We start from the raw sequence: 60948 nt of genomic DNA, 5'->3' as shown, positions 1-60948 counted from the left end.
TTTATTAAATTGGATAATAATTAAAACCTTACTTAAGCTTCAGAAAAAAGTATATCCATTGAATCATAGTAAAGCTTCAGATTCTGCTGGTTTGCATATTGTTTTAACCTATATTTATATTATTAATTACATATATTTTGCCTGATTATGAAATATAGATAAAACAACAATAGTGTTACAGTTATGCAAAACAAAACAAAACATACCTACATTTCAACAATATGTTGACTACAAAAATTCATATTGGCAAAATAGGACATTTGTGAAAGCTAACTTGGAGAAAATTCTATTACTAATTCAATTGAAATATTACTTAACAGATTTCAAACCATAGTTATTTGGCAGCACATGTACAACCAAACACAGAGGAAGTCATAAAAATAATGATGTGAGTAACACTTGATATGGCGGGGTGAGCACCATTTATCATCACATTACTGTAACCCTCTCTGGGGAAAGATGAGGAATTGTTCCTCCAGTGCCTTCTTCTAGAAATTGGCTCTTTTCCCAGCCCTTTTTAATTCTTTTCAGTTTTCTGCTTATACATGGAAGAAATAAGACAATTTTACCCAGAATTACAATTGAGGGCAAAACGAGAGCAAGAACAAAGTTTGGTGGTGTGTAAAACCTGTAGTACTCTTCTTCAAAAGCTCGCTTCCATCCATAAATTAAAACATGGAAAGTACTTATGAGCAGAGCAACATATCCAAGTGTAGACTTGGGGTAGAAGAAGTAGAAAAAGAAAACAACAACAACAAAAAAAAACAATAAGATAACAAATATTCAGACTCATGAATTAACCTATCCAGATATACCATGATTATATCTTGATAAAACTATTTTGTCTTTTTAAATTACTGAACTACTCTTTGTCCTCTCCGAATTAAACAATCTTCAAAACTTTCATATTTTATACATTACATGCTCACTATTTACATGCACACCTTATTTTACATAAATAGGGCCAAAATCAATACATTATTTTAATAGTCTATTGTATCAAGAACATGTTCATGTAATTAAAAATAAAAACAGGACATTTGGGGGGAGCTGGATAGTGGGGGGTGGGGGGTGTTACTGAGGCTTGAACCTAGGAGTTCTTTATCACTCAACTACATACTCAGGCCTTTCAATTTTTTATTTTGAAATAGAGTTTTGCTAAATTGCTTAGGGCTTCACTAAGTGACTAAAGCTGGCCTAGAACTTTGAATTCTCCTGTCTCAGCCTCCCAAGTCTCTGGGATTACAGGTATGTGCCACAGTGCCAAATTGGATGTCAATATTATTTGATTGAATGATGTCCATAATTTATTTAATAATTCTTTTTTTGTTGCTCATTTACTCCATTTCCAACATTCTTCAACTATAAATAATATAACTTTAGGTCATTTTCTATATTTAGGCTTATTTCCTTAAGAATGATCTCTACTAGTGTCATTATTAGTCAAAACACCTTACTTTTCTTTAAGAATACTGATACACAATGCTAAACTCTTATTTATAAAGGTTATCCACATTCCCACCGGCTATGTATAAAAAGTGTGTACTTGTATGTATTACACACACACACACACACACACACACACACTTGAATATATGGAACATAAATGATAAAGAGTACACATACATATTATATACATACTAGTTAGTAGGAAAATATGAAAAACCTTATAATATTGATATATAAATAGAAATACCAATTCAAACGTTAGCTTTATTGACCATAGTGAATGTAATTATTAAGAGTACTGTAGTTAGGCAGTTTATAGGTTAAATTCTAAAAGATCAGCATTCTTCAATTCCCTAAATTAGTATGTATAAGATTGCTTACTTTGAGAAATGGTTTGTTACATAAAAGTAATATTAAATCAGTATAATGATGTAACGTCTGACTTCACCAGGAAAATATCAACTCTGGCAGGCAGGATGTTTGCAATTACTCATCTAAATTTATGATAATATGCACCTGTCTAGCATAAAAGGTGGGCCTTTAATCAGAGGGTCTTCTATTTCTTTTCATGTATGATTAACCAAAATTGGGAAAGTTTTCACATTCTCTTCAGAAAGGAAAGATGAATTTAGACAAAGGTTATGTTCTTAATTTGAATGTAGTTTTTTTACATGACTTTAAGAAAAGTTCAAATATATTGGCAGAGAAACAAAACTTACTTTGTTTTATGGCACTTATTTTATAGCACTGATCCATATAGTGTGCTATAAACCATTTGTATGCAACCAGTACAGATTTTGTGATCCTATAGGTAGAGTTTAAATTTGGCTTATATATTTTTAAAATGTGCAAATTCATTATATAGATGTTACTGGAAAAGAAGAATGGTCTTTTAAAGAACACAATGGTGTTTTAAAATGCCTCTACAGATACTCTTATACATTAGTATATGAAGATATGTTAAATACATATACTAACTAGATTCACAGGGTTGTTTGCTTGTCATAATCCATTAACCTGGTTACCTAATTTGACACATTTCTTTAAAATATTCAGACTTACTTTCTCCACACTTGTATTCAAATTAATAAGATTTTTCCCCCAGAAACATCAAGATGACTCAAAATATAATTTTTCATTCATTTGGCTAATAATAATTGACTTTTAGCACTAAATGTGATCTATATTCTTCCACTTTCATTTTTTTCTTTCCTAATAAAGTAACCTTTATCCTTCACATAGGGGACAGTGCTATCAAAGTCTTCCAGTACAAGGATGTACTGGTTTTTCACTTATTACATCAGAGTGGTACTAGCTGGATCCTAGCATTATGAATTAGATGCATGAATATAACCCCAAAAGCACTTTTAATAAGAAGTATATTTAAAATTCAAGTTTGCTTAACAATGAAATTCTATGCTGCCCAATCCCTAACAAACAAAACTCCACATACATACCTGAATAAAACTGAATTCCCTCCAGTTTAAAGCACTGCTCACAGAAGGGATGGAAGTGACAGCCAGGAGGGAAAGCAAGCCAAGGCTCATTATGCCAAAGGAGATGTACATTTCAATTCTCCAAACCTCTTCCTCATTCCAAGAGTTTTCAATATTTTCATGAACCTAACAAGAAAACAAATGTGAATTTCCTTTTTTTTTTTTTTGGTAGTACATTAACTGATTCAGCATTGAGTTTACTCTTGGCTTAAGAATCAGGTCATATATGGACACACTTAAGTTGTATTATTTCCATTTAACAAACCATTTGGAAAACCTATTATTGTTTGGTATTGTTTCTGGTGTAAGGGAAAAGAAAGGGTATGTTAAACAAAAACAGGACTGACACTTCTCCTCCTTGCACATGTGCAAGACGAGGGTGGCAAACAATTGCCACCACGTGTGCAGGGCATGTCTGTTACTGGGACTCTGGAATCCAAGACTGTGAAATGCCCCCTGGTTGCTTCCCTCAGGAACACAAAAGAAGTACTGGCAGTTAGACTTAATTCAGAGGGACTCTTACAAGTTCGTTTATAGTTGTTTGAGTATTTTATGTACATTCTGGCCTTAGTTTAACATAGAATCCGGGCAGAGAATTTCTAAACTACTTTTGTGTCTTCATTCCCAACATGCATATCTGTGTTTGTTCATCTTTTTCTTCTTACCTTTCCTGCCTAGGAAAAATAATATTAATAGGATTTCCTGAGGATTCAGCTCTATGAAGCTGAAATATTTATCCACTTGAATCACCTCATTAATACAATTTTCAAAATCTAAATGCCTCATGCATATACAGTATTTTTACAAACATCTTTCCCTTACATTGATAATTAATGTATAATCAAGTCAGACATAACTATGAATTTGTGGTAATTTGCATAGAAACTGCTTTTAGAATTATCTATTTATTCGAAAACAATATAATTAGAACATAAATCAGGAGTTTAAAGATAAGCTGCAGTTTTGAATTACATATCTATTCATGGAAAACACATTCTTACTCAATAGCTTTTTAACTTTGTCTAGTTTTAATTAACAAAACAGACTTGAAATTTAAAAAAAAAAAAAAAGAGAAAAAGAAAGGAAAAAAAGGCTAATTCTTAGCCCTGAGTTCCATGAAGCAATCATACCAGAAAAAGGCTCCTAGCATCTTGTTCCATATTCCTACGATACAATAAATGTACCCTGGTACATTGAGAGACTACAACCCAGATCTACCTCCCCTCCCAGTTCATTCCATAAATAAATAAATAAATAAACACACACACACACACACACACACACACACACACACACACACATATATATATATATATATATATATATATATATTTTTTTTTTTTTTTTTTTGGTACCTGGGATTGAACTCAGGGGCACTCAATCACAAATCTCGGAGGCTCTCAATCACTGAGCTACACACATTCCCAGCCCTATTTTGTATTTTTTAATTTAGAGACAGGGTCTGAGTTGCTTAGTGCCTTGCCTTCATTGAGGCTGGCTTTGAACTCTTGATCCTCCTGCATCACCCCCGCCCCATCTGCTGGGATTACAGGCGTGAGCCACCACACCTGGCTCACAAATAGACTTTTTGAGCATATACTGTGTCCAGGCAGAATTCTGGGAATCAGCCATACATTACAGAACAACAAGGGACAAAGATCCCCCCTCTCATGAACTCACATTCTGATGGGAGAAAGCAGACAACAGAAAATATAATAAACAATGAAAACAAAAGTGTGTTATGGGGTGGTAAGTGCTACTGGAAAAACAAACTTAGAACAGGATTAAGAGGGCCTGTGAGTATTGTGCCTGGGTTGGAGGCAAGTGGCGGAACTTAAAAAGTGTCCACTGTAGGCCTCATTGAGTTAAGAGCTGAGCAAAAATTTGAAGGTGAGGAAGCTGGATGAGCAGATATCAAAGCCTTAGTATTCAGTTAAGAGAAGTGGTACTTTCAGAGAGCAGATGGCTTGAAGGATATCCATCTGCTAACTCAAACAATTATTTTAGGTTCTATTGTTGAAACAAGCTGAAGTAGTAGATGCTACATACTCGGACTATGATGTCTTGGTTTCTTATAAAATATAAATACTTTTACACATTTGTTTTGGTGCAGTGATCTTGACTTTCTTTGAGAAATGCTACACCAAATAGCTTCAGTGAAATCCCTCATTTTACATTTGTGGAATGGGAATTAGTGAGATCAGTCAACCTCATCATCAAGTTTCTCCTATGAAGGTCTCCCTGTGATTTTCTGGGAGAGCTAAGCACTAGAAAAGCTTCACCAAAGGAACTAGCATATTTTTCTGCTCTTTGACAACAAGAACCAACAAGACATTGTTAACAATGTCTCCTTTTTTACTCTATCCGAAATCTCAAAGCCAAAACAGAAGCTGCATAGAAATTCTTAGCCAGCAGAGGTACTTTTTTCTCCTGATCTGAGTACCTATTTTGTTTTATATATTCACTGGTTCAAATTTCATTGTATAAGTTTACCACGAGTTGCATTATTTTGTGGACCATGGTTGATTATAAAACATTACAATAATTAATGTTATTTTAAAATTAATGTTAGAAACAGTCATTACAATCATAACATTAAAAGGGGGGGGGGACCGCCCAAATAACCCTCAACTTCCCGGCTTGTATTCTGTAAAGGAGATGGTAGTTGTTTTTACCTGAAATGATTTTGAATGAGTCACATAATTCTTATGCAAAATAACTGTTTAAAGAACAATTCTTTCCCCTCCCAAAATATACCAGCAGAATATTTCCATGACAAGGTATATAAAATATTACACTATTTTAAATCTTATGTTTCACAATTTATATTGATAAAGTTGACTAGCGTCAGATAAATAATAAGCACTTTCAGTACCTGCTGATAAGCCATGTTGAGAAACAAGTATCTTTCTGACCTTCTCATCGGCAAGCAGAGGCTGTAGGCAACATGGACAACAGTGAAGAAATAACTTAGTAATCCGAGTTGTTTCCTACACTGTAACCAGGTCTCCAGCCAAGGTGGAAATCTCCTATACTTGGTGCCATAATAAAGCTGATATGCAGCTGCCAGGAGACCTGCTAGGTATACCAGAGACAACAAAGTAATGGCAACTATAGGCAAGGTTTTATTCACAATCTCAATAGGAATCTTGTAAAAGTCACTCTGCTGGTTTCTTGCATATGGATGTATCACATCTCTGACAAAAGAATAAAGAAAGAAAAATGTGGACAAGCTTATGGCTACCACCACTGGCCCCCTCCAGAGAGTAAACAGTCGCAGGGGTAAATTTTCAATCTCCCTGGCTGATGATAATGATCCCAAGTCAACAGGAATGAAATTCAACTGGCGGGCAAGTTCAATAACCTGTTGTCGAGCTTGAATATTGTTGCTGCATATGTAAACCTGCAGGAAAAACAAAAAACTCATTATTGGTTTATAAAAGTTGCATTCATCACATGCTCTACTTAATCCATGATGCATCACTTGTAAGGGCTTTGAGCAATGCAAATGATTAAAATTCAGGAGATAAAGCACTGATTAATTTACCAACCTATTATCAATAGATTTTAAATAATGTCATTAAAAACAAACACACACAAAGTCCTTATCACCTATGATAACATGAAAATAAAGTATAAAAAAAATCTAGTGGAAACCTGGGATCCACACAGGGGAGTCCTCAGGGCAAGGGAAGCAGCTGGAAGGAAAGGTGCACTTTTCTAGGACCCTCAGTTTAACAGCAGCAGCAAAGTGTCCCCTTCAGGCACAGGTGGAATATGAGCTGCTGGCAATCTCTGCTCCTCCCCAGCTCTATAACTCTTGTAGAAAACAGGGTGGGGCTGGCTCTTCTTGATTTTGTGGACAATATTTAGTTCTGGATTGTAGTGATTCTGCCTCGTAGGTAATTATAAGCACCACCTTTTACAGATATTCAGCAAGAGTGAATGTGGGCATGAACTTTGGATAGTGGCATTTGCAATTAAAAACCTCTAAATTATGTTATGATGCTGTACGATTTATAAAATTTAGGTTTAGAACCCAATTCAGCAAGTATCTGAAAAACTATGGATAATCTCAGGTATATTACTTCATTGATAATTTTATAAAATGTTTTCTTCTTTAAATAATGATGCTATTCCTGACAAAATAAAAATAGTTAAATAGGAAAGCAACTTCCATTTTTTAGGACTAAGATATTATCTCTATAGGAAATGTAATAATAGTATAGGTGGTGTTGAGGCTAGACTTTCAAATGAACAAAACCTGACTGGTACTGTAATGGAGTTAAAAAATTCAACAAATATTTGTTTAGCACCAAGTTCATTGCAGGAGTGAGCTACTGTTACTAATGGGTAAGTCATCTCACTTAGGGCTAGAAAAATATTGGTATAAAGTCTCCAGTAATGTTTGGGGAAAACAAATTTCTAAATATATTACCAAAAATGTTTGTATAAAGGCTCTGAAATAAGCCACACTGCAACATTTGCATGCTGAGTCTATATACACAATGGTAGCTATGTAGAGCTCTTTGGACCATGAATTTCAGCTAACATTAGCCAGTAGAATTCTATACCATTATACAAACATTCATGAACTTCTAACATGGAGATCCTTTTATACCAAAGAAATAAGAAAAGCATTCTAAATTAATTCATTATAGTTGTGACAATGGAGTAAACCTTTTTTCTCATAAGTGATAAATATTATAATAAATCTAAAAGTATAAACCAAACACTCCAAAAGGGGCACACCCATTATGAAATTACAAATTAAACTATTCCTGTAGCTCAGTTTGAATTTAACCATTGTTCCACATTTTTTTTCCATTAGAAAATTTAAATAACAAATATGAATGAAGGATTAAATTCAGGTTTGACTCTCAGGTCCTCGCTCTAATTTGCCTTATGTTTATCCACTGCAAAACTTTGGTGGATATGCAACAAAACAAAAAGGACTAAGAAATAACTTCAAGAAGTTGGGGGTGTAGCTCAGTAGTAGAATGTGTGCTTAGCATGTTTGAGTGAGTCCCTGAGTTTGATCCCCAGTATTGACAAAAGAATTTAAAAAAAAAGAACAGAAAAAAAGAAAGAAAAGGAAATAGGCTCTGGGAAAATATGTATTGTTTTGCTAGTCTTTAAAATAAAGAAAGTAAATGACAGGGCTGGGTTTGTGGCTTAGTGGTAGTGTGTTGCCTAGCATGAGTGAGGCACTGGGTTCGATCCTCTTAAATAAATAAAAGAAAGGTATTGTATTCATCTGTAATTAAAAAGATATTTAAAAAAGGAAACTGAATTATTATCATGACTCTGATATACACCATATAATGATATAATGCATTTATTTTCTAAGGAATGTTTAACAGCTATCTTTATGGACAAAAATCGTAACATCATTTTATCATATTTAATTTTAACACATAAGCACAACTTTTTCAAAGTACACTATTTTATGTGTTTACTTTTAGAAGTAAAAGTAAAATTCATTCCAGGGGCACCAACAGAACTTGCCATCTGTTTCACTTTCAAATTGAACTAGATAAAGAACATCCATAGATGCTTGCTGAAAGTAAATGTAAGAAATCTAGTCTTTATCTGTCCTACATGGGTTGAAATCTACCCTTAAACTGTACTACTTTATATTCTATGAATATTTAAAAATAAAAAAGTCCTTTAGTCTAAAATACTATTTAAAGGATCATATTGAATACTATTTTATTCAGAGGTAAAATACTGTGTTACCCAGTAGCTTTTGCCATGGAGGAAGAAGGGGAAGAAGAAGGAAGACAGGGAGGGAGAAGGGAAAGAAGGAAAGAAAAAGACTTGTCTGTTACTGTTTCTGTTTTGGAGGACTCCAGGAGAGAATCAATGCACTGTCACATTATTTATCAGCTAAACTTGCCTTTTCTTTAATTAACTAGTTATGACAGAAATGTCATACTTTTCAGCTTTCCTCATAATTTTTGGAAATAGAATTATGCCTTTATAAGGTCAGGACATTAATCTTAAAATGCTCATAGACAGTTTTCAAAATAGTCATTGGAGAATGTCAGAGTTTGGTTTTAAAATATCTGCTATTTGTTAACCACCAAATACCAGATAAATAAGAATGAAGTTCAAAATTACATACCTGACGGCTGGCATCCTTAGGTCCTAACTGAAGTGCCCAAGCTGAAACAACGTTAAATCCTTTGACAATCAAGGAATCCGGGAATAATGAAGCCAAATATTCAGCATTGGATTCTGGGTATTGGTTTATCCTCATGTTATTGCTCACATCAATCAGGATTTTACCCACAAGCAGATGCCTCAGGTCCCATAGAGAGGTGTAATGTTCTCTATGTATAGCAACAAATATTATATTTGTTTTTGTTAGAGCATCTTCATGATGGGTGACATCTACCACGTGAGGAAAAAATTCAGATGCAAATTTAGGATTTCTACTTCCTATGACCACATGATAGCCACATCTAATAAGCCGAATGGTCAGGGATTTGGCAAAATCCCCACTTCCGATTACACCCACAGTGACCTTTCTTGCATCCTTGATACCATTTATTCCATTAGGCAAAAACGTTTCACTAAGGCTCTTAGGGCTTCCCATCATAGAGATCGATTCCATGATATGGACTCTTTCAGGGTCACCAGGAATATCCTAGGGGAGAGAAAATAAAATGTTCACCAATTACCTAATGCCAAACTTAGAACACTTCTAGACATTGTAATAATGTCAGGTATTTCTAGTGGTAAAATATTTTGGCATGCTGTATAACCTAGAATACAGCAAGATACCATTTGTAAGCTTAAAAAAAAGGATTTTTTTAGCATCTTTAATTTTATTTATTTATATATTTTTTAATGTGGTGCTAAGGATCGAACCCAGTGCCTCACATGTGCTAGGCAAGTGCTCTATGACTGAGCTACAAGCCCAGCCACTAAAAAAGGATTTCTAAATGGGAAAATTAACTGGCACACAGCTAATCTGCCAAGTAGGACTTCTCAAGCTTTAATGTGCATACAAGTTACTTGGGCATCTTGTTAAAATGTGGATTCTGATTTAATAGGTTTGCAGGAGGTGGGGAGATACAAGACTCTGCTTTTCTAATAAAGGTGCTGCTGATCTGTAGACCCCTTCCTGGAGCATCAAAGTACTGTACCGTACCAGGGGAAAGAGATTGAAGTTTCCACTCAGAACGTCTTTACAAAAACATAGTCTAACAAGCACAGTCACTCTGCTTTCAGCAAATCAGACAGCACATCAGAAATGCAGCTAGAGGCAAAGAAAACGACCTTGATGCCAAGTAATAACTTAAAAGAAAAGACAGAAAAACCATAACAAACAACCTTTTAAACCAAAATTGTCTAGACTCATTCAGGATGCAGTCTGTAAATTTTTCTATACATTTCATAACTAGTGATTATCATTAAATGAGAGTAAGATAAATCAGTCAATAAACAAACCCTTGGGCTGGGAATGTAGATTAGTGATACAGCACTTGCCTAGGGTGAATGAGACCCTGGGATCAATCCCTATTGATGCAAAAAACAAGAAAAAATAAAACAAAACAAAAAACTCTGTCACTTAAATAATATCATAAGAAAAATAGGCATCAAAATATAAAAAGGTTTAATTCTATCATTTACCCTATCTATATCTTCCAACTTATTGAGAAAGATAGCTTCTCTATGAAAAAAAGGTTTAATAATGTATTTATGATCTTAAATTACACAGTACTTAGGAAATATTTTTCTTCCCCTATTCAATGGCTGCAAAGACTATGATGGAGTTATTTTTCCCGAGGGGAAAAAAAAAAAGGTTTTTTTTCCTTCAGTACTGGAGATTGAACCCATTGTGCTCTACCACTGAGCTATGTTTCTAACCCTTTTTAAAATTTTTACTTTAAGACAGCATCTGGCTAAATTGCCCAGGCTGGCCTTGAACTTGTGATCCTCCTGCCTCAGCATCCTGAGTCACTTGGGTTATAGGCACATTCCACTGCACCTGGCCAAGTTATTTTTTATTATTTGAATGAGTAATATATTAAATGTCTATATTTGTAAGAACTTGCTCAATACAAATCAGATTGCCATGAATCAGTGTCTCTGTCGAGTATGAACGAAAAATATCCCATTCTATCCCCATTGCACAATCTCTTTTACATTTGCAGCAGATGTTGATCACTTTAGAGGATTTAATGGATTTTACAGGCAGAGGTGGAATGTTATAAAAAAAAACATGTTTTTTGTTCTTTTTGTTTTCACTAAATGAAATTTGAAATTACTGGAGTTAGAAAAATCAACTTCTTACCCTAGAAATGGGTCACATTCAATGACTACAAATATTAGTAAATTAAACTTTAGAAAAACAATACTAATAGTAATATTACCTAATACTTACATAGCAATATGGTTTCAACTCTGTCTTGTGCTTTATATATTAATAACTTACACAACTACCCTATGATATAGGTGCTACTGTCATACTCTTGACCACTTACCTACCCCTAATTATTACATTATCTAAGGGTGAAAGGGTTACTAGATTTGGACACAGAAAGCCAAGTTTCCTATATCTGGGTCCTGAGTATATATATGATAGCATCTCCTAAGATACAAGAATTGCAAAATCTTTTAATCTAATGATGATGATAATCAGAGTTGTCTTTTTTTTTGGTATTGAACTCAAGGTTACTCAACCACTGAGTCAAATCCCCAGCCCTATTTTGTATTTTATTTAGAGACAGGGTCTCACTGAGTTGCTTAGCACCTTGCTTTTGCTGAGGCTGGCTCTTAACTTGTAATCCTCCTGCCTCAGCCTCCTGAGCCATTGGGATCACAGACGTGGGCCACCATGACTAACGATCAAGGTCTTTTCAAACTAAACACCAAACAAAAACTAAATAATATCAGTTATCTCTTTATTTTTTTACAAAAATAGCTCATACCTCTTCTGTAGATCAGAATGTGAAGAGATAAAGAATATACTAGGACCTAATAACATCACCTATCGGTCCCCCATTACACCACACGTTTTATACATATGACTCTGGTCTAACACGTTTGAACCTTATTCACATAAGAACCTAATGACATGTTCTAATTGGACCCTTTAATAGTGTAGCTATTGCTAAGTGAAGAAATTGGCCTATAAATGAGACTCTTTCATTATGGTGTTAAGAATACGAAAGCATGATTGAGAGAGCACAGGCAAACAACATCTTCAGTGAGTCTGAGATGGATTGTTTATTGCTGGGGCATAAACATATCATGCTTGTGTACGAGTTCATGGTTCGTAGAGTGTTTTCACAAATAATATTATTTTATTTAATGCTCAGATGGTTGTAGAATATACAGCATGCCTTCCTTAAAAGAGGAGCAAATGGGCTCAAAGAACTTTAGCAGTTTGCCTAAGAGTGAAGTTTGTAGTGACACAGTAAGGATTCTAACCTATACTCACTCTGAGCCTGCAGTGCGAATTCTATATGGGGAATCTTAAAACTGTTTAGCATCTCCAAGTGTCATCCATAACTATGCTTTCTAAGAACAATACTAACTAAATAGCTAAAATATGAATCTTAACCAAGGACAGTTTTAGATACATCCACAATTACACCTTAGGAATTTTAGATATGAAACTTAAAATACAGTCAAAATAATTCCCATGTTTTGGGGCTGGAGTTGTGGCTCAGTGGTAGAGCACTTGCTTAGCATGTGGTGAGGCCCTGGGTTTGATCCTCAGCACCACATATAAATAAAAGATCCATTGACAACTAAAAAAATATATTAAAAAATAATTCCCATGTTTTGGATCAAAACCAATGATATGAATGTATTAGTATTACAAAACAGAACATGATTGGTTGCTGTGTAACTTTTGAAGAACCCCGGATAGCAACCCACATATCATCTGGGATATAGTGAAGATACATAATGCTAAAGGGGAAGAAAGAAATGACCAGGAAGTATGTAAATATCCTTCTGGACTCACCTAGACCCAGACCCAGACCCACGGGCAACCCATCTCCCATGCGCACTGGGTAACTATCTGATATTGATACTGCACAAAAACTTATCAATTTGTAATTTGCTAAGCTAGTATTTTGGATCAGCTGAGATGAAGTTATTAACACTTGTGTTACCCATGAAAACTAAGGTCAACATCTGTTTAAGAAAGCTTATGTTGCACATTTCCATTGACAAGGAATGAAGCAACTATAATCTCAAGGCAGATCTACCCAACTATGAAGCCACATGAATTTATCCAGGCCAGTGTGTGCTTTGTACATAAGAGATAAAAGGCAAGAGAAGTCATGGTGCTCACACTCAAGAAGTTTATGTTCTTATTTGGAAGAGACAGAAAGTACTTTTGTAATCAAAAGTATAATAAAATCCTCTCATCAGTATATAGTTAGGAATTACACTGTATGGTCAGAGTGTACCCTAATATCACGTGGTGTTTGTTGTTCCCTTTACTTCAAGTCATTCTTTCTTGTGTGTGTAAATAGAGTAATAAAATTGTATTTATGAACTAATCTCTAATTCAACCAGAGCTTCCATAAAATCATTTGATAACAGTGCACTTAAAACTAGAAGTAAAGCTACAAGTAATTTGTGTGTGTGTGTGTGTGTGTGTGTGTGTGTGTGACATGATCTTTAAAGTCCTAGGGCACTGGTTGCAATTAAAAATATATATGGAGAGGAGACAGTAGGAAGTTTTTCATACAATTATGCAACTTAAAGAATTATCCCTCACTTGGAGAGTAAGTCTTTATTCTTCTGGGTTAAAATGTCCTTTTTTCATAATGGGATTGTGATAACAGTTGAGTTGGCAATCCTATGTAGCTCCCTTCCCTCCTTTGTATTTTATGCTCCATAAAAACCAGGTCTGAGGGCTACTCTTCATAGATGTGAGGAAGCTCTAGGTGAAAGCTCTCCTTTAGCTAGAAAGAAAAACCTCTGGGGAGCAGGCAGGCGCAGTGGAAGGAGGCCCCTGCAACTGCAGTTACCTGCCTAATAATATGCAGACGTTAGGGGCACACTCTGCAGAAGGATAGAAAACATCCCAAATTTTCTGTGACTAGATAGTGATTTACTCCTACATCCTTTGGATTGCATTAAGATAATCCCTAAATTCTCTTGGTATTTGAATAAACAAAACCCAACTGTTTATCTATGACAATAACAAGTTTCTGTAGCGAGAAAGAGTGGTTTTGTTTCGAGGTTTACATTTTTTTTGGAAGTTCTCAACCCCTGCAGAAAACCCCAAAGACAAAGCTATAATTCTACTTGAAACAGGAATGTGATTTCCTAATGCAGTGGCTCTCCCAGTGCTGTCCTTGAGCCAGCGGCATCAAATCAGCATCACCTGGGAACTTGTAGTAATGTGAATTCTCAGGGCCCACCCTGATCTCCTCAGTCAGAGCCCCTGGGGGTGGAGTCTGGCAATCTGTGTTTTAACAAGCCTTCCTATGACTCCATGCATGTTAAAGTTTCAGAACAACTACCCTAATGTAACACATCCAACCATTATTTGCTGTTTGCCTGAATAACTCAGATTATTAAATCCTTTGCCTCAGCTGAAACTTGAAAAGCATTTTCCAAAAATTGTAAATGAGATTTTATGAAAACTATATAGATTTGCTCTTTGAAATTCTGTTTATAAACTGTTTCGATTGCAAATGTTTTCAGTCTTAGATTTAAATGTCTTGTGTTCATATTTTATAGGAACAACTAAAGAATTTTCAGAAAATACAGTAATGTTATAGTTAAAATCGACCGACCCCAAGCTTTTCAGTATCCCCAAATGACCAGAATTTTGATGAGACAAATTCAAAATAATAAGTAATTTCTAAACTAATTCTTAGGTTTGGTATGTTATTTCAATAAACCTTTATATGGGTAGGATTTTAAAACATTTCTAGGTCCTAAATCACCAAAAAAAAAATTTTTATGGTCATTACATTATAACTACAAGGTCTGGAAAGAAGTCCAATTCATGTTAGAAAGATATTCAATTAAAAAAAAAGTTCTGATTATATCTAGTTAGTCCAGAAATTTAGTTTAAAATTTCAGTAAAAATTAAATTTAGTAAATTTTTAAAAAAATTTCCTATAATAATTTCAGCTAATAAAATTTTGTATCATCTTCGATAAATTAAAACAACATCCCCCCAGTGCCTCATCCATTTTTCTTTTATGTATGGGGCAGAGAAAAATACTGTATGCATCCCTACAACTCACAAGTTTAACTTGCTATCTCCTGTAGAACCATGTTCTCCCTGTGCATACTTGGGATTTCATAACACTGCAATTACCACAGCCATGAGGTATGTCTAAATGAACCTGTGCATAGCATGTCACAGCATGGCTAAAATAACTTCCCATCTGATAACCTCCTTGTAGACAGTGCATAGAGATAAGGACTCCTATGATTATTGGATAGTAAATACAGTCTTTTCTGTGTTGCAGTAATTCTCTTGCAAATAAACCGTTTAGCATTCTAGCCTCTCTGCAAACTCATTTCCATCATTTCAATGCCTTACCATGTCTCTGGTTACAAATGGTACCAGTACCCACTGACTGCTATCGGCTGTAGGTGTCTCTGATGATTGACATCAATTAGCAATCAGTCTACCACCAAACAGCATAATGATACCCATCCATCCACTCATCAATCCCCACCAACTCATCCATCCAACATTTTATTGAGTCCTACCTACAAGGCATTCAGTTCGGGATTGATACTCCAACAACACAAAACAGGCATTAACTTCCTAGCTATCTAACCAACATAATGAAATTATAAATGCTGAAGCATACACAGCAACTTTAAAAAAAACTTTATTGACGTATAATTTACACATACAATTTCTCCATTTTAGGTACACAGATAAATGACTTTGAGTAAATTTACAGAGTGATGCAATCATTTTCATCTCCAGTTAACCGTTACTATTCAGATTTTAAGAAAAGTGGCCAAGGGCAAAATCCTCTTTTAAAAAATCCTACTTCCCTCAAGATTCTGAAATGCCACTGGCTAGCCAATGTGACCTGAGCTTCTCTGCTTCGGCTTGGTACTTTGGTAGATATGAAAGGGCCCACTGCTTCTGTAGGAAGAAGGATAAACTGCAGTCTTAGAACTACTGCCTGTCCTCACAGGGTATCAAAGGAGCTATGAAAGCAGTAGATCTCAACCTTAGCTGCACACTGGAATGACCTAGGAGACTGAAAACATAGTGATCCCAGGCATCGTTATTAATTAGTCTGGAGTTCAGCCTGGGCATCAGGACTTTTTAAAGAGATCCTCAAGTATAAAACATATACATCTGAAATTGAAAGCAACTCTACTAAAAGATTCAGGATTCAACTTAGTACTTATATGCTATTTGGAGACAGCAGGTGTGGCTTTTTGTCTCTCATTTATGTCCATTTTTACACTGCTGTTTGTAATAATGAAAAAGAACACTAGTGAGAACATAGCTATCGGTCCTGAATACAGTAAGCTGAAGAATATGCAAGCAGTCCTGTCCCCTTTCCCACTGAAGCAGAAGCAGTACAGAAGATCCACTTACTATTTTGCAATCTTCTCTCTTCTCTGTTCTGGAAAGGGCAATATTATTCCTTAAAATGTGTCACCCCACCACACAAAATACTTTGTTCCTGTTGTTTCATAACATTCAAAATCCAGACAGTGTCTCTACTTTCTGTCCTGTAAGAGGGCTGTTAGGGTTTAGATACAAGGTTCCCCTAAAATCCCATGTGAGAGACAATGCAAGAAAGCTTAGATGTGCAAAGATTGAGTTAGGAGAGCCTTAACCTAATCAGTGCATTAATCCCCCAAAGGGATTAACTGGGTGGTAACTGAAGGCAGGCAGGGTGTGGATGGAGGAGGTGAGTCCCTGGGGGCATGCCTTTGGGGTACATATTTTGTCCATGCTAAGGGGAGTCTCTGCTTCTTGGTGGCTATGTCCTGAGCCACTTTCCTCCACGACACTCTTCTGCCATAATCTGTATTACCTTGGACACAGAGTTATGAAGCCACCTATCTAGGGACCCAGACCGTGAAACTGTGAGCACCAAATAAACTTCTCTAAAATTGTTTTAGTAAGGTCTTTTGGTCACAGCAGTGAAAAAGCTGACTAAAATAAGGGGCTCCTCTTCTTAGTTCTCCAGACATCACAGGTCCTACTGACCTTAGCAGACTAGACTTTTCAAATGGACTGACTTGCTCTGGAACACAGCTTCTCAAAGCTTAATACAAACATGACTATGGGGAATCTTGCTAAAATGCACAGAGATTGTCTAGGTCTGAGGTGAGGCTGAGTTCTACATTTCTCACAAACTCCCAGCTGATACCCATGGTCACACTTTGGCTAAAAATCTTAGTCTCTTTATCTTTTCATTTGACGTTATGTACAGGTAAACTAGATTAAATAATAAAGCAATGTCATTTACAGAAGGTTTTGTTTTTATGATGTCTAGGAAATAAACAGTTAAAGGTTTGTGAAATCACCTTGATTTTCTTTCTCTGAGTTTGTTTCCTTTGTTAAATGGAAAACAAAGAGGTTGTACTTGACCCCTGTGGTCCTTTCCAACAGTAAACTTCTTTTGATCCTAAGTCTTGAATGAGTGTTTGATTTGCTGTATGCATTTAATGCTTGAGAGTGGATTATCAAGATAAGAAAATTCAATTACACTCAGCTACATAACCTGCTAAAGCTTTCAGTTTAGGATTCCTTGACATTCCTTTAGCTGACAGGCAGCTGTTATGCTATGTTAATTTTGAAAAATAGAACTTAATTTGTTTTGTGAAGAAACATCTAGGGCATTAATTATTGGATAACAATAACTCAAAATTGCCCTCAGAGATTTTGATGACATTTGCAATCTGCTGGCTTATCAAGAAATGTAATCCTCCAGGGCCACAAGATGAGGTAATATATTCTTTGTAATTCCACATCTGAACTTCTCTTCTTTGTCTCCGTGAAAACACCCTGCTCCTTTGCAGCTCATGGCATCTCATAATACCCTCTCAAGCTTACTCCTCATCACTGGAGACCATGGCCCCAGTGCATATACAGTTGGTCTTTGTGATCCAACAACTACCGTTCCTCTCCAGGACTTCCTTATTCCTGGGGATGAACCATTCAACCTCAGGGCCTCTTATCTCCTTGACTTATGCATCAAAGGCAATGAATCCTTGCCTTCACTCCACCTCAGTCGTTCACTTCCTGGTATCTTCAAGCATTATCTCTTAGCCTGCTGATAACCCCAGTTTAAATATTCATACTTATAATTCTAGACAGCAAAATAACTCTGATCTACGTATCTCACATTTCTTTTTTTCATTCCCCATCCACCTGTTCCTAGTTAAACCCAGCCTAGATTTCATGGTGCATATTAAAAGTCACTCCCTTGAAAAGATCCTTAACTCTGACTCTCCATCATATGTTGAGTATCTGTACCCACGTTGGTGAAGACTGCTAAGAAAAAAATCATAAAACCAAGTTTCTCCTACCAAAGGCCTACCCTTTCTGTCTTGGAGACCATCCCTTTTTACTTCCCAAGGGGGTACGGTTATGACCTTCCTCAGTGACCTCCCAACCATAACACCATGAAAACTAAACTTTTTTCCCACCCAGTCCTGTTTCTATTCACCCCAAATACTATCTCAGTGGATGGTAGCATTACTCACCAGTTGCTCAGGTCAGAAATCTGACAGCCACTCTCTACTCCTTGCTTTCCCCAACCCTTGGAATAAAATCCAACCCAACTCCTGTTCTTCAAAATATTTCTTCAATTCCTCTTCACAACATCATTCTAGTCCAGGTGCCTATCATTTCTTACCCAAATTCGTCATAACACTTTTCTTTTTTCTTTTTTCTAAGATAAGCTCTTGCTATGTTGCTTAAAGTGGACTTACACTAGTGGGCTCCAGCAATCCTCCCACCTAAGTCTCACAAGAAGCTGGGACTAATGGTGTAGGCCACCCTGCTCAGCTTGCAAACATTTTCTAAAGAGTTAGTCCATCTTCTTTGTCCTTTCAAACAAACCATTCCCCACATAGCAGCTGAGTTTTAAAACACACATCATAAAATATCTCTCCCTCCTAAAAATCAATGGCTTCTTCAACACACCACCTTCCTGACTATGATCTAAAAGGTCCTGAATGGGCTAGCCTCTTCTTACCTTTCTAATCTCATCCTGAATGACCCCAGATCCCTATTGCCTAGCCACAGCGTTCTTTTCTGTAAGTAGAAAAGACCAGTCATTTTCCCATCTTGGGAATCTTGCATATGCTGTTCTGTCTTTACTACAATGATTCACCCCAGATTTTTACCACCTTTTCCTTTTCACCCTTATTAAACTTTCTTTGTAATAATTTTATGTGATTGTTTGTATACAATTTACTATCTCCCTCATCAGACAATAAAGCTCTTTGAGGGCAGAACCATGTTTGTCTTATCCATCAGTTCCTCCATACCGTTTGGCATATAGTAATTAAGCATGCAGTAAGTATTCTTTGTTATTGATTGCATCAAAAATTCCAGGGCCAAAAGAAATGTAATAGGTCTCTAAGTCAGACCTCTCTTTAGGCTGATTTAAGACATGTGGGCCCAAATGGAGTGATATGTCAATGTCTTAGTTACTTTAATGTCATGGTTATGGGCTAAGCAGGGAGTAAAGGCACCTCCACAGCCTAGCTTTTCAAACTGTTGGTGCATCCTCTGTCTCACTACTTTCTTTTTGAAGATTGAACCCAAGGGCACTCTACCACTGAGCTACATCCCCAGTCCTTTTCTTAATTTTTAAAAAATTTATGATAGGGCCTTATTAAATTGCTCAGGCTGGCCTTGAACTTGTGTCCTCCTGTCTTAGCCTCCCCAATAAGGGATTACAGGTGTACACTACTGCACCCAGCTCTTTTTCACTCTCGTGTATGAATTATAATATTTTCTTTAAAAAGATGTCTTTATCTGTGCTGTTTTTTTCAGTATTAAAACACATTTTATGCTCATTCACCACAAGTACATTTTCCATGACACCAGTACACTAGAAAGTGATTTGGATAGATGTTTAAATTGCTATCCTCCAAAATTAGCTCTATTTATCATTATTGATATTGTCTATTTCCCCACCACCAACAGACTGCCTGGCTAAGAGGCAGAAACTGCAACATTCCAATGGCAGCCATACATATTTAGGATGGGCATTTTTCATTTTCCAAATATCCTCTCTCTAGGCTTTGAAGCAACAGAAAAAGAGATGCAGAGTGAAAACAATGTATATACACACATATAGTATTTGAGAAAGAAGAAAAACAGATTAAGAAAATGAACAAATAAAGGAGGGGAAAGGAGGATAAAGAGGTGCTTTGGAGAGAACGAAAAGGTTCAAAACAGTCTTGTTAAGGGGACTAGATAGAATCTCTTCTAAGCCATGAGGGCGGGGTGGGGGCAGGAGTCTGAATTTTGTTTCTCCCTAAATGATGAGCAATAATTAACCATGGCCTGGAATAAGTTTCTCCACCTAAAAAAACTATCTGCCTGAGGAGTGAAAACTGACACCAATCCTCCACAGGGTGGGGGAGATAATAAATGGAAATCTCCGGACAAAAATTCTCTTTATCTCTCTGCTCTATTTTAAGAGCAAGATTTTTAGGGCATAATTTTCAACAAGTTTTGGCTGAGGCTGAATACAGGGCTCAAAGATAATTTAGGACACTCAAAGAAGCCAATTACTTTCTAACACAAAATGGCCTAAACACACCACAATTACATTACTGGGTAATAAAACGACTCCTAGAAATACCTGTTCGCACAGCAGGGTGGCTTGATCTTCAATGAAATGCGCTGCATCAACCCAAAGTGGCAGGTAGACTAGCTGGGAGAGCAAAGTAACCTGCCTGTGTCCTTTCCCTTTCTGGCACATCCTACCTGGGACGAAGTCTCTGTTGGCCTCCCTTCTCCTGGGCCCAACCTCAGGACTTTCCGGGAGCTCCAGAAAGAGGAAGAGGAGTAGGGAGCGGAACTGGTGGAACAGACCCTTTTGCACGCGTCCCACTCCCCTCCTCCAGCTGCCCGGAGATCAGGAACCCCGCCAGCCCAGGGCGGACGTCCGCAGAGGGCGCGGGATTCAGGTAGATGTCTGCAGCGCTTGGCGCTGACTGCATCGTGACCCTCAACTCCGCCGCGACCTCCTCTCTGGTTTTCCCCAGCCCGCTCACCTCTGCGCCTTCCGCACCGGGCAGGGGCGAGCCCAGCGGCTCCCCGGGCGCGGCGCCGGCTTCCCAAGGGCCCGGCCGGGCTCCAGGGCCTACGGACTGCTTCTCCGGCTGGCGGCTGAGGGTGGTTGCCGTGAGGTTCGCGCTCAGGCTGCTTCCCCGCCTCCCCGGGCTGGAGAGCTCAGAGCCAGGAAAGAGGGAGGGAGGTTCGCTGCGACCTCGCGGTGACGCGCCGCTAGGGGCTGCGCGTGCTAGGGGCTGCGCGTCCGAAGAGCGCGGAAAACGGAGAGGGCTGGGGGATGCCACTGGAGTCGGAGAGCCAGGCAGCGCGGAGAGAAACCTGGCAGCGCGCAGGGTGCTCGGGAGTGCGTGGGGGCATCTGGGGCGGACTACGTGCATTGAGGGGGAGCAAGCAGAGAGCCTGGGTAACTCGGCTTCACAGTTTTGCTCCCCCAACTGGGCGCAGCTGAGGATCCGCTTTCGCCTGCGGGGTTCCCGTGGTCTCCTGGATATTCCTCTCCAAGCAGCTCTAGAACAATAAAGCCCACTTTTATACCTTGCTGATCCAGACTTTGCTTTTATTAGCATACCCCCACCCCAGTTCCCACCTCCCTACTCTTAGTTCCTAACAAGCCTCTAAAACACTGCGCCTTTCCTTCATCTTTTGGCCGAATTGTGTCCTTGGAATAGAATATTCAGATGTGCCCTTTCATGAACCACATTTTAAAACTCCCTGGGATAGGAGGATCCTCACTCTCGTGGACTGCAGAGATTATTCTGTGGACTCTGACCTTCACTCTAGCTGGGGCCTCTGGAGCTTTGGTGTTGGGAAAAAGGTTAGACCAGCAGTCAGGAGACCTTCGTTCCTATGAAAGCCCATTAACTCCAAGGACTGCAATGGCCTTGGAATCTTTAAGAGATCTCTGAGCTGTGAAAGAGCACCTTGGGCTCGGGTATTCTGTATATTTTCTTCCTGCTTATTACCAAGTAGACAGATATCCTTCATCTTTTCTGTTGAAGGTGTCAATAAGAAGAAACAACAACAACAACAACTTTATTTTTGCATATAAAAATCAATTTATAAAAAAATTCTAAAATTGGGGTAATTTTTTTTCAGACATTAGTAAATTTCCATTTCAGCAAATTAAATTTAAAATGATCTCCCCCGGTGGTTTATTAATTAGGAAAAGCAGAACAAAACCAGAAGGGAGTCTTGGATCGATCATTGGGGCACTGCACTTTCCCCTGTGTAGTCCCTACAGGTTAACCTTTGCAAGGGCCGCTTTGGAAATACATCCTTTGTTTGACTTAAAATGCACCCCTCCCCCACTGCCAAATACTATTCAGGTTTAAAGTTTAGATATAAGCTAAGCTTTTAGTGATATGTCAGGATGTGGGGGACTAAAATACTTTCCATTTTGGTAACTGTTAAAAAAAATCACTAAATTTTATAGTAATTTTTATTTCACTTCAACTACTCTCAAATAATTAAATTAGTGGGTTTTTTTTTCGTCTTGCACTTCTGTAAGACTGATGGAGGAAGGTGATGAATCTTAGCAATGAATGAAAATATGTAGCTTTTCTCTGTGTGTTTTCTTTTAAGTAGCATTATATCATAAAACTAAGTTATTGTATAAAACATACAACTAAGTTATTGTATAAAACATACAGGTAAGCATTTAAACACACACACACATATGTGTGTGTGTGTTTAAATGCATGGCTTACATATATACACATACACACATGCATATATATATATGTGCTTGTTATGGATACTGTGTGTATGGATATTGAACTGTACCACTGAGCTATATCCCTATCCCTTTTTATTTTGAGATGGTGGGACTAAGTTGCCCAGCCTGACCTTGAACTTAGGATCTTTCTGCCACTCCAGTTCATTTCAAATATTTTAAAAGCTATCTTAACATGGGCTCTAATTATTCAGAAATAATATGTGAAATCACTTATCCCCAAAGAGAATCAGTGAGTCAACAGTTTGCAGTTGCCAGAAGGAATATCTGATTTTTATACTTGAACTATTAAAATAAGCAAACATCCTTGATGGAAGACCCAGTATTGCCAAATGTGTTCCCGAAGATGCTGGTGTTGATGCAAAACACAGTTCCTTTCAGTTCACTTCATGGTAACTGTCATTTTTACCAATGTTTTTAAGTTGGAGTTTCAGGGTTTAAAAATGATTTCACAAGACTTTTCCAGGTCATGAGGTACTCTGAGAAATCTCCTCAGTTCCCTGAAGTAGTAAGTTATTCCACTAAAGCATAGCAATAATTTATTAAATGAATCCCTGTTAACACAATTTTTCTCTGAAGTTATTATAAAATTGAATAACTTTAGAATGATAGTTCCCAAAATGTATAACTTCAAGTACTAGTCCACCCAGATGTTCCTCTGGCAATTCATTTACTACAAAAATATTTATTGAGTTCCTGCAATATCCCTTGGCTGGAGTCTCGGCGGAATAATGATGAAGAAGACAGATATTGCTACCTGTCTTGATAGGATTTATAACTTGGTGGGAAAGATAAATTAGCAAACCCAAGTACAAATAATATTTATACAAATATATTTATGTAAGTAAATTAAGTGTAAATCATGATAAAAAGTAGGCTGAGTTAATAGGAGGAATCTCTTTATTTTTAGAGATTTACAATGCACATTAATGGATCAAAGACTGAGAATTTCTAAAGACATTCACTTAGCCCATTTAACAAATTCTCTCAATTTGTTATTTCATGCATTTTAGGGCTAGGGATGTGGGTCAGTAGTTGAGTGCCCCTGAGTTCAATCCCTAATACCAAAAAAAAAAAAAAAAAGAAAGAAAGAAAGAAAGATAAAAAAGAGCACTTTAATAAAATAGAATGATTTTTGTGAAATGCTGTTTTGAAATTGAAGAATCCAAAAAACATAAAATTGTGTTAATGTTACCTTACATTTATTTGTCTGTGTACATTCACATACTTCATTGGATTTATATATATGTGTGTGTGTGTGTGTGTGTGTGTGTGTGTAAACTGTTAGAAATAGATTTTGTTTGAAGACAGAATGATGTAGAGTAATTTATAAATCTTTAAAGTAGATGAATGTACATTTGTACACAATGGCTATTTTATAATTAACATTATTTCATGAACATACTTCCATATATCAGCATGGTCTAGAGTCTTATATTTTGTAAGGACTTTATAATATCGGTACAGAGTAGTTTTCTTAACCATAAGACTTTAGAAAAGTACATTTTCTAATTCCTTTATTACTATAAGTAACACTGCTTTAACCTCTTTGAACTGTTTACTCTTTGGGGTGTTAAGTGGAAAGAAAATTTCTTTGAAATTTGGCTTATTAAATTAAATTTTATATTTCTGATTACAAATTCCCATATTTCTTTCTAAAACAATTTAAAAATTGATAAGGAAAAATATAGACATGCTTTTATTTTTTAAATTCAATTTCTCATTGGCAGTGTATTTTTATTTGTATTTTTCGAGTAGATTAAGGAAGTTTTAAAGTCTATCCAATTTAAATTTATCCATGCGAAGTAGGAAAAATACCTAGAGGAATTTGAGTAGCTTTGTCATTAATCCATAAGGGGCCTTAATACTATTTTCTTTCCTGTGAATTCCTTTACACTAATTTTGTGGCAATCAAACAAATTTATCTTTTAAATTATAACAGTGCTCAGAAAAATGAAGATTAAAAACATTGGCCTGAGATCTGGCATAGGAACAGATTAGCTAAGTTGATGTAGGAACAATTTTTAAAAGAGAAGCCAAAAGTAGAATACAGCCCTACTGTAAGGGTTGCCATCTTTGGGGGTATTCCTATAAGAAGGGAAATATTTCCAAGTACTCAAAAGGAATAGATCAGGCAGAATATGAGCAGGACCCTGATTTTCTTCATAGCCTTGAAGTGAGCCAGAAGATATGGAGGAGGCTACCTTGATCCCATGGACTTCCAGCATTTGATGATCTGGGTAGAATTCATGGATATTGACAGCCCTTTTTATAGAATTTCTATAATGACCATCAGACAGATTCTCCCTAAAAATAAAAATATAGTCATGTCCTCATGTCACAACATATATTTTAAATTTTAAATACTTGTGAACCCTACCTCCTCATTCAAAGAGCACTGAACTAATTCTGCCAATTGGTGGTAATTTAAAACCAGTATTTAAGTTGTAGATATTCTTGAGGATATCAGTGTTCTATATCAAAGACTTAAAATGTGTATTTTTTAAAAAACGACAATTTAAAAATTTATTTACAAGTAAGTTTTACTTTGGATCTAGGGAGTGGCCACCTTACAACCAAGCACAGCCAGCCAATTTCAGAACCCATGTTTTTTGCATTTATCATTGTATTGGTGCCTCATGGGATCACTCTGTACAACTTTTAAAAGAAAACTCTTAGAGCTGAGCAGTAGAAAGACAACAAAAGGGTCAAAGGATTTGAAAACACATTTGTTCAAAGAAGATAAATGAATGACCAAAAAGCACATGAAAAGATGCTCAAAATCATTAGTCCTCAGAGAATTGCAAAGCAAAACCGCATGAGATACTACCTTATACCAATTAGAATGGCTATAATCAAAAAGTCAGCATCAGTCTGAGGTTTTAGATTAGTGGTAGAGCACTTGCCTAGTATGTGCAAGACCTTGGGCTCGATCCCCAGTATGGAAATAAAAAATTCAATATCACAATATTAAGTTTCAAAAAGGAAGCAGAGAAATTAGAACCTTCATACATTGATAGTGGGAATGTAAAATGTGCAGCTATTTTGGAAAGAAGTTTGGTAATTTCACTTTTTAAGTACCTAAGAGAATTGAAAACATGCATGTTCCCTCAAAAACTTGCATTCATATATTTACTTTTTTTTTTTTTTTTTTTTTGTACTGTGGATTGAACTCAGGGGCACTCAACCACTGAGCCATATCTCCAGCCCTATTTTTGCATTTTATTTAGAATCAGGGTCTCACTGAGTTGCTAAGCGCCTCACCATTGCTGAGGCTGGCTTTGAACTCAGGATCATCCTGCCTAAGCCTCCGGAGCTGCTGGGAATATCCGGGTGTGCCACTGTGCCAGCCTACTGTTTATTATTTTTAGTAGCTTGAAAGTGGAAAAATTACAAATATTCAACTGGTGAATACACAAATAAAATAATGTATATCCATACAGTAGAATATTACCCTATCTATAATAAAGAATGAAATACTGATATAGATTTTGAAAAGTCACACAAAGTGAAAGTTGCTAGGCCTCAAGCCCATATTTTATGATTCCACTTACATAAAATATCCAGAATATTCAAATCCATACAGAAAAAAATAGTTTAGTGTTTGCTAATGTATCAGCTAGTGGAGATGGGAATGGGAAATGCCTGATTACAGGGTATGGGGTTTCTTTTTGGTATGATGAAATATTCTGGAATTAGTAGTGATGATTGCACAACTTTGTAAATATAGTAAAAGTTTTTAAATTGTAAATTTCAAAAGGTTTATAATTTTTATAGCACATGATTTGTATCTCAATAGTAAAAAAAATAGTAATCAGGTATTGTCTTAAAGAAAAATGAAAAACTTGAGTGAACAGATGTAGACCTGATTTGTCATCATGCATTTCCTTCAAGTTAATACCAAATGACATTAATCTCTGCAGTTGACAGAAGAGAAAAAAAGTGATGAGAGAAGTGAGTTACAATCAGCTCATTTTAATTTAAGTGTGTTAAACCCAGAAGATCTATGTGGTGTAGTTACTACCATCCTCACATTACAAGCAGCAATTTAGTTTCTGTCAAACAATATCATTCTTCACATTCACTTAACTGTCTTTGAAATTTTTGTGAAACCCACCTTTGCCACTTACCAGTTTTGCAAGATTGGACAAGTTACTTAACTTCCATCTCCATGTCCTCATCTTTTATTTGGGGATAATAAATATGTCCACTCATAGGTTGTGGATATGAAATATGTTGCTACATGTAAAATGCCTAATGCTTATTAAGAAATGTGTGTTGGAGGGGCTGGGGCTGAGCAGTAGAGCACTTGCCTAGTATGTGCAAGGCGCTGGGTTTGATCCTCAGCACCACATAAAAATAAATAAATAAAATAAAGGTATTGTCATTTTGGTTTTATAGTTTTGGACAAGCTCTGATCAAAGGAATTTATACTTGTTTTGGTATTTGAACATATTCATGAAATTAAAAAATTTTAATCAACAGTGGGTCTACTGAGGAGTTTTTTCCTTTTTCCTTTCTTTAAAAGAGTTTATACTTTACTCAAAATTGAGAAACACTAGTCTTTGTGATTCTTTCTCCTACACATTCCACTTAATACTCATGCTCTCAACTTGCTTCACACCTGTCATGTTTAAATCCCTACCACCCCAACCCCAATCCCTGCCTCCTTTTTTTTTTCTTTGTGTGTACTTGGGATTGGACCCAGAGGTACTGTACCGCTGAGCTACATCCCAGTCCTTTTGATATTTTGTTTTTTTTGAGACAGTGTCTTATTAAGTTGCTGAGCCTGGCTTGTAATCTTACTGTTTTAGTAAGGATCCATCAAACTTGTAATCCTCCTGTCTTAGTAAGGATCCATCATACCTAATTCTCAGTCAGCTTGTTAGTAATTTAGAGTTGTAGTTAGAATACTAGTGGATAAATTAAAAAGCATATTTCAGTGCCAATTAGTATGGGCCAAAAGTTAGTATGTCTTTGATGATAAGTGAACTTTTAGCAGATTGCCTCACTACTTTGAGCCTTAGTTATATTGTCTTTAAAATGAAGGCTGGTGAAGACCTTGATGTTTCTTCAAGGTCTAAAATTTCAAGACTTGTATTATGTCCATTATTATACTATAATATGTATCATGTATTTCTAGTACTTGGTAGACATAAAATGATTTTCAAGGAGCTGAACTTTGATGATATATCATCCAGTTGGAAGTTGTTGGGTGTTTGTTCTGCCTTCCCTTTTCTCATTCTCTGGCAACAATCTGAATGAACAAGTACAATTTCCAAAGTAGCAAAAGAAATATAGTCAGAAGTAGTGTGTATTGGAATTGTGTATAGATTGAGAAATTAACTAGAAAAGTCCCACTTGCCTGCAAAGAATTAAAGAATCATTTTTGGGTCCCCCCTCCATACCACCATTTTTAACCCATCATATTCTTTTGTTGTTATTTGGGGGACCATCATGACCAGCCTCTATATAAAAGAACTGTGCTGCAGAGAGTACTATGGTGTCCCCAAATGGCATACCAATGAATTATACCTTTTGATATTCATGCCTTCTGTAGACTTTCCCATTGTTGGATCTGGGCTGGCCCTATGTAACAAATAAGGTGCTGCCTCTGTATACCAAATTGCTTGGTGATGCTGTGTGACTTTTAAGGATAGATCACAAGAAGATTTGTAGTTCCTGCCTTGGTCCCTTGGATTGCTTACTCTGGGGGAAGCAAGCAACCAGTCAGAAATTGGTCCAGAGACTGCCATGCTGTGAGCCAAAACTAGTCTTCTACAGAAGCCGCATGATACAGAAGACTTAATTTCTAATGTACTAAGGAAATATGTAAATTATGTGGGTGAAGAAGTTTTCTTAAGTGTCCAACGTGATTAAACCTTTTGGTGACTTCAGCCCCAGCTACATCATCTGTTGGCAAAAGCATGAAGAGAAACTCAAGAGAAACTCAACCAATCTGAGGTGAGTCACTTCACAGAAACATAAAAAAGAATAAATTGTTTTAAGTTGCCACATTTAGTACATTGACTCTGCAGTGATAGATAACCAAAACTAGAACCCAAAAAGTTCATTTTCTTTTTTGACCAATAATATTCTATGCCTCTCTTATATGAACAATTTAAAAACTTTTAAAGTACAGATATAAGCACTTTTTACAATAGACAACTTCACTATATTATTCTTTTTTTAAAAAAATCACAAAGACATTATTTTATAGTTTCATACCATTTCATCATCTTTTTGATACTTGCTTTAAGATAGCAGCTTCCAGGAATAGTTAACTTGTCTCTAAAATTACAAATCCTATGTCAATGCCCAATGAAAGAAACCAGTTTTAAAGAAGAAAATCAACTACTGTTTCTGTAAACATAAATGTTTGACCTTCACCACTGCAAAGGGATCAGAGAAGATTAGTAATGGGAGAGATATTAAAACAGGAGTCTATTTTAATCTGTTTTATATTTTATTATCTTTTAAATTATATTTAGCCTCATCCATTTGCTTTGAAATACATTTAAGTGTTTGAATTTTATGTCTTTAAATTCTACTATCTTTGAAAGGAGAACATCATTTATTTTGAACCAATTTTGTGAGAATTTATCACAGTGTTTATAAATAACAAAGTGTTCTACAATACCTAGCTTCAAACAATACACCAAAATAAAGTTTATGTAAGCATATATATTAAAATTGAAGTCACATGATAAATAAAGAAAAAGGAGAAATAAGGATTTGCCACATTTCTGATGGGAAAAGGAATATTTAAGCTTGACTAAGTGGGAGGAATCTCAAAGATGTAGAGTTGTAATTGCGATTAAACAATTTAAATTTTTATATTAAAAAATAGGCTAAGGAAAGATGTTTACTATAAACTTAACAAATATTAATGTTTTAAATATTAAAAATTACTTATGTTACTTCAAAAGAGAAACAAAAGTTTGGGAACCAATAAGTGGGCAAAAGAATAATTTTTTAATAAAGTGGAAATAAAAGTGCATACTAATCAGAAACACTGAGATGTTCCATAGTCTTTTAATTATTTTTCTGTTTATTAATTTTGATAATCAAGTACTTATGTTTCAAAGTAAATCACCAACTGTTTTACTATTTAAAGAACCTCTTTAAAATTTCCAATATTTAATGTACATATTTGACCTTATTATCTTTTTTTTTGTAGAGAAGGAAAAGTTTATTTCCTTTTTTTTCATTTTATTTTATTTTTATTATTAGTTGTTCAAAACATTGCAAAGCTCTTGACATATCATATTTCATACATTTGATTCAAGCAGATTATGAACTCCCATTTTTACCCCGTATACATATTGCAGATTCACATCGGTTAATTCCTAGATTATTTTTCAGCAGCAAATTTACCCATTTTATAAAGATCATTAAGTTTTTAAGACCATCTTTTCCAGAATGTGATTTAATTAAGGAAATTCATGTTTTACTTTCAAACAATAGGTTGTAACTTTTACTTTTTACAACTTTTTTTTTCAAGTAACTGATCCATTTTGCTGATATTTATTGAATGCACTTTGTGTGCCACTCTCTAAGGAACTGGGAACATTACAAGCAAAAGAGACAAAATATATCCCTGCCTTCCTGACCTTCTATGCAGGTCTGTCAATCATGTGCATAATAATATGCTCCTGACTGAGGAGTGGAATGGGGAAGGGGTTTGGGGGGTGAGTAGGTAAAATTCATCTTATACACTGTTCCCACCTGTGTCTTTCACGCAAATGTAGTTGCTAAACAAATCCTGTGCCAGAGATAAAGGGAAAGAGGTGTGTGTGTGTGTGTGTGTGTGTGTGTGTGTGTGTACAGACAAGCCTGCCCATGCTTGAGTTTTTTTCTAATTTTTCACAATATTACTAAAGATAAGGCCATAATTGTACTGAAGAGCCAGGTAATCCTTGCAGCTTGGGAGGCTGAGGCAGGAGGATCCTGAGTTTAAAGTTAGCCTCAGCAACTTAATGAGGTACTGAGCAACTCAGCAAGACCCTTTGTCTAGATAAAATATATGTTTAAAACGGGCTGGGAATGTGGCTCAGGTGTTAATTGCCCCTGGGTTCAATTCACTGAAGGAAGACAGACAATAAGTAGAGTATGTTTGATGCTGATAAACGGTATAGAAAAAAATTAAGGAAGAAAAATAAGGAGTGTGGACAGGGAGGGCCTTCAAGATGACATTTTAGTAAGAAGTGTGAGCAGAGTAAATGAGCCATGTGGGCAGCTAGGGAAAAGTGTCCTAGGAGGGATGAAATTAAGTGGAAAGATATCGAGTACAGATAGGATCCATGTCCAGAGAGTAGGCCAGAGCAGATAGAATGAGACCAGAGAGCTTGAGGGCGGAAGTGGGGAACCTAGGTCTGGAGCCTGGTTTAGAGCTTTGCAGGATAATGTAAGGAACTTAATATTATGCAGAGCGAGCTGAGAAGCCTTGGAGGATTTTAGGTTGGCGTGACAAGATCTGATTTACATTTTAACAGACTAACTGTAGCTACATTGCTGAAAATAAACTGAAGGGAGACAAAGTGGAAGCAGGGAACTAGCTAGAGGACTACTGTAATAATTCAGATGTGAGGTGACAGTAGTTTCTACAAAGGTGGTAGGATCCCTTTTTTGAGGGTTCTGAAAAAAAGATAGGAGTCAAGGACAATGCCAAGGTTGGGGGCCTGATCAATGGGAGGACTGGAGCGTTGCAGTTCCATTTACTGAGAAGCAGATTGTGTCAAAGCCAGATTAGTATGGGGAGTGGATCCCGAGTTCAGTTTATTGTAGAGATGACAAATGGGGAGCTGGATATATGAGTCTGGAGTTCGGTGGGGGGGGAAGTCTGATCTAGAGATAATAATTTGGAGTTATTGGCCTATAAAATATTTAAACCATGAAGTCACCAGTGGAGTGAGTGAGAGAAGGTAGAAAAACAGAGGAACTCCAAGGATTTAGTTTTGGAATATTTCTTTGTTTGGTGGTGAGAGAGAGAAGGAGTTAAGGGCAAAGGAAACTAGGAACATGATAACTAATGAGGTAACAGGAAAAAAAATAAAACAAGACGATAAGTGTCCTCTAAGCCAAATGAAAAGAATAGTTCAAGGAAAAAAGACTAATCGGCTGTGTCTAGTGCTTCTGAGCAATCCAGTAGGACAAGAAGAAGATTTAAAATAGGAAGGTATTGGTAACTTACCCAATTGGGAGCTGGTTCAGAGAATGGGAGAACAGAAAATTGATACCACAAATATAGACAACTCTTCTTAAGAATTTTGCTGTAGAATGAATAAATGGAGTTGTAAATGGAGAGGGATGTAGGGTCCAGTGAAAGTGATATTTTAAGATGGAAAAAAAATCCTCTATGCTTATGGGAAAGGTCTAATAGAAAGTTAAATAAAGATTGATGATAGGATAGAGTGAATTGTTGGAGCAAGGTCGTTCAGTAGAAAAGATGGGATGGGATTTAATGTATAAATGGTGGGATTTTCTTTGCTAGGAGCATGAATAGTTTATCATCAATAGAAAAAAAAAGGCACTGAAAATGGATCTAGATGTTGTAGGTGCACTTGTGGAAGATCTCTTCCGATTGTTTTTTTTTTTTTTTTTTTCTCAGTGAAATTAGAAGAAAGTGTGTAAGTATTTGTGTGAGAATGAGGGAGAAGGGAAATTCGAGGAAAGAGGAAAATGCATGAAAAAATGGGATAAACAGAAAGCATATAAGAAGGTGAAAATAAATTTAAACATACTAGTAATTAGCACAAATGTGAATGAAAAAGATTTTAATACACTTTTTTTAGACACATTGATATGTTGACTAGTCTAAAATTCTGTAAGGCTATAGAGGATTTGAACATTGCTAATAACCTTTAACTAATGTGCACATGCAATCACACACACATATACAACATAGAACCCTCAAATGTGCACATGAAACACTTATGAAAAGGACATATACCTGTACCTAACATATCTTAGAGTCTTTATTCTCTGATCCAACCAATGTAAGTACATTGATGTAAAAATACAATGAATAAACCCATATGTCTAGAAACTAAAAACAAAATCATAGTGCTAACACCTTTTATATCAGAGAAGAAATTAAGACAAAAATTAGAAAATGAAATAAAATGACATGAGAACAACAAAATTTACAGATAGTGTTTAAGCCATACAAGCTTCATTAGAAAAGAAGAAAAGCAAAAAATTAATGTCTAACTCTAAAAAATTAAAAAGAAAAAGAAAAAAGCTGTAGGATAAGCCCAAAGAAAGTAGAAGTCTTAAATTAATAGACATAAAAGCAGAATTAAGTGAAGTAGAAAATCACTAGAGGATTAAGAAAGCCAGAGTTCAGTAGTTGAACAGCAGTAAAATGCCAGTAATTTTAATGAGTTTAATCAAAGAAATAAAAGAATTAAAATAAAAACACATTTTTGGAATGAAAGAGTGGGCATACCACAGAGATTTCTAAAGATTAAATCAATAATGACAGAATATTCTGAATAACATTTTATGAATAAATTTGACTTGGATAAGTGGATTAAAATTTTTGGAAAGATGACTTTCTGAATCTGACTGAAGAGAAAAAATTTGAACAATTCTACAACCAGTAAATAAATCAATTCTATAATTAAAATCTTACAAAAATCTAAAACCACAAACAAAATCAAGCCTAGAAATCTTTTCTGGTGAGTCATCCAAATATTCAAAGAGCACATAAATTCAGAAAACAGAATGAGATAGAATATTCCTTAACTCATTTTGTGATGCTAGCATAACTTGGATAGAATGCAAAAAAAAACACCTTATTTTTTTTAAGTTTAAAAACTGATTCTAAAAATTAAAAAGAAACACAATACATTGTGGTTAGATTTATTACCAAAAAATTAGATGACTTAACATTAGAAAATATGTTAATGTAACTGACTATAGTTAAAAATTTAAAGAGTAGAATCATATCACAAAAGATGCAGAAAAATAATTCCAAATATTTCCATTTACGAAAGAAATACTTAGTAGACTAAGAATAGAAGGAACTTTCTTAACCTGCTGTCAGAATTGCAAAAAAATCCTACAGCAGCCCTCACTCTTCCCCATGTAACCTTGAAACCATGTCCTTAAGTAAGGTATAGGACAAGGATGCTCTCTAATATCATCATTGTTCAACATTGAACTTGTAGTCCTGGCTCATGCAGCAAGGAAAGAATAAATAAATAGATAGATAGATAGATAGATAGATAGATAGATAGATAGATAGATAGATAAATGGTGTGATGGTTAGAAAAGAAGAAACAAAACTGTCATCATTCCTAGATGAAATTTCTTCACATAGAAAACCCAATAGTCCACACAAAGACCATGAGATTTAATAACAGTAAGACAGTTACATATCTATACAATAGTAAAGAGCAGCTTAAAGTTAGAAAATACACTATATTTCTATATTTATCATAGAACTCAAAAGTACTAACTACCCACATTAAAATTGATTTAACAAAAGATGTATTTAACAGATTTAACAAAAGATATGTAAGCTCTTTATGAAGAAAAGTATAAACCCTATTGCAAAGACATTAAAGGATATTCAAATGAACATAAAAATCATGGGTATTAAAAGATTGCAGTTTGCCCCCAAATACATCTGTTAATCCAGTTAATTGGGATCTGTAATCCCAATCAACCCAATCAATTTTTTTTTTATTTAAGTAGGTACCTTAATTCTTTTTTTTTTCCAGAGAGAGAGAGAGAGGGAGAGAGAGAGGGAGGGAGGAAGAGAGAGAGAATTTTTTAATATTTATCTTTTAGTTTTCGGTGGACACAACAACTTTATTTTATTTTTATGTGGTGCTGAGGAGCGCACTACCATTTGAGCGACATCCCTGGCCCCAGGTACCTTAATTCTAATGTTGGTGTGGAAGAGCAAAAGTTCAAGAATGGTGATGAGGGCTGGGGTTGTGGCTTAGAGGTAGAGTGCTTGACTAGCATGTGTGAGGCACTGGGTTTGATTCTCAGCACTGAATATTAACAGATAAATAAAAATTAAGTTTCATCCACAACTTAAAAAAAATACATATTAAAAAAAAGAATGATGATGAAATTCCCAGCAATGATTTGCCCTCCCAAATATCAAAAGTGATTATACAGCTCTGAAAATTATATAACTCAGGGTTAAACAGACAGGGATAGAGAAAGCACCTTAAAGCTGATGTGGGCGGGCAGTCAGTCAAGATGAAGCATGCCTGTAATCCCACAAACTTGGGAGGCTGAGTCAGGAGGATCCCCATTTTCAGGCCAACCTCTGCAACTTAGCAAGACTCTGTCTCAAAATAAAAAAAGTAAAAGGACTGAGAATGTGGCTCAGTAGTAAAGCACCCTGGGTTTAATCCTCAGCACCAAAAAAAAAAAAAAAAAAAAAAAAAAGGTAGAGAGAAAAAAGGAAGATGAAACAGCAGAGAAAGACTATCATATTGATTTACAAAGAATAATTTTATGAAAGAAATCGATTTAGCAAAATGAAAGACTTACTATAAATAATTTGAAAATAGTTAAATATCTTGAAAGGTGAAAATAAAAGAGAATAGCTTTGCTATTCTGAGTAAGGATAGATTTATTAAATAAGGCACCAAAATAGGAAAAGATTTATCCATTTGACATAAAAATTAAAATCTCTTTATAGACAAAAGATGCCAGGTAGGAACTGAAGAAGACTAATCACACTGTGAAAAGATACTTGCTATATATACAAGCAAATAATTAGATTCCAAAAAAATGAAAACTTTTACATATTAATAAAAAGCAAGCAATCCAAAAAAATATCAAATGCATATTCATGCTTCTGTTATATGCTTCAAATATTCTTGTCTCAGAACCTATTTGTAGTCTTAAAATTCCTGAAGAAGTCCAAAGAGCTTTGGTTTCTGTGGGTTATATCTATCAATATCTGATCAACATATATTGAATAGAAATCAACATTGAGAAATTTGAAAAATTATGTATTGTTTCTCTTCTTTATTATAAATAACAGCAGATCCATTTTGACATAATTATACAAGCATGGAATATATCTTATTCTAACAGACCCCAGGACCTCTCCTTCCCTTTCCCTCTCCTTTCTCCTTGCTCCCTTTCCTCTATTGATCTTTCTGCCATCAGTGGCTCATGTCAGTAATCTCAGCTACCTGGAAAGCTGAGAAGGAAGAATCAAAAGTTTGTGACCATCTTCAGCAATTTAGTGAGGCCCTAAGCAACTTAGTGAGACCTGGTCTCAAAGTAAAAAATAAAAAGGGCTGGGGATGTGGGTAAGCCTCTCTGGGTTCAATCCCTAGTACCAAAAAAAGCTCCCAAACCAAAAAAAAAAAAAAAAAAAATCAATATTGTTTCCTTTCCAAATAATAATAACAGACCAGTAGACCAGCTACATGTTAACATACAGAACATTTTTCAAAACAAAGAATGAGAAGAGTGACGTAGTTTTATATTTTTGCAAATTTCTTTAATGTCTGGCTTAGTAGAAGACAGCTGGATTCTCCCATCTGCTTCTATTTTTTTTTTTTTTTAAATCATTATTATTTCTTTTCTGTGCTGTGGGATGAACTCCAGGGCCTTGAACATCCTAGGTAAACACTCTACCACTGAGCTGTATCCACAGCCCTTCCTGTCTGCTTCTCCATGCAGTCTGTTGCAGGATCCATGCCCTGTTGCCTCTGGAAATCTGTACTCTTCATATGTGAGAGAATGGAGACAAAACAAGTCATCACAGTATTATTTTGAAAATAGTTTTGTATAGGGATGAATACATAGAAGCTACAATGACAGGAAAACAAAAGAATGACGAAGATTCAGGACAGTGTCTACCTCTAAGAGCGGGAATGGAAAAGCACTTAGGGGGCTTCTGAGATACTCATGTTTTATACACATTGTATATAAGAATGATATAATTTAAAGCATAACTTTCTAATGAAATAAAATTCAGTTCAAAACAACTTAAACAATAAAAAAAAGTGTAATGTTTTTCATAATTGAAAGGTCAGATATGGTATAATCCAGAGTGCCGCAGTCCAGCTACAGCAAAATAACCGGGGGTGACGAGCAACTTGTGTAGATTGATACAGCAGGAGTGGGAGCCGTTTATTGTAGGACAGGAGGGGTATATATACATTCCACACAGCTTATCTTAATTAACATAAACTAGATACAGCAGTCAACCAATAAGGAATCTCCACATTCAATGGCTTGCTGGCGTTACTGTTTCTTCACAAACCACTCCCTCTGCAAAATGCCAGGCGCCATCTTGACCTGTTTACAGACTCTAACACCAGAGTCCATCCTTCTTTAGGTCGTGAAGCCAGATTTAAAGATAGGTAGTTAGTATAGTTAGGTAAATCGGTCTAATATTGAGTAAGATAAAGAAAATGGAGACCATTATAGAGAATGGAGTCCAGGAATGCAGAGCATCACTTGGAATGTTAATTGAAATGTTAATGTCCCCAAGGCCTGGAACCCATTCTATGGAACTGTTAATGAAACAGCTCACTGCAAACCCCCGAGGTGCTAATCAAAAACTGCCCCAGGCCCTTCCTGCCCAGATTACTCCTTCAGCCACCTATCTCCCACCTTTTGGGCCTTCCCACCAGCATTCTATCCATGCAAGATAAAGGAAAACAAAGGACAAGAATGTGGGAAAACTAAAAGAAGATCTTATCTATAAAAAAGGGAAGACCTTCCCCTTCCACGGATTTCCCCTTTCCCCTTTCCGGTCCCCTTCTGCCTCTGGGGAGAAGTCTTCTCTGCTGTCCTTTCATAAAGCCTTCCACTTTCCACTCGACACTTGCCTGGACGTGCTTCTTTGGCGTTACACTTCAGCAAGGGGAAGCAAGGACTGGTCACCTGTAAGCAGCCAGCCGTAACAGTCACATGGACTATACTGTGAAAGGATGAATAACGGAAGGAAGAATCACTGAAAGAGAATGCATCTAAAAAATTTGGCAAATGTCTGGAGTCAAAAAGCATAAACAGTTGTCAAAAGTATTTACTTAGTATTTCTCATACTCAGCTTTGAAAATTCTTGTTTTTCCTGTTTGGTTTTGGTAACCTGGATTTCTAGCTGTAATGAAATTTAAGAGGCATAATGATTTTATTATACCCTTCATTATTCTCTTCCCATCACATTCCAATGCATGCTGTAATTTTTTTTTTTTTTTTTGCTAGAAAGATAATTGTGGTTCAATAATCAGCCTTCCTTTTTAAGTGTCATGGCATTCTGACTGAGAAGTACTGTAACAAATTTGTTAAATAATGACTTCTGTGCCTGCGTTCTGTCCTTCTATTCCACATATTTCTACAGGTCATAATTGGGGCTGTATTGATCTTTAATATAATGTGTCTTCTCATTTAGTTTGTTACTTTTTTATTTACCTCAGTTTTAAGTATTTTTCCAATTTTAAAATGTCACTGTAGTATAGAACTTTTTCAATCTAATTATCATTTATTTAGAATAATTATGGAATTATTCAAATAGTTGGACATCTCCCTTTTAAGTCTGAAAGTTTTTTTACAGAGTTATTCTTGATAGTAATCTTTTCAAGGCCTTCTTAAACAGAGTAAATGCTATGTAATTTTATGTTCTCGTCCTGATGCAGGGTAATTACGGATGTAAATTACATTATTATAATTACAATAATTTTAGATGCAAGTAGCTGTTTGCTTCTACTTAAGGGGACTGCTCAAATCCATGAAATCTCAACTTTTCATTGCTATCAGTATACTAGTGCCAGGTTGGGTTTGTAGCTCAGTGGTAGAGCCCTTGCCTTCCATGTCAGAGGCACTAGGTTTGATCCTCAGCACCACTTAAAAATAAATAAACAAAGTAAAGGTATTGTGTCCTTTTACAACTAAAAACAAAATCATAAACAAAACGTTAAAGAATATATATACCAGCATCTAGAAGCAAAACTCAGGACAGCTTTTTTTTTTTTTTATTGTATCTAAAGTGTTATAAACTGAGGAACTAGCTAAACCTTTGATATCACCATGTTCAAATATTTGTAAATAGGTCCTGAGTGAACTTGTCACTAAAAATAAAGTATTTGAATGTTAGTGCCAGGTTTTTGACATTCTTTTTATGTCAAAAGTCTTTAAAGTTTTCAACTATATCTCTTCTTCTTACCAAGCTTCCAGTTATATTTTATATAGTTCAAAATTCTAAAGGAATTTCTAAGCAAGATATATGGACAATTTTACAATCATAGAAAGAATTAGATATGAATAAAAGTGCTGAATTATTTTGGTTACATAATATTATTAAGTTTTATAATCCAGTCACTGTCATGTTTGAAATCTACACGATTCTAACTTGTCATTATTAATTCCTTTACAAGTGATGTGTGATATCTTTTCACAAAAGAAAAAAAAATTAGAAGCTTAATTTCTGTCTTACCTTTTTCCAGAGGATAGCTTTTCATCAGTCCTTGGGGACATAACTTCTAACATGTGTGGGCTTTGAAGGAGGTCATGGGGCTCCTACAGCAGGTAAATGGGGTAGGGGGACAGAGTCTATCCTTCAGTGTCCTTGGATCAATTCCTGGTCATCTTGCTGTGAAGGCAAACTCACGCAGTAATACAGCATCACATATAGTTGAGGAAGCCCATAAGTGTTGAAGACATTTGCTTCAGAAATATTCCTGAAGGATGTGACATCGACTGTTTCCAATGAAGCATTTCTTAATGGCCTCGTTCTTAGACACCCTTTGTCCACAGTTCTAGCAGTGAATGGGCTGCGCGTGGCTGTGCTCCTTTGGCATCAATGTTGTTCCTTCTTTTGTCATCTTGGAAGTGAAGATTTGAGAGAGAAATGATTGTTCTTATTGTTCATCTCTTTTTCTTCAAAATTATTTCATTGTGTGTTTCTAAATTTCATATTAAAACACTATTTTGCTGGTGCTTGAAAACTCAAAAATGTCTTGTCTTTTGTGTAAAAATACATAATATTAAAACTCTAGTGTATTCCCAAATTCATAGCTTTCTTTTTTCTCATCATGCCCCTCTATTTACATGCTGTGTCCTTGAACATGTCCCTGTTGGTCCTATTTCTACTAAATGGTCCTATGAATTGATCTACTGGTGTAATGCCAGATTCGTGGGACCCCAATAGACCTCCAGGAGCTGAATCCAATGCAATCACACAAGAGTCTTTATTGCAATCTAGAGCCTGGACTCACAACTGTTTCCCATGCAGCAGTCCCAAGGAGTGAGTCCCGGTCCTTTGTTCAGTGAGATTTTATAGTTTTTGGGGGATACTCTATGTGTCAGAACATCATACAGCAAATCATTTCACACCTCGGGAAAATCAAACAACATGCATACTATTTTGTATTCCCATTTCTTTTTTAAATATTTATTTTTTAGTTGTAGCTGAACACAATACCTTGATTTATTTATTTTTATGTGGTGCTGAGGATCCAACCTAGGGCTGCGCACTTGCTAGGCGAGCGCTCTACCGCTGAGCCACGACCCCAGCCCTTATATTCCCATTTCTAAAGCAACTGTTGAAAGATATTATATATCTGTAACACCTAGTATAATGCTTACCAACAATACCTAGTACCTGGTAAGGATGTGATGGATAGGCTCCTTTCGTTTAGAGTTCATCCAATACTCTGTTTGAGAATGCTCTTGTCCTTTTATGATGAAGTTTAGAAGTGTGAATTTCCTTTTGGCAAGGCGTCCTTGCAGGCAGGATACTATGAGTACTCGTTTCTACTACGAAAGCAAAATAAGACTGGAAGCCAAGACTCAAGGAATTCTGGCCAAAGACAAACAGCCAAATTCTCTCAGAAATGGTTTCCTTGAAGCTATTTGCATTGACCGTGCTTCAGTCCAAATAGCCTTCTTTAAAAGCCATATAGCAGCAGTGTGTGGCAAATCTAGTCATTATAGAGTTCGAAATAGAAGTATTTTGGTATTGGGTAAAATCACCTGTATTATTGCTTCAGCAATCCAATTCATTTTGGAAAGCCACAGTTCATTTTCTGCAGATAATGTAGTATAAAATGCATATCGTTTTGGAATTGGCCTGTCTTTTTAATCACTCAACATCTGAAACTAGTGTGTTGAAGGGATTTTCTTAAAAATACAAGTCAAGAAGCCAATGGAAACTTGACATTTTGCCTTAACGTGTGCATTGAAAGTCATATTCCTAAATAAGATTAAGGCCGTTTGTATCTATGGTTGTCTAGCAGTATAAATAAAAAAAATCTTATAAATAAGAGTTTACTAATTACAAACCCACTATCTCTTGGGATGAAAATAAATATAAGCCATAATCCTTGCCTTTAAAATGTTTGCAATACAGAAAGGTAGATGATATGTATTATTTACTGAAGTATGAATTCATTGTAGAATAAAGTAGTATGTCATTATTTGACAATCAATGACACAACAAAAGTATTGTCATGAGAAAGCAGGAAAGAAAAAGGAATTCCTTTGGGCTGCAATGATTATGGGAATCTATATGGAGGTAAACTCTGAGTTGTCCTTGAAAGAATGTGTGGGCTTTAAAAAAAGAAAAGATAGAAATAAAGGTATTCTTGGTGAAAAAGGAACATTAACGGTGTAATCAAGGCCATGGAGTTAACGTCATTTTGGGGAGAGTATCAGTAAACTGTTTTTTCATGGAGGTAAAAAATTGTATGTAAAAATAGAAAAGGAGTTTTGGGCCACATAATGAAAGAGTGTGAAGGCCAGGTTCATTTGTAAGCAGTGAGGACACATTGAGGAAGAATTTAGTAAAAGAAAAGACTGGATCCAAGTTGAATTTTAGGAAAGTTAGTTTGTCAGTTATGTACCATTTGAAAAAGAAGACAGAGAGACAGGGTAACATGAGGATTAGTGTAGAAGACTAATAAAGCAGGTGAAGTATGAGGTAGAATAGAGAACACATGTAGTTTCTGTGTTCAGCATCTCTCCTTTTCTGAGTCAGTGGTTTAGATGGAGAAGACACCATTCTTCCTCATAAGCTACAGTTGGGTTACAGGCCCCAGGCCAATTAAAGAATTCTATTCCTTTGGTCATAATTACTGGTTCATGAATAGGCACATGATCCAAATTGAACCTATTTCTAGAGCTTTTTCGGTGAGACCCATCAGGAAAGATAGTCTCTTCTTCAGGGATCCTAACATGGTCAGTGGCCATCTTTCCTATCATGTTGTGTGGCATCCAGCCTCCAAGATGGTCCTCCAAAATTTCTTCCCAATATCCATGCCCTTGGGTACTCACTCCTCTTCCATGCCGTATCAGTGTTGGTCTGTGTGACAAATAAGTCTACAGTGGAAGTGATGGTATGTCATAAATGGCACTGGTTAGGGAGAGAGGCTACAGATTCCAAAATGGAATCAATAGATGTAAGGGATTGGATTTTTAGATGTAAGGGAACATACAGTTTTTGAGCTTGACGAAATGGTTATATCGTTAACAGATATAACAATGTCTGAAAGGATTTTTTTTTTTTTGTGAGAGATGAATAGGAGGGGATAAAGAATTTACTTTCAAGCTGAGCCTCTAGATAGTAATATTAGGAATGATATAGTGAATTGTCTGTCACCATATGATTCCTTATTAAGCATGTTGGAGAAGGGATTTGTAATATAACATCCCAAATCCCTTCCAATGAAAGGATTTGTTATTCCATTTCTATTAGTTCTGTCTCTCTCCCTCCCTCCCTCCCTTTCTCTCTGTCACACACACATACTTGAGGGAAGAAATACTGAAAGCCAATGGAGGCAAGAACCCCATTCTCTCTTATTATAGGCCTCTTACCATTGTTCTCAGTTTGTCATTTATTGTTTGGCATGAATTCTGAGCATTCCAGCTTGGTGGACAGGCTAGAACCAAGATCAGCAAACTTGTGGTCACACTCATCTCTCAGCTTTGCAAATTACTTCAGTTCCATTCTTACTTGGTTCTAGTCTCTATACTACTGGCTGACTCACAAAATGCTAAAGAGAGGGCGGGGGGAGAGGGAGGAGGTATTCTGGTAAATTGACAAACCCATGTGTATTTTTCCCATTAGAAATAATTTTATTCCCTGCAACTATCTTTTCCTCCATTGCCCAATATATTTCAATTCCCCTATTCCTTAGTTTTCTTTCCTTTGTCAAAAATTATCATCTATTCTTTTTTGTTATAAAAGCAAAGCAAAACAAAAACCTTTTCTTTAACACAATAATGAAGCAAAAAAAAAATACTTGTAGAAAACAAAACAAATGTAAAATCAAGATAGATAATTGCTAGATTCTTGGCAACTCATAAACAAAATAGCAAATCTTCAGTATTTTGTATTCAGCTATGATGAGCTTCTTTGGTAATAGTTAAAAATACTTTTAGTGATACAATTATATAAGCCATGCTTTTTATATTTTTTTTTCAAGTTTTTGTAATATTTTGAGAACATTTAAAAGACATTTATAGGCTTGAAAAAGCTAACATCTTTCTTTAGTAAGTATCTTATTCATAAGGGGCCAAATCTTGATATTCAGTTGGATTTGTGCAATTACAAGCAAACAAGGAAGTGAGACAATGCAAAGAAAACACACCCACCAGATCCTTGCTTCATCCCCCACCCCCCAACCCACCTTCCTTACTCAGCACCTCAGGATTTACTTAGTACTCTTTCTTTCAAGTCTAGAAAAATCTCTTCTGCTTTAATTATTTGTTGGTATCTGCCTCGATATTTACCATTTACTTTTCCTGCATCTATTTGAATATTTCAATGAAAAGGCCAAGAGCATTCTTCGAAAATGTTTGTTTGGGCAACTGTGACCTAGCAAAAACATTGATAACTTTAGTGATTTTTCTAAAACCACATTACAGAGTTTTATCATTGGAAATATACTTAAAATATAAAGCTTTCTCTTGTCACCTAGGAATGTCAAAAAGACCAGCTGATGCAATATTCACTCACAGTTGTCTGATGAAAGCCGGGGAATTCCTAGTGAAGCATTTCTTTTTTTTAAATTTTTAATATTTATTTTTCAGTTTTCGGTGGACACAACATCTCTGTTGGTATGTGGTGCTGAGGATCGAACCTGGGCCGCACGCACGCATGCCAGGCGAACGCGCTACCCGCTTGAGCCACATCTCCAGCCCCAGGGATTTCTAACTATAATGCACCTGGCCAGAGGGATGATTTAACTTTTTAAATTCTGTCTGAATGAATAAATGCAAACCCAGAGAGTATTAGGTGGGTCAACTGGCTTCACCATTTCCCTTTTATGATGCTTTTCTTTCCCTGTTCCTCACTCCAGCCTCCCTCCTGTTGTGGACAATTCATCTCACCATCGCCTGTTATAATGTAGAAGATATTGTCTTTCAGGATAAAGGCAGAATGCCAAAGTGGGAGGCAAAATTTTGGCAGTAATCTGGGTTTTCTTAAAGACAATGTGCATTCTTCTTCCTTTATTTCCTTAGAAGTGAAAAAGGAATCTCATTAGCTCTAATGGAACAAATTAAGCTGACAAAGTGTTCTTTTATTTTTTCTCTGGTCACTTCAGGGAGAAGATTCCTCAGCATTCTTTGTGAGCGATTTAAAAAAGAAAAGATATTTTGCTTTTTCTTTCAACATGCCTTCTTCAGAATACCAGTGTAATTTAATAATATAATCCCAGTTTCCATGTTGCAAATCTGGTTGCCCTAGTTTAAAATCTTATGTTGAATTGTGAAAATCAAGCATTTGGTTGCCGAGAAGAAAATTCTGTCTTTGAATTGTTTAACTATATAGTCTTGATGGTTTCCACCTCATGTTCCCGCTCCCCATCCCAGAAAACCATTTCCTGTCTGGAAAACCATTCCTTCTTTACTATGGACATTTTATACAAATGCAAAAAAACCCTTAAGTAATTTTGGATTTCATTGACTTTTCTCTTACAAATTAGTCTTATTCTCTGAAAAGAATAAAAAGGTTTGATTTTATTTTTGTGTCAAAGGAAATGCGGTTTGTGATTGACTAAAAAAGGAAAGGTACTGGCCTATGTTAAAACAATTAGCCTTGGAAATTCAGAGACTAGCTTTGGATTGTATAAGTTAAGACAATATGTCAATTCTCTAACCTATGTAAAAGAGATCTAAGACACTCTAGAGGTATTGAAAATTTAGGAATGGATAGGCAACTTTGTATTTGAACTTAAAATTTCTAAAATAATATTCAATAAATGTCACATTTAATTTATTTGGGGGAATATTAAAAAGCAAAAGTGTAAGAGAAATCAGAGATGGCTCTAATCTGAAAGCATGCCTCACTATGGGGACTAGTCCATGAGATTTTAATAATTATTGTAATTTAATAACTTCTACCAGAGTTGTTTTTTAAATGCTATCCACAGGCCTGGGGACCTACCAACTGAAGTGACTTGAGATGGGTGAGGAAGTCTGGTGATGACTAAGAGAAGCGTCAGACTCCTGTGGTCTTCTCTGCCACTAGAAGGCATAGTCTGGCCAGAGTTATTTTTTATTTTTATTGTTTTAGCAGTCAGTGGACAATGCCTGGACTTGGGTTTTCACATGGCTCATTTCCTAGCACTATTGCACAGTCCATTCCTCTGGTAGCCTGAAGCAAACTTTGACTGGTGAGCCCATAATTTCAGTGCTGAGGATCCTATTTTGAGACTCTGCACTGTCTTCCAATCCTTTCAATGACACAATTGCACATCCTTCATCACACAGGTGACCAAACCCAAGAGTATAGAAGGATCAGTGCTGAGCTCTCAGCATGATGCCAGCTCTGGCTACAAAGTCTGAAGCCCTAGGTGGTTCTCCCACCCATAAGAGCTTAACTCTGGAAAAGTCTTCTCTCCCTGGCCTCAGTGTCTATAAAATGAGACTTTGTGAGGAATTCATAATTTGAAATCTTGCTACTTGAAATTTACAGAAATTGTCTTAGATTATAGATGTGTAGACATTGGAGTGCCATTTTAGGAACTCTGCTTCTTATAAGATGCATGTAGCGTACTTTTAGATGGATACTTAGGAGATGATGCCAGTCCATTTGTAACTAGGACCAGAATTATAATAGCTTTATTCTTTTCAGAACATGAAGCTTTATGAGGAATTCAGAATTTTGGTGTTCTTAGCTCACCAAATGATATCTTTTCCAGCAATATCTTCCATTGACCAGCTCTTTTCTAGAGACAAATTTTAGCCACATGCATAATCACTCAATTTTTCTCCATTGGAATCTACTTTCATTTTTTCCAAAGAAAATTGTCTGATTTTTTCCCCCTCTAGGGAGGTTTTGGGCATTTCTCCTTATAGGTAGTAGCTTGAATTTCACCAGGGTTGCCTAGGTTTTTCTCCCTGCCTTCTCTCATCTCCTTCAATTTACAGAGGCTTTGATCTGAAGTCTAGTACCTTTCTCTAGCTCTAGAAAATTTACTTTTATTATTTATCTATTTTTCTCATTTCATTGCTTGTATTATATCCTTCTGAAACATACATGATGATTTTTTCTTTAGTATTGTATTCTGGGAGAATCTGTCAGTTTAATCTCTTAGTTCTAAAAGTTCATCTCCAACTATGTATACTCTAGAATTCAGTTCATTTATTAATATTTGAAGATTCCCTGTTTTTAATCCTGTGCATAAATAATTGATTTAATTATAATACCTTAATTCATAGCACAATCTTCTAATTTGCCCATATAAGAATCTTCCTTCATTCATTAAATTTTTAAAACTTCATCCCTGGGCTGGGGATGTGGCTCAAGCGGTAGTGCACTCGCCTGGCATGCATGCGGCCCGAGTTCGATCCTCAGCACCACATACAAACAAAGATGTTGTGTCCACCGATAACTAAAAAATAAATATTAAAATTCTCTGTCTCTCTCTCTAAAAAAAAAAAAAAAAACACTTTATCCTTGATTTGTATTCCTACCACTGTTTCTATTTAAGATGCTGGATATATGTTCCTAGAAATGAATATATTCTTTTATGCCAGAAGATATTTTGTTGTTTTCTGTGTTTTTCTTAATAAATAGCTATGAAGATTATACATACATATGTTTTAAAATTTTATATATGTATATGTATGTATATATATATATATATATATATATATATATATATACATGTATATAAAATATAATATATTTTAAATTTGGCAATAATGGTTTGAGTCTCAAGACCTCAACTTATTTCTTTTTTTAAAAGCTATTCTTGCTAAATGGAATATTTTCTCAAATCTCTCCAAATATGTTAATTATGGTTAAAGTCTTATTCTGTTGTGTCCATTGATTTTTTTGTAGTTTTAGTTGTTCTGTTATTTGAATTGAGTGATCCTTTCCAGTTGTGTTTATATTCCTCCTGTCTTTGGTGATGATTTGTTCTACTATTGGTGAGGGTGTTTTTTTTTCTTGGCTAGATGAGAATTCATGTTTACTTTTCTGTTAAGTCAGGTCCCCCCCCCATTTTTTTTTTGCACTGATGCTGTTTATTTTAGTTTTAAAAGGAAAAACAAAGGCAGTCCTTTCCAGTAGCTAAAATGGCTGAACTTAATGTTTAATTAAAAACGGTAGTGACAAAGCCACATTTCCATTTTCCAATTCACAAAGATAAAGTTTTCTTTAGAAAAATACCTGATGGGGCTGGGGATGTGGCTCAAGCGGTAGCGCGCTCGCCTGTCATGCATGTGGCCTGGGTTCGATCCTCAGCACCGCATATAAACAAAGATGTTGTGTCCGTCCAAAACTAACTAACTAACTAAATAAATAAATTCTCTCTTTAAAAAAAAAAAAGGTACCTGAAACAAATTACAAATATTCTAAATGATTACTATTCAAACATTATCATTTCAATAAAATTAATATTATATCAGTTCTTTTCTTTGTAAATAGCAGGACTGAATGCACAATCTTGTTTAGATTGTCCAGTGTTTGGGCAGTTTCTTAATTAAGTGACTTATTTATTTTGTTCCTCTTACACTTTACTCCAGGATCCAGAGGAAGTGGACTAGAGGGTGAAAACCAACTTAACACTGGTAAGGCTGGTTTGACCCCAGGCCGCTAGGGGCACTATGAATGGGAAAAAACTCCAGGTGGGCTCTGATTCCCAAGTGGAGGGAGGGTCTCAGGGAGGAGGACTGGGGCATGACTCCTAAGGAAGGAGGTGACTAAGGGACCTGGCCTCCTGGGTGAGGGAGGTCAGTTTTATGGGCCCAGACCCCATGACTAAGTGGCCTAGATGGTTTTCTCTATCCAGTCAGTGAATTTGCAGAGGTTGGTGTAGACACCTGGCAGACCAGGATGGCCACACCAGACTTGTTTGAGCAGCCTTTTAAATGTACATTACAAAATTGACATGATTTTATCTTCTTGTCCAGAGGCTCCAGGGTCTGGGGAACAGAGAAAGATGGCTTGATCGGTACTTGGTTAGATAGGAGTCAGCCATTCCGGCGTGCCATTGCACAGAAGGTTGACTAGGGTAACTGAGTGCTGTGTATCTCCAAAAGCTAGAAAAAAGAATTTTTAAATGTTTTCATCAAAAATAAATGATAATGGGCAGTAGATATGTTTAATGTGACTATACAATATATCAAAACTTCATATGGAGTCACATTAAGATGTATAACTTTTGTAGTTTTATGAACCAGCTAATTTTTTTTAATTTTTAAAAAATAAAAAGGACCTGTTTCCAACTCTTGGCTTTTAATCAATGAAGTTCATCAACTTTCATACTCGTATTTTCCATGGACATCTGCAGTATGTCCCAAAATTTCACCAAATTCTGGGAGGTGGGCCTTGGATGAGCAGTAGGATTCGGATTTTCTTCACACAACTCTCTGAACTGGTAGAATTTCTGGGCCATGAGGAGTTTGGGCACTGCCTGCTGTGATTTGGATTTTCCCTAGAACAGGTCCTATCCATATCCTTCATTATTTATCTGGAGCTCAGCCACTGGTATTGTCAGGAAAGAGCCATGAACAGTTGAAGGGTTTTCTAAGGAGTGAACATGTTCAGCCTGTTGCCTAGGGAACGCCAGCACTGTCACAGCCCACATTTTTTGGTTAATATAGGTTTAATTCCCTATTCACTATGCTGGAAATCTTCCCTGTTGCAAGCTGCTTCTTGCTTCCATTGCAGTGTAGGGTGAATACTTTTCCACTGCCAGGCAGATGTGCTCAGACCCAGAAGAGTAGCTCTGCACAGAGCAGCTGATGCCTTTAGGTTCCATTTTTAATGATAAAGGAAAGCAGCAGAATGTATGGCCTAGAGGGCTGGTGCATTTGTTTTCGAGGGGTGTCCTAACAAAATCACAACCTGGATGGGTAAGAGAAATTTATTCTTTCATAGTTCTGAAGGCTTAAAGCCTAAAATCAGGGTGTTGGCAAGGCCATGCAACCTTTGAAGCCTCCAGGGGAGGATCCTTCTTTGCTTCTTTCAGCCCTTGGTGTTCTCTGGTTTATGATCACAGAACATCAGATTCAACCTCTGTCTTCACATGGTTGTCTTCGCTCTGTGTCTATGTATCTCTGTGTTTTCAGATGGCATTATCCTTTCTGTGTCTTTTTCCTCTTCTTATCAGGGCACTAGTCATATTGATTGAGGGATCACCATACTCCACTAGAACCTTATCTAAAAAAGTTATATCTAAATGACCTCTTTCCAAGTAAGGTCAATTCTGAGGCACTGGGATATAGGACTTTCACATATTTATTTGGAGGTGGGAACATAATTTAGCCCATAACAGTGGAAAAGGCTTCCCTTCCTCTCCTTGTATATGGACCTGCTTCTTCATGCCCAGAGTTAGTCTGTGACTCTTCTCTTCCAGAACTCCCACTTTAGAGACCTGTACATGACAGTTTATCCTGGTGGCAAATGTTCCAATCAGACTGCCTTTTTATTTCTCTGCTGCTTATGTCACTGTGGAAGTCTCCTTGGACTGCTTCTCGGGCTCCAGCATCCAAAACAGGAGACTCTGCCAGTCTTTGAGATTTATTTATAAATGAGTTCTGCAGCCAAGTTTTTGGGTAAAAGTCATCACTGACCAGATTTTCTGACTTTGGTCCTTTAATGACTCACCCAGTGATTTCTCCAGGGCTGATTTGGTTTGGCTAGGATGGAGTGTAAAATTCATCTGGAGTTTTCTTAAGAACTGTTACTTACTTTTGTAATGGCCTCTCTTTGAATCTTGTGAGGCACTTTCTCTCTTATTTCTCTGTTAGCCTGATCCCATCTATTTCCTCCTCCTCCAAGTGCTTTTTATGTTCCAGAAATTCCTCAAATTTTCTGGTTTACCAATGGTACATTTTCCTGGTTTTCAGTCTTACAGACCCTTATTTAAACATAGCTTTTTGCATTTGGGTAGAAGACAGGCATACCACAATGACATGGTGTAAAGTGTTGGTCTAAACTAGGGATCATCAAACTTGTTTTGCAAAGGACAAGATAGTAAATATTATGGGCTTTATGGGCTAAAATATCTGTGTTGAAACTACTTAACACTGCTGTTATAGTGTAAAACAGACATAGGTCAAAAATAAAAATGAGTGGAAGTGCTGTGTTCCAATAATACTTTGCTTTTACAAACAGGCAGTGGATCAGTTGCAACATATTCCAGAAACCAGTGGTTCTCAAACTTATCATGCATACACATCTTTGGAAGGGCTTGACAAAACATAGATTGCTCTCTTTACCTCCAGCATCTGAGTCAAGAGGTCTGGAGTGGGGTCCCAGAATTTGCATTTCTAGTAAGCTCCCAGGTGATGCTGAGATTACTGATCTTTAGACTATATTTTGGTACCCTTACACTTACCTAAGTCATTTTTTGTTTTCTAACCACCAATTATTTAGTTATTTACTAGTAGTGTAACCATATTCCTCATTCATTCAGTCATCCAACAAATATTCAACAAATATGAATACCCAACAAATATGAACTTCTACTCTGTGCCAGGCTCTGTTCTAGGGTGTGATAATATTGTCATGAATAAGATGAAAAAAGAAAGCCAGTAAGAAGAGTAGAGTGGTACAGGAAGATAACTATTTTAGATAGTGTAATCAGGAGAGGTCACTTGGTTTTTAATTTTTTAATTTTTTTTGGTATTGGGGATTGAATCCAGAGGTGCTTTACCACTGAGCCACATCCCTAGCCCTTTTCGTATTTTTATTTTAAGACAGAGTCTTGCTGAGTTAATTAGGGCCTTGCTAAATTGCCAAGGCTGGTCTTGAACTATTGATCCTCCTGCCTTAGCCTCCCAAGTCCATGGGATTACAGAGGCGAGGTTACTCTGAAGAAATGACATCTCAACATATATGTGAGTGATGCAGAAGAGTTATCATGTGAAAATTGAGATGTAGGCAGGATATTCCAAACCATTGTGCCCTCAGCTGGAATGAGTCTGTGCTTGAGCAAAAGCAAGAAGACTAGTGTAATGGGAGTGGCTGAGTGAGGTAAAGCGCATAAGAGATGGATTCAGAAAAGTGGGCAGGGTCCAGGTATTTTAGGAATTTTCAGGTCAGGGTAAAGAGTTTGTGTTTTATCTTAAATTGTATGGGAAAGCATTAGAGGGGATTGTTCAGAGGAATGGAATGAAAGCCTTTATGTTTTTGAAGAATCACACTGCTTGCTGGGTGGAAAAATATTCTGGTGGTGGTATAAGGGGCTGAGAGCAAGAGTGGAAGCAGGTAGACAGACCAGTTGGGACATTTACTGCAGGAATCGTAGGAGAGGGATTACAGCAGCCTGGACCAAGAAAATTCAGTGATGAGATGCAGTTGGAAGCTGAATGTATTCTGCTGGTGCAGCCAATAGAATTTAAAGATAAATGAATATGGATATGAGGTAAAGAGCAGTGTTAAAGAAAAACCTTGGAGTCTGTCTGGAGTAAATGGGTGAGAATGGGAAGGAAATTAAGATTTTAGATTTAAAATTTTGCATTTGAGATGTTTTTCACATTTTCAAGAGGGGTATCAGAAGGCAGTTAGATATCACAGGCCTAGAGATCAGGTAAAGGCTAGGCATACAAATCTGGAACTCATTAACATACTTTTCATGTTTTATATTTAAGGCCCGGGAACCCAAGGAAATCAGCTATGTTGTGGGTGTTGGTGAAGAAGAGGAGGAAGTTGAGTTACCCTTGCTAACAATGAGATGATGGGAACTAGAAGAGGAGCCTGCAAAGGAAACAAGATCTGCAAAGAGCATGGTTTCCCAGAAGCCAAGTAAACAATATGTTTCAGTAAAGAGTCCTAATACTAGTCAGATGTTACTGGGTAAGCAAATAAGATGAGGACTGAGATGATCTCTTGATGATCTTGACAAGACTGGTGCAATGGAACAGGGAGGGCTAAAGCTGTTCAGATTTTTTTTTTTTCATCAAAAACAGTGGGACTTTCTACAGGTCTGAAAGAAAACAATTGCCAACAATTAAGCTGTAATTTTCAATAGTGAAGATGAAATAAATACAATTTTAATCCCCATTTTTTTTTCTTATAGCATACAACCATTATAGAACACAGAAAGTATATCAACATTTAAAAAAAAAAAAAAAAAAAAACTTTTCCAGGTGGTGAGAAAAAGAAAACAAATGGAAGCTTGGAGAGGAGGAAAGAAGTGTGGACAAAAGGGTAAATGTGTATAAACCTGGTCAAATTCATCTTCTTTAGTGTGGGTGACTGTAAGTGAGGAGGAGTTTAACCTGTGCCTCCCTCTCTCCCAGGTTAGGGAGGTTAGACAAGAGCATGGTTTCTCCTGGACCATTCCATACTTCCCCAAGGAGACCTTCCTTCTTCCCTCTGTCCTCCTCCATACATGTTGGTGGTTTCAGTGGCGAGTGGCTGAAGCACTGGTTCTTTTGAAATTATAGCACCTCTCTGCAAACCCCATCTGACCCCACAGCTGGCTACTCTGTGAAATTAGAATGACTATTTATGGGGCTGGGGATGTGGCTCAAGCGGTAGCGCGCTCGCCTGGCATGCGTGCGGCCCGGGTTCGATCCTCAGCACCACATACCAACAAAGATGTTGTGTCCGCCGAGAACTAAAAAATAAATAATAAAAATTCTCTCTCTCTCTCTCTCTCTCTCTCTCTCTCTCTCTCTCTCTCTCCTCTCTCACTCTCTCTTTAAAAAAAAAAAAAAAAAAAAAAAATAGAATGACTATTTAGCACCTTTGGTTCCCAGCTGTTATCCTAGTTGCCAAAATCGGGGAATGTAGAGCCCACATTGTTACAAGGGCTTGTGAACAGGGTGGAAGAAGTAACAAGAAGACAGAGCTCCTGGTCCAGCAGCCCAATGAACTTTGACCTCTATGACACACATAATAGGCTTTTGTTAAGAGATTTTGATCAAGAGGTTTTTTTTTCTTCCTATTCAATAAAAATAAACCCACCCCTTGAATTCTCATGCTGTTTAATTTCACTGTGCAAATCCATTTGTAATAGGTACAATTTTGATTTATAAGATGTGGGTTGAATTCATTTCCTATGGTCATGTGTTCAGCAGGCACCAATCCCCTGGGCTTGATCATCAGTACCCCTGGGCTTAGCTCCCAGTTCTTTCACTCTTAGTCATTCATGTCCAGCTGAGGTACAGGTGAGAGTCTTGGTTCTAAGATCAACAGGTTCCTTACCATTACAACTTTGCTGCCTTTGTTCATTTTCCCTCTTCTCTCTATTCCATGCTGTTCAGAAATACAAAGATTTTGCTGAGGGAAGCCTCGTTTTTAGTGGGGTCATGCCTCCAGGCAAGGGATTAGAAAATTCAGGTGACCTCATCATTCTCTTCCAATTCAGTAATTTTATAGCTGCAGGAACTGTTAACTTGTTCTTGGCACAGTTAAAATGAGCATCGGTGAGAAATGATGGTAATGTGACATACTAGCACGAGAGGACTGAAAACCCCCAGTCAGCTGAAGAAGTTCGATTGGTCCAGAAGAAGGTATTGGACTTTAGCTTCAGGTCATGTACAGTGGTCACCAGTGAGTGACTTATTAATTTATTCAAGTGCAGGATTATTTAAAAAAAATAAAAGGTGGAATAATCTGTGACCTCTTCAAAGGGCTCTTGAAAACACCTGAAAAAAAAAACTGGCACACAGAAAGAGGACTTCTAATTCATTGAATAAAACAGCACTAAATCCACACTGGAAAATTTCTAACACCTTTACTTTGAAGACTGCTTTTAGAAAAAAAAAAAAGAAAAGCTATTACATCTTGTTTATTTTCTTGGAAGAAAATTCTAGACATAGTGATAATAAAGAAAATTACATAATTTTATTATGAATTTGTATGTTTAATTTTACAGATTTTGCAATAATAGGCCATAATTTCTTACATGCTTCCACAGACACATAAACTATGGCCTGAAAATGACATCAGAATCATATACTTCTTTTTTATTGTCATAAGACATTAAATGTAACTCACTATTAAAATACTAAAGACATCATATTTCAACAGTTTTTAAAAACCCAAGTCCTTGTTGAACAAATGTTTAAAGGAAATAGAGCCCAGGTAGATCACTGTGAGCAGGAAAAGCAGCTCTGCTTGGAGAAGGAAGAAGGCACTGGGCTCAGGTCGGCGAGGATCCAGGGGCTGTTCCTTCTGCTCCAGGGAGAACTGGTGTGACGATCCTCCGCCACTGTGTTAACCACATCAAAAGCTTTATTTAAAAATTAACTTTTTAGTCAGGTGCGGTGACGCACACCTGTAATTCCAGCTAAGCAGAAGGATCACAAGTTCCAGGCTAGCCTGGGCAATTTAGTAATACCCTGTCTTGAACTAAAAAAACGAATAGGACTAGGGATGCAGCTCAGTGATAGCGCACCTAGCACATGTGGTCTCCATCCCATGTTCCACAAAAAATGAAAACAATCCTCTTCAAAGAGGCAGGGAGATACCTTCCTTTCCCTTCTCTCTGCCCAAACTTATGCTTTTCATAACTACATGTGTGTGCCTTGAAACTAAAACAACGCACTGCATCCCTTAGCAACTGAGATTATTGTAAACAACTTACAACGTATAGACTACACTTTCTGGTTTTGTTTTGGTTAAAAAAAAAAAATCTGTTCCTTCTATAGAACTTTCTATTCTGCTTAATAGCATTATCCTTCAAGTCATCCAGGTGGAAGGAATCCAAGATGTCCCATCCTAAAAGCTTTCTTTTCCCTCTGTACTCATATTCTGTTGGTCATAAATTTCTGGAAATTCTGTCCTCGATATTCATTATTTCTCCTCTTTTCTTCGTAACTTCCATGCAATGACCTTCATTTGCAAATTTGTTGTCTGTGTCCTAGGATATTGCAACTGTCTTCTTAAATATCTTTAAGGCTAGGTTGGGGATGTGGCTCAAGCAGTAGCGCGCTTGCCTGGCATGCGTGCAGCCCGGGTTCGATCCTCAGCACCACATACCAACAAAGATGTTGTGTCCGCCGAGAACTAAAAAATAAATATTAAAAATTCTCTCTCTCTCTCTCTCTCTTTAAAAAAAAAAGTATCTTTAAGGCTTTCCAACCTTCCTTTATCCTTTGCCTCTCACCATCAGATTCATCTCTATGGTATATAGTGATCTTTCTGAAGTGCAACTAATGACGTTAAGCCCTTTTCAAGTTTTTAGTGGCTTCCCCATTCCTGGAAGGACAAAGTCCAAACACAGTTTCATTTCATGCAACGGACCTTGGTGATCCATCCAGTCTTCGCCTATAGTTTATCTGGAGTTTTGTCCACAGATTCTGTTCCAGAAGATTTGAACTAGACCTTTCAACAGGTCATGACATACCAGTCCTCCCATTCTGTTGGCAGGACTCCTACTTATATTTTAATATGCAGCTCAAATAGTTCCTTGTTTTCTGGATCAACATCATACCTTTCCAACTTTACCATTCTAAACAAAGAGTCATTCCTTCCTTTGTGATTCCAGGAAGGCTGGAACTTGATTTCCCATTCCCAGCACTACAGGTGCAGGCACCTGGCCATGCAGGTGAGAGTGCAGGCATGCAACTGCTGTGGATTTGCATCTAATGTTACTGTGTCTGTTAGTGTAGATACAGTCTGTGTTGATTTTGAGATGAGTGTTTCAGGAATAAACCTGGTTAGAATAGAAAGTTCTGTGGAAATAGTCATACCGTACCTCATAAATATGTGCAACAATTATGTGTTAATAAACAATTTTTAAATTTAAGGAGATGGAATTGCTAACTACCCTGCTTTGATCATCATATACTGTGTGATATGGTGCAGTATCACACTGTACCCAAACATGTACAATTAAAATAATAATAGTAAACACAATAAATTTTTATAGAGAATAAAAAAACCAATAATCATAAGTGCTGAATATACTTGTATTGTAGATTCAGATGGCATATTTTTCATTACTTATGATACATGTTTGGTAGGTATAAAAGACTGGTATTTTAAGGCCTTTCATCACTTATAGTGTTATATACTCTGACAAATTAGATGTGATTGTTTTTGTTATGCTTAGTTTTATCAACAGAAAATATGCTAAAGATCAGTATTAAAAATGTTGTTTTGCTTTGAATCAAATGTGAAAGAAAATACACAAATTTCAAACTCATCACCCATAAACAGAGAGAGAAACTGGGATCCTCAAGTGGTCATTTTATTAACAAATACAAATTTGAAATGTTTATGATAAAACATGTTAACATTGAACAAAAATGTGTGTAAATAGTAATTCTACAACTGAGAAGACATCTCAGTTTTGTTAATTTTGGTGACGTCTTCCCAACCACGTCTAATTTTCAGTATCTTCTTCCTTAAGCATGGCAGGAATAGTACAGTTTTACATATCAGGACAACGATTGGGAGAAAAACAGCTATCATAAAAGTTGGAGGTGTATACCATACAAATTGTTTTATATCTACCCATTTATTCCAGGCAAAAATCAATGCATGTATTGTACCAAGTAGAAGTGAAACAATTCCTAGTTTGCTCTGTAAAAGAAAAACAAAATTACCTTAGTGAATTTTGGTTCAATAAGAGTTTGTTCCATCCTATTTCATCTGAATCTGTTCTGTTGCTTGGGAAACCTTCCATTTGTTTATTAGTGTTTTCCTAACACATTTCTCAACAATGTTCATTCACATATTTCTACGCATTTTACATATTCCCCCTTATCACCTCACTTTTTGGGTAATGTTCTCATCTCCAGGCTAAACTGAGAAAATTCACAGTCTTCCTTTCAGTCTCAGGTGATCAATACTTCTATCTTTTCTTTCTCTGCCATTTTGTTCATCTCTTTTATGATATTTATTTTATCATGCTTTGTCTTATGCATTTGCTTAAACTAAAGACTCTTATTTATCACAAGGGTCACTGCAAAGTCAACATGAAGTGCACATTTCAGGTATTCAATCAAGGTAGGTTGGCCAAATATTACTGCAAATATCAGCTTGACTTCAATGATCTTATTAAACTGTGAACACAACTAATGTGATTCACTCTGATTTTGGTAAATGAATACTAAAGTGAATGAATATGTTTTTCAAAAAAATTAAACATTCAGATGAAATGGGAAAATACTTGTAATTATTTCAATGTTTCAGCAAAATCTAGTGATGTAAAGAAAAATTTGAGCTTTCTTTGGAATACTCTAACATCATACAGATTAGGTACTTATAAATAGTTGCTCATGTATATAATTTTATGGCATTCTCATAATAGCTCTTCTAGGTGACTTTTGATTTCTATTCACTTTATTGGAAATGGTCATGAGTCTGCCAGAATGAATCTAACTCACAATTACTGTACTCTTGAACCCCAATAAATACAATTAAGTAGTTAAATTTATATTTTCAGATATGAATCTCTTAGGTAAATCATAGTGTAACTCTGAATGAAAAGTTACTAGATTAGTCATTGAAAAATACACATATTTGGTTGCAGATTAATCTTACCAAATGTGTACAGTATACTTATTATAATCTGGGTATTGTACCTACAGTGGAATGAACTCAGTTGCTAAGATGCAGTGTTTGAATCTCTAATTAAATCTGAAAAATTATACTCAGCTCATGTGTGGCAGGCAAACATTTCCTGAGGAACAGAGAACTCCAATGGCTTCCAGGCTGAACATACACACTTGAAAAACACTTTGCTTAGAGAATGCGGTATCATCTCTAAATCACATTGGGATAATTCAGATGCAGAGATATTTCCCAGCTTAATTAGATGTGTTTGTTGGATATGATGTGCAGATATGTAGAAAGGACAGTGGGGAATGTCTGACTTTGTGGAAATTTCAAAAGATGTCCACCCATGAAAGTTAAGGCTATGTAATTAAAACAATTTTGGCAGTGCTCATGATGGAATTAAATTTAGTCCTTTGAATTTTACAGATATGGGCCCCCTTCTGAAGTCTGGCACAATGATCTTCTTAAGTGTAATCTTCCACTAGGAGATAAATTTAAGTAAATCTAAGATAGTTTTTGAGTCCCAGGAGTATTTAGAAACTTCAAAGGAGTAAACTATCTAAAATGTAACTTGGGGAAAAGCAGGTCTTAAAATGAGATATTAGAATACCTTTGGTTAATAAAAGTCTTTATTTTTAATGAGAGATTTTTCACCCTAGATAGTATAAAACTGTGCAATTTAAAACGCATGACTCAAGTCAGGGGATGGGTAAAATAATTTTTTAATTTGTAGGAACTATTAACCAAGGATATTCCTAGAATATCACATTATAGTTATTAGGTGGGTAGCAAATATAACAAGTTTCAAATGTTAGGATATTTTTCTTTTAGTGATGCCTTTTATTTATGTCTATAAAATGCATCCTATTTAGAAGCAATAGAGAAAAAACAAGAGAACACATTATTAACTGGAACAAGTGTGGGATATTTATATTGGAAGGCATTTGTTATTCTTTATGGGCTACGGTCAAATATTTAATATTAGAAGCACAAAAAATTGGCCTCTCTGAGGGACTAGAGTTACTTTAAATCATTTACCTGAATGTAACGGAATTCTCTCCATGTCAAAGAGTCGCTCACAGATGGAATAGATGTCACAGCCAACAAAGTCAGTATTGCAAGTCCCACAATTCCCAGAGATACATAAATCTCCATTCTCCAAACATCGTGCTCAATCCAGGCATCTTCTTTATTTTGTTGGACCTACCAGAAGGTAAAAGAGGAAAGAAAATACGGAAACCACACTCATTTCTCACCTGTGAATCTCTTATACATGCTTTGTCTAAAATGAGCCTACACAATTTGTAACTTTGTATTTTTTTTACATTCCTTTAAGAGTAATTCAGAGCTTTCTTTCTTTATATTAATATAATATTTATATAATACATTTTAATTATCTAATAATTATTTAGTGGTCTACTTATATATATATAAATATATATGTATATTTAGTATATATATATGTGTGTGTGTGTATATATATATATATATATATATATATATCCATACATATATATATTTATTATTTATTACTAGGGATTGAGAACAGATGCCAGAGGCCCTTAACCACTAAGCCACATCCTGGCCCTTTTTAAAATTTTTTATTTTGAGACAGGGTCTCACTAAATTGCTTAGGGCCTCACAAAATTGCTGAGGCTGGCCTTGAATTTGTGATCCTCCTGCCTCAGCATCCTGAGTTGTTGGGATTACAGGCATGCACCACCCTTCCTGGCAACAAAATATTTTTTTAATATTGTTAAAGTTGTACTTTATTTTCAGCTTAAAGAACATTTCTTAATATAAAACTATACAACTAAGCCCTAATGTGACTATAATAAGATTTTAAAAAATTAGATAACTTTCTCAATCCAGGGTTTCAATGGGGGCTTGGGGTTTTGATATTACAATGAGAAGAGATTAATTTGTTAGTTGACTTAGACTTTTTAGTTTAGTAATACTGCCAACATCTTTATCCTACCTGTTGGTATGCCCATTTTAGCAACTTGTATCTGTAGGATCGCCTCATTGGATAAGACAGACTATAAATTGCATGTAGAACAGCAAAAAAGAAACTGAGAAGCCCAAACTGCTTTCTTGTTAACATCCACCTATCTAGCCAAGGTGGGAACTTCTTATACTTCGTTCCATTGCGAAGTTGTACAATTGCTGCTATCACGCCTGGCAAATAAACCAATGCCAAGAGGGTGATGGAAACCACTGGCAAGACTTTGTTAATGACCAGGATTGGAATCCTATAAAAATACTGTTGATGGTCAGTAACTAAAGGATGAATTATTTCCCTCAGGAGAGTGTAAAGAAAGGTCAGAGATGATATAATAGCAGCTATTTTAATTGGCAGACGCCATTTTGGAAAGAGTTCCTGTTTGTGCTGAAGTTCTGAGGGGCAATCAAATTCATCAACATGGGCTGTTTGCTGCAAATGCAAAAGCACAGGTCTTTTTAGCATGCTGGTCTCTCCAGTGTCCTTAGTCTACAAAAAAAGAGAAAAGATATATCTTAAAATTGAACAAAACAGTTAAATTTTCCTTAATCTAATTAATTATGGCCCAGTCATTGTGCTTCTCCGTGAACAAGGGCATTGAGAATCTTGCTTTGGATATTGGTCAGATAAAGATAGCATAGTCTATGTAACTGACTAAAGGTCTACTTGGCTACTTTGAAATTCTCCATTCATTTCTGTTATTCACTTGTTTTTAAGAAAAAAGAAACACATACTTCCAATACCTCCACAAAAGCATAGGCCCTTGTGTCTATTTTGAAGATGTGAAATAATGGAATATGGCAACAGAGAAGTCAAAATTGAAAAAAGGTTTTTAAAATCACAATAATCTCTGGTAAAATAATAAACTTATAAATTGTAATAGTTGTGTTTGTTTTGCAAATATTTTATTGGTTCCTAGGTAACTCTTGGTAATGCACTGAAGAGCGAATTATTCATTAATTCAAAACATGAAGGATCAGGAATAATATGGTCATGACTATTCTGGATAAATTATGGATAAAAATCCATAATTTCCATCATGTAGTCTTGCTTTATATAGTTTATTTTTTTAAAAAAAAACTCATTTGTTTAAGTATTGATAGACATATATACTATCAG

The 60948-nt window shown here is 36.1% G+C and overlaps 2 protein-coding genes across 4 annotated transcripts in view; both read right to left on the bottom strand.

The window, feature by feature from the left end:
• Positions 1-347: 347 nt before the first annotated feature.
• Steap2 (STEAP2 metalloreductase) lies at positions 348-21314 on the bottom strand. The gene is made up of 5 exons (XM_026399382.2): positions 21168-21314; positions 9073-9597; positions 5821-6348; positions 2907-3071; positions 348-717 (listed from the first exon to the last, which is right to left on the bottom strand). Exons 2-5 carry the CDS (start codon positions 9562-9564, stop codon positions 430-432), a joined length of 1473 nt encoding a protein of 490 aa, XP_026255167.2. The 5' UTR covers positions 9565-9597; positions 21168-21314; the 3' UTR covers positions 348-429.
• A 35231-nt stretch (positions 21315-56545) lies between these two features.
• The window catches only part of Steap1 (STEAP family member 1), a 10048-nt gene continuing 5645 nt past the window's right edge, over positions 56546-60948 (bottom strand). For all 3 annotated transcript variants that reach the window (XM_026399357.2, XM_077796698.1, XM_026399358.2), the window contains 3 exons: positions 59806-60318; positions 58866-59030; positions 56546-56849 (listed from right to left, as the gene is read on the bottom strand). In XM_026399357.2, the coding sequence (XP_026255142.2) occupies positions 56592-56849; positions 58866-59030; positions 59806-60318 (936 nt within the window). In that variant the 3' untranslated portion in view covers positions 56546-56591. The remainder of the gene's footprint in view (positions 56850-58865; positions 59031-59805; positions 60319-60948) is intronic.

The sequence above is a fragment of the Urocitellus parryii genome, chromosome 3 (assembly GCF_045843805.1).
Source record: "Urocitellus parryii isolate mUroPar1 chromosome 3, mUroPar1.hap1, whole genome shotgun sequence".
NCBI lineage: Eukaryota > Metazoa > Chordata > Mammalia > Rodentia > Sciuridae > Urocitellus > Urocitellus parryii.
Note: the sequence above shows the minus strand (reverse complement) of the source record. Positions and strands in the feature narration are given on the sequence as shown.

Excerpts from the sequence above, each read along its gene's own strand:
- Steap2 (XM_026399382.2), bottom strand. The coding sequence starts at position 9,564 with ATGGAATCGATCTCTATGATGGGAAGCCCTAAGAGCCTTAGTGAAACG. Across the intron at positions 3,072-5,820 it reads TCAACATGGCTTATCAGCAG|GTTCATGAAAATATTGAAAA; the intron begins GTACTGAAAGTG and ends TTTTCTTGTTAG. Across the intron at positions 718-2,906 it reads GGGAATTCAGTTTTATTCAG|TCTACACTTGGATATGTTGC; the intron begins GTATGTATGTGG and ends TTCTACCCCAAG.